Source organism: Pseudorasbora parva, chromosome 2 (assembly GCF_024679245.1).
Source record: "Pseudorasbora parva isolate DD20220531a chromosome 2, ASM2467924v1, whole genome shotgun sequence".
NCBI lineage: Eukaryota > Metazoa > Chordata > Actinopteri > Cypriniformes > Gobionidae > Pseudorasbora > Pseudorasbora parva.
Genome location: NC_090173.1, coordinates 20,049,685 through 20,121,773, shown reverse-complemented (window position 1 = coordinate 20,121,773; position 72,089 = coordinate 20,049,685). Strand labels below are relative to the sequence as shown.

The 72,089-nt window shown below is 39.6% G+C and overlaps 4 protein-coding genes across 11 annotated transcripts in view; 3 read left to right on the top strand and 1 right to left on the bottom strand.

Moving 5' to 3' along the window:
* Positions 1 to 8,187, bottom strand: part of ntn1b (netrin 1b) — an 80,642-nt gene extending 72,455 nt beyond the window's left edge. Inside the window, exons 1-2 of one of the 3 annotated variants that reach the window (XM_067459061.1) lie at positions 7,834 to 8,187; positions 6,620 to 7,664 (exon numbers count right to left, since the gene is read on the bottom strand). In XM_067459061.1, the coding sequence (XP_067315162.1) occupies positions 6,620 to 7,634 (1,015 nt within the window). In that variant the 5' untranslated portion in view covers positions 7,635 to 7,664; positions 7,834 to 8,187. Of the gene's footprint in view, positions 1 to 6,619 lie in introns of all 3 variants that reach the window. The other 2 variants (XM_067459053.1, XM_067459045.1) reach the window with 2 other exon arrangements.
* Positions 8,188 to 16,323: 8,136 nt separating this feature from the next.
* pik3r6b (phosphoinositide-3-kinase, regulatory subunit 6b) lies at positions 16,324 to 49,910 on the top strand. Of its 6 annotated transcripts, XM_067428827.1 has the most exons (23): positions 16,324 to 18,194; positions 18,469 to 18,699; positions 22,542 to 22,695; positions 26,798 to 26,880; positions 32,721 to 32,798; positions 33,085 to 33,189; positions 36,231 to 36,322; positions 37,674 to 37,742; positions 37,965 to 38,097; positions 39,238 to 39,307; positions 40,075 to 40,258; positions 41,432 to 41,573; positions 43,942 to 44,028; positions 44,110 to 44,497; positions 44,595 to 44,688; positions 44,789 to 44,902; positions 45,435 to 45,548; positions 45,698 to 45,812; positions 45,909 to 45,979; positions 46,569 to 46,659; positions 48,768 to 48,823; positions 48,915 to 49,018; positions 49,127 to 49,910. In XM_067428827.1, the coding sequence occupies exons 5-23, from the start codon at positions 32,786 to 32,788 to the stop codon at positions 49,278 to 49,280; spliced, it is 2,196 nt and encodes a 731-aa protein (XP_067284928.1). In that variant the 5' UTR covers positions 16,324 to 18,194; positions 18,469 to 18,699; positions 22,542 to 22,695; positions 26,798 to 26,880; positions 32,721 to 32,785; the 3' UTR covers positions 49,281 to 49,910. The 6 variants fall into 6 exon arrangements, with proteins under 6 accessions (XP_067284928.1, XP_067284930.1, XP_067284926.1 ...); XM_067428829.1 differs by lacking the exon at positions 26,798 to 26,880 and having other exon boundaries at positions 45,438 to 45,548; XM_067428825.1 differs by lacking the exon at positions 26,798 to 26,880.
* A 1,146-nt stretch (positions 49,911 to 51,056) lies between these two features.
* Positions 51,057 to 53,943, top strand: mfsd6l (major facilitator superfamily domain containing 6-like). The gene is made up of 2 exons (XM_067428824.1): positions 51,057 to 51,227; positions 52,162 to 53,943. Exon 2 carries the CDS (start codon positions 52,185 to 52,187, stop codon positions 53,817 to 53,819), a length of 1,635 nt encoding a protein of 544 aa, XP_067284925.1. The 5' UTR covers positions 51,057 to 51,227; positions 52,162 to 52,184; the 3' UTR covers positions 53,820 to 53,943.
* A 4,438-nt stretch (positions 53,944 to 58,381) lies between these two features.
* The window catches only part of zgc:171844 (uncharacterized protein LOC100151763 homolog), an 18,720-nt gene continuing 5,012 nt past the window's right edge, over positions 58,382 to 72,089 (top strand). Inside the window, exons 1-4 of the mRNA XM_067428823.1 lie at positions 58,382 to 58,640; positions 65,973 to 66,096; positions 68,607 to 68,680; positions 70,273 to 70,387. Of these exons, the coding sequence (XP_067284924.1) occupies positions 58,562 to 58,640; positions 65,973 to 66,096; positions 68,607 to 68,680; positions 70,273 to 70,387 (392 nt within the window). The 5' untranslated portion in view covers positions 58,382 to 58,561. The remainder of the gene's footprint in view (positions 58,641 to 65,972; positions 66,097 to 68,606; positions 68,681 to 70,272; positions 70,388 to 72,089) is intronic.

Here is a 72,089-nt window from a genome sequence, read left to right as displayed (position 1 = left end):
GGGAAAACAGACCTTCTTTTATAATTGTAATATAATTATAATAATATATTTTAATCCTATTTTCTTGTTGTATTGTTAATAATGAATTGATTGAGGAATACTATAGAAGGTTGATGTCTAACTTTAACAAATAAATGAGACGGAGGGTAGTGAATGTCTTCCGGGGTCAGTAAAGACCCGAGGTATGCGTTTAAGGGTTAAACGCACAAGGAACTGAAAGTGTAGCAGTCATTGTTTTCTGCAGAGGGACCCGAGAGGTTTTATGACATCACTCTTTTGCACAATTCTTTCATCAGACTTACGGTCCGGCAGCACCGCTGAGAAACCCACAGATGGTCCGCAGACCTCGAGCAGCTCTTCATGGTAGCCCAGAAATCTGCTCGCGGTTCCTTTTAGTCTGCTCACATCACAGCAGGCCAAAAACACTATGATCCGGAGGACCACAGCGGAACAACGCAGAGGGATCCAATGGCAAGACGATTCCAGCCGTCTGCTCTGTGTCAGGGGCTGCGATGCACGTCTGGCTTAATCAGCTTCCACCCACGGGTCAACGCGCTTATGTGGACCATGGGCGTAGGTTTAGGGGGGGACGCTAGGTACTAGTCCCAATCAACATTTTAAGATGGCAAAATTGTCCCCACCAATATTTTAGCAAACTCCTTCGTGCTGCTATATATGGTCCCGTATTTACAAGCAAAACGATGCGTCCCGCCGTATCAAACTGGGACGCAATGTACAAGATTGGGTTTTAGCGGCTTTGCTGCTGCCATAGCGACGGAGTCTCGAGAACATGCGCTGTAAACTTGCGCGTTTTTTAAAAAACATGTCGAGCTCGCGTCCACCGTTTAAACGCAAGAGGATTCCCCGATATAGGACTGAATAGAAAAAAAAGGTATCAGTGGGTCTGTCCAGTAACTTACGATGAACCTAAGACAAACTGCAACCTTTGCAGAGAAGCATTTCAGTGTCTCAGACTGTCTGACTGAAAGCAGCAGCGATGACGGACACATCCGTGCTTCTAGGTAGGCCATTTAATGGATAATATATTAATATATTATTCCATACATTATCAAAGCTTGGCAGACTTATTTTTCTAGACATTAGACCGGTTAATTAATAGATTATAGCCTAATTGATGTTATTAAGTTTTATCATTTAGCTAACGTTAGGCTATATTAATAATAAATAATCCTGTCATATAAAGTTTGACATTTAAAAAATATTTAGATAAAAATGGGACAAATAATTGCATAATAATATAGTCATAATAGTAAATTAATAAAGAAAATGTAATTTCATTTTTGAATTTCAGAACATTTTTGTCAGTAAAGTGGTTACTGGTTCAAAATGACTGCTTAAAGAGACAGTGCACCAACAAATTAAAAATCTGTCAATTTCCTCACCCTCAAGTTGTTCCAAACCTGTATACATTTCGGTTATGTTGAATTTCTACCATGGAAGTAAATGGTGCCCCCAAATCAGCCTGGTTAAAAACTTTCTTCAAAATATCTTTTGTGTTCAGCAGAACAAAGAAACAGGTTTGGAACATCATGAGGGCGAGTAAATGATGGCATAATTTTTATTTTTGGGTGAGCCATCCCTTTAAAGTGCACCAATATAGACTACTAAAGAGTTCTTTAGAAATAAATAAAATAATCAAATGTAAAATAATATAAAATGTGTTCTGTTGCAAGCTTGCATAGGCCTACTTGATTCCATGTGTATTGTTGAGCTGCTGTCATTGTTTAATTGTCACTCTTATCACTACTATCACTCTTTAAATGCCAAGTTCATACATGATTTTCAAAAACTGATTCAAAACTGATTTGGAAAAAAAAAAAACTTACACACAAAATAACTTCTTTTCAATATAAAAAGTGATTGTGCATGATTATGTAGCATTATGGCTTTACAATAAAAAAATGTGGTTATAATGGAAGTCAATGGGGCAAAAACAGCCACGAACAGTAAATGAGGGAGAAACAAAAACTGATCCTGTACAAAAACTAACAATGCATCAAATCTAAAGTTGTTACTAATCTTTGACATGCTCAATAATGTGATAAGAGGTAAAAAAAAAAAATCCAGTCCACAATAATTTTTTATATTGAAAATAAGTAATTTTGTGTGCATGTTGTGTTTTTTTCCAAATCAGTTTTGAAAATCATTTATGAACTTGACAAGTAAAGAGTATTTTGTTTTATTATTATTATGGTACTGGATTGGGCCGAAAAGCCTCATAAATTAATAATCGTATTCATTCCTAAACTATGCTGCATTTCCATACTCAGTAATAAATAATAGACTATATAATCTGGGCAAACCTGGTGGGATGTCCCCACCAAACCTGAGACCAAACCTACGCCCTTGATGTGGACGTTTAGTCAAAGACAACGTTTGTAAACTACATTTACTCACATACATTTAATAGAGCAATTCCTGTTTTACTTATAAATCTAAATGCCTCACATCTATTTTTAAGTCTTTGACTGAACTTTGTGTTGGATGAGGGTTTGCTATTATAATTTGCTATTGATTTAATCACAGCCCATTGAAAACCTCCTGCCTGCTGAAGAGATATTTATCCACAGTAAAAATTTACTTGGACTACTCAACTAGTGTCCAAGTCTACAAATGTTTTTAGTGAAATCTTGTGTGGAAGGTTTAGTCTTTCAGTCAGCAAGAAAGTTGTTATTACTATTGAATACTGTAGCTCTAAAATAGATTTTTTTATACTGTTGTCTGAGGTCAACTAATGACGTCCGTGTGGATTTCACATTCAAAAACATCATAACTAATAAGTAATAGGCTATTTTCTACACTGGTTTTGAGGCTCTCTCCTGAACGCTGGGTTTTGGTGGGCGTGACGCACTGGAGACTTGGAAGTAAACGCCCACGACTAGGATCGGAGAAGATTTACATATTTAATGAGCTTCAGCTCCCCTGTTCAGTTCAGTTTATGAGGGAGGGATTGTTTTGAAAGCGGCCCCGGAATGATTCTCTCAATCACAGGGCTTGCAAACGTCTTTATCAAACAAACAGTGATTTATTTTTCATCCACCCATTTCTCATATTTAATATTTTATTTTAAATAGCCCGCACGATCGGTCTATATAAGTGTGAACCGCGCACAGACACACACACACGTGCATGTGCCTTCTAATGTCAAATAATGTCATATTACATATAAAAACACGTTTTACTCACATAAGTGTGTTGCACCATTCCTGTCAGATTCAATATAGAAGAAACAACATTGTGTTTTCATCTCAAATATTTACAAATCCAGCATCGACCTGAGACAATTCCGCAGTGAAATTAAGCGAACATACGATTAACTTCCCCACATGAGCAGGAACTGAAGGAAGCTTATGCAGCGCAATATCTTGCTATCTTCTTCGCAGCTCCATGAGTCTGTGGGCGGGGCGACTGAATTAGACATACTGTAGATTCTCTAGAGGCGTGTTTCGTCACACGATGACGAAAGGATGAAGCACACGATCATTTTTTGGGCTTGGTGTATGTAAAAGCTCTTCTTTGACTAACAAGGACGTTTTCAGCTCTGAAACTTACAGGATTTTTATATTACCATGACCTTTTATATCAAAAGCTCAAATCATCACCCCCTTAAATGTAATGGCACATTTAGTCCTTTTAACATAAGTTATGATCTTTATGAGGGATCTTAATTCTACTGCACAGATCAATATTTCAAAAGATTTTCTTGATGATAAGATTTTGTTTTATCACTCACTACTCATATCTCACAAAGATGCAAAGTTCACATACCAAAGACTCCTGTGTATGTAAGATCTAAATGTTTGCAAGTTCATTGCAAGTGCAATACTTACAGAATTTTCCATCTGAAACAAATGATCTTGATTAGTCTGACCAAACATGTAAACAAATGATTTCTGTCACAGCATTTGTATGCATAATTATGCATTTTTGAAAAAATGCATGCAATTTTTTGGAAGTTCCTTACCTTAAAAATCTAAACATACGCATTTGAATGATGATTCTGAGATCCAAAAAAACTATTTTAAACTCTTTTTGTGTGATGATCATTTTGCATCGCTGTTGACAACTTTGACAATTAATAAAACATATATATATAATTTATTGACAATAACAGTGACATTGTAATTTTAACCACAGCGTTTGATGATAGACTTCCTGTTCTCTCATTAAGAAAAAAAATTACCATCATGTGTGGCCATGAAACTAAATGGACAAAAATTCTATTACATATTCTATTCTTTATTCTTAAAGTAATGTGGAGATATTTCATGCTTTTTCAAACAGCAAGAGTAGTGTTTGTAAATATCAAATGTGAGATTTTTAAAAGTTGTATCTAAAAGTTATATGCAAAAGTTGACATTTAATTATCAAATAAATACATTTAACTTTACAACATGACCTTTTTTTAATCATGTTTTTTTCTCTGTCTGATATGTGATAATTTATTTTTGCTTAGCAGGTTTTGGCAATAATTGTACAGAACATACATCAATGGCGGAAGTATCAATCTAGATAACATTCCTATCATCCTGTGAATGCTACACCTAATTTCCCACAAATACCTGCCTTGCCCACCTCATTCCTCGAAGAGAATGGAAAGAATCCAGACAGAAATACTTACTCTTAATTAGGTAGCATTTAATCAAAGCAAGTAAATTCATACCAGATGTGACAATCTCTTTGAAACAGTTTGAGACAACTTTTGTCCAGTCTTTTATTTTTTGGATTCTGTCACAGATCTCATTTACAGCTTCATCACCAAGCCTTCCTGTTCAGCTCTACATTGTCGCGTGCAAAAGCACACAGTGAGAAAACAGCTTCTGTCAGTCATCTCTCATATCATGATGGTGCCCTCATTCACCATTCATGGGAAACGAACTTTTATATATAACCACAGGCCTACTGACACACATTAATCTGCTGCGCAACAATGCTGGCATATGCGTGACGGCCATCTGTCAGGAGTGTTTAATATCTATTCACACATTTTTAATTTACTTTTTGACTTTGCCAAGTGACAACAACCTCATCAAATAGAGCCTTTTGCTGACAGCTTGATGATTTTGTTATGGAGGCGTGCTTAACATGGCGTGGACGGAATAGAGAGAGTCTTTTTACGGCAGTAAATGTGACAGACCTAAAGAACTGCAACTTATCTTGAAATGTAAAATCACAGATGTTGATAAAACATCTGCAGGGAGCCCTCATTATTTTAAAATTGAGAAAATGAGAAGAATCCTTGGGTCTGCCCAAGTTCTTTCACAATAACATCCTAATGCTCATAGATATCATTTTCTTCCTTAACTGGGGAAACTAACTTTTCATCTGGAAACAAGCAGTTTACTTTCAACTTGCCAAAGCAAACAACAAAACTGATGTAATCTTTCCTTCAATCTGATAATGACACCTGCCTCGCAATAACACGACAAGCCTTTTCTCTCTCTCCAGAATGTTTCCTTCCACAGAATGGATGTTGAAAGGCACTTCCAAACCCAGTTACACCCACCCACCCATTGAATTCAATGCAACTATGGACTCTATCTGTAGGACATGAAAGATTTCAAGCTAAATTTGTTGCAACAATCAGATGATTTTCATTTAAATAAACGTAAGGAAATCTAATCAAAGTTCTCAAATCTAATTAAATTACTGTTGTTAGAAAAAAAGATTAAATGTAGAAACATGGACATTACATTTATTTACCAGTATTCATAACATGAAATATATGAGGAAAGGTCCATCCTTCTCACATCAAAAGTTGCAATCTAAACTGATGTAGATACTTTTAATTCAAATGAATGCAGTGTATTTAGTGCATTGAAAACAAGCTATTTCATAAGGCAGTGTGCATTGTTTCAGGTCGGATATTAAAGTTCATACAATTCATAATCATTCTTTATTAAATTAGTAAAATTCCGTTAGCTGATAGAAAAATTAAATATTAGTTGATTACAGGAAAAATCGAGTTCCTGAAATGAATGAAGATGAATCTGATATGAAGCTTATTTGGATTATTTGATATTACCTTTTGGAAAGTTGATCATTTCATCAAGAAAAAAGCATTAATGAAACGGAAGGCTGACAATTCATTCAAACAAACCGTCTGTCTAACGTAATGTAAAAAAGCATTATGTAAATTTTAAACTCTAATTAGTTTACATTAGATTGCATTTGTGTGCGTGTGCTTGTGCTTGTGCGTGTGCTTGTGCGTGTGTGTGTGTGTGAGAGAGAGAGTGTGTTTGTGGACTCTTCTTCCAATCTTTAAAACATTTGGAGATTTCTATCTCTGCTGAGGTCCACAAATCTGAGGTCACTAATGAAATTGCGTTTTTTAATTTGATACATTAATATATATATATATAGCATAATTGTCACAAACTACACCAGCGTGACAACTTGAGTGATAGGTTTGGGTTAATTTTGTGGTCTCAGCCCTTTGGACTATAGGGAAACGCTTAACAAAGTTGATCACAATTAAAAAAACACATTAAAATAAAACAATTGATTCATATATTTTCACATTTGCAAATACCATCATGGATGAAACCCATTTTGAAGAAAGAACCATCAGCACTCAAGTAGATCAGGAAGGACTCACCGACACATTCGTTCGCCTCTCTGGCCGTCGCGCGTTGCCACGGCCGGTCGTAGTGGAACGGCTTGCACCTGTCACACTCTGGCCCCGCCGTGTTGTGCTTGCACTCACACACTAGGTTCCCTTCCCGGTCCTTTACGCACTTTGACGCGTGCCCGTTACACTTGCAGCGACCGCCGACCTGCAGGTCAGACACCGCGTAAAAATACGAGTCCCTGGCGAGCTCCGAGTCATCCTCGTTCTCGTCCCCAAACGTGTGCAGCCGGTTGAAGGTCACTTTGATATCGGTGGCCGTGACCCAGTCCTGCAGCACGGGAGAGTTGTCGAAGTCGTGCGCGGAAGGTCTGCCATCCAGCGTGCTGAAGGCGATGAGCCCACCTGTTAGCGGCTGCATGTCCGTGTGAGAGTCCGTGCAGATCGCCTCCTGCTCGTTCTGCTTGGTGATCGCAGCTTTACTCGGCTTGTTGTACATTTTCTTGCACTGGGTTGAGTAGAACTGGAAGGGCACCCAGCTTTTCCCATAGTCCATGGACTTGAAGATGGCCATGGATTCAGGACGAGGAGAGCAGAACTGGAGGCTCACATAGGTCACCTCGAACTTCTTCCCCAGGGACAGCGTGAGAGTCACATTTTGGGGGTATTGCACGTAGTTCTCCGATTGCCAGCAGGTGAGGTTGTGAGGGTTGTTGAGGTCTGTCAGATACGCGGGTGGATGGGTCTTCTTGGGGTCCGTGGCGTCACAGATGTTGCAGTCCCTCGATCTTTCCTCGCCCTTCTCGGTCGCCACGCAGTACCGCGACGCCGGAGTGCCGCAGGTGCTGGAGACGCGCACGTCCTTCCCGAACGCGGAGTTCACAAAGTCGGGGATGCAGCGTCTGGGGTTGCCGTTCTCGTCGTAACACGGGTCCGGTGGGGATGACTGAGCCGCGAACATACTCATCCCGTATCCACCGCGAGCACCAGCCACCATCGCGGTGATGGACACCATGGAGACGCACGCTACCAAAATCCTTAGCATTGCAACCCCTGGTCCTCAGTGTCCCTGAAACTGCACTAAACAGAAAAGAATCGTTTTGCACTTAAAAAAGGACTAGTTTTGCAATGCAATATGCAATCTATCATGGAGTTTCCTACATGCTATGTTGAAAGTGTGTGAAAGACTCGTGCGTAATTAGGCGACTTTTCTTAAAAAGACAAATCCACAAAGTGCACTATACCTCAGAGAGACTGCTTTAATCGGGTGGAGAAGTATGGCAACCCCGTCTAAAAAAGAAATTATAGGGTATACTCTCCCTTTCTTTTCTCTCTCCCGGATATGTTGTAATCTCTTTCCCACTTTCAACCAATATGAAACAGAAAACCTGCTATTACTTTCCAAGTCTCCCTTTCTTCTTCTGCCCAACTCATTCACACCTCTGCCTCTCTGTGACTGAATGTCGCAGCTCAGCCCTTCTGTCTTTCTGCTGCTCTGCCTGTATTCAATGGGAAGGGGGTTCAGTCCTTCGCCATTCTCTCTGTGCGCCTGCATGAGTAAAGCGCTTTATTGCCCTGTGTGCAAGCACAATTGAATTCCTATGTACGTTTATCTATGAGTTATTCATAATTATAGGGTTACGTTCGACTACTTTAAAAACGTTTTGAAAAATTAAACTTGAAAACGTTTTATTTATACGCGATGACAGCTGTTCTGGGAGAGAGCGTTTTTAGAAATACAAATAGAAAACACGGGTGCCAAATTGTTGAATTAAAAAAAAGTGTATTTGTAAAGTTCTTATTAAAAGTGCAGAGTAGAATTTCCCCTGACTAACACCCTTTTGTCAGTTTGTAGATGGAGAATAAGAGGACAGTTTTGGGGAAATTCTGGCAAATATCAACCCCTAAAATTATTGGGACGCAAGTAATACGTATTGATATGTATTTTTTTCATTACCACTAAATTAATCATTTGAATTCAATTTAAATATCGTATAGAACAGAACATTTCCGCTAAATACCGAACTGCACTAAAACAGCAGACCACAGTGCAATACATCTGAAGCACAAAAAAGAAAAATTAATAAATAAAAGCATGGATTATATGGTTGGACATGCAGACTGACAGATCTTTTCTGAAACACATTACATTAAATTAGAACTCTCCAGCTAAAGAAAGTGGAAAGTTGTACATTGCATATTGAGTTATGAACCCCTTACTCTTTTTACAGGATGATCAGTTTAATCTGTGGAAACGGAAATAGCATATGCACATCATAAATGTACATTAAATTCAATTCCAGACGCAGTTCTGATTACGCAACTCTTGGCCACCCACGGTGCCCAGTACACACTTGTTGATCCTCGGTTCCTCACAATGAAGAAACAGCGACACCGTGCGGTAGAAAGAAGAATAGTCCGATTAACAGCGACTCGCCAGAGGTAGTAGGTCTGTGACCTGCGCGCGTTCGTGTTCTGAAATGAGGAGCCGTGAGACATTTTTTGTAATTAATCAAATGTAAAGTCATGTCCCAGTTGCACTTAATGTTGTCATATTTTCCTGGTAAAATATTAATGTTTTGTTTATTATTAAAACAAAACATTAATATCACCAATTTAGTGATTTAAGCATTTTTACATTAATTCCAAAATAATAACTAAAAGCAGTAACTATCTAAACAGTATATTTTATATAATTCAGGTCCATTTAAAGGGTTAGTTCACCCAAAAAAATGAAATTTCTATCATTAATTCCTCACCCTCATGTCGTTTGACACCCGTAAGACCTCCGTTCATCTTCAGAACACAAATGAAGATATTTTTGCTGAAATCCGATGTCTCAGAAAGGCCTTCATTGACACCAATGTCATTTTCTCTCTCAAGACCCATAAAGGCACTAAAGACGTCGATACAAAGCCCAACTCACTACAGTGGCTCTATAATCATTTGATGAAGCCACGAGAATAGTTTTTGTGCGCAAAAAAAGAAACACAAAAAGAAATAACTTATATAGGGGCCGATTTCAAAACAAAGTTTCGTAATGAATCAGTGTATCATTCATGATTCGGATCGCCAGTGTCACGTGATTTCAGCAGGTTGGCAGTTTGACACGTGATCAGAATCATGAATTAATACGTTGATTCATAACAGTTCAAAGCTTTGTTTTGTAATTGGCCCATCACTATATAAGTCGTTAGGTTTTTTTTTGCACAAAAAATATTCTCGTCTAATTTAAATGTAATTTTTTGAGGAGACACTGCCCCGCTTGCCTCAGAGAAAAATGCCCCATGAATGAGAATCAGTATAGGCTATACTTTTACTTTGCTACCTCTAACAGATATTGCCAAAAGTTTTGGAACGCTTTTACATGCACATGAACTTTAATGACATCCCATTCTTAATCTGTAGAGTTTAAAGGGGGTGAAACACTAAGTTTCAGTAAATCTCATGTCAATCTTGAGTACCTATAGAGTAGTATTGCATCCTTCATATTTCCGAAAAGTCTTACGTTTTATTATATTTATAAAAGAAATATAGGCTGTACCGAGTCTTTCTGGAAAAAACCGAGCGCCTGGAGGCGTATCGAGTGGGCGGAGCTAAAGAATGACGAGCGCGCAAAGCGGTGACGTCCTCAAGCGTGGAGAAACCCATCTATCTCAGCTAATACAGATAATGATCCACAATCAAATCTGAGGCTGAAATAAATTGAACAGGAGAAATGGCAACAGCAGGATGTCCGTCTCTGTGGTATGTACTGTATTTAGGGGCCTTTGTGTGTCTTTACTCGCATTTTATGAGGACATGATTCGGTTTATGGACTATTGTATGCGACTAGACCTTAGAGGTAGCAAACAAAACGGTTATGCACGTCAGACTAGTGTAACGTTATACAACAGAGAACAGCAATGGAGTAGCGGATTTGAATGACGAAGCACGCAATCGTGTCGTTTACTGATGTTTACTCATGCGAAGGTAGCCAATAGCAGAGACATTTGAAGTTGATTTACTCACCGCCTGCTTCCAAAGCAGGACCGAACCTTTATCGCTGGGACCGCTCTGTCAAAAACACACTTCTTTGGTATGATTTGGTGAAGTCCTGTGACAGCAGTGGCATGTAAATCCACTTTGAGACGCGACTGAAACGATGTTGTGAAGCTTCCCGTCATTTCTGCGTTCAAATCGGTTCAAATGCAGCGCTGCCTTCCCGGAATGCTGTGCTGAAGTGTTGAAGTCGCTCGACGTCACCCATAGGAATAAAGTGAAGCGCGGCGTGCCACATAAGTCTTCACGGAGGACTGGATCTGCACCTGAGAGACTGTTTACTCCATCAAACGTCCAACATTAGTTTTTGAAACTTTGCCTATGTTTAGGATGGGAATCCAAGTCTTTATGAGTGTAAAAAGCTCAGTATGCATGAAACAGCATTCCCCCCCCCCCCCCCCCCCCCTCTCTCAGACGAGAAGGCCTGGCTCTCAGTCTCCGCTCTAATTCATCCCAAAGGTGATCTATCGGGTTGAGGTCAGGACTCTGTGCAGGCCAGTCAAGTTCCTCCACACAAAACTCACTTATCCATGTCTTTATGGACCGACGCTTTGTGCACTGGAGCGCAGTCATGGTGGAACAAGTAGGGGCCATCCCTAAACTGTTCCCACAAAGTTGGGAGCATGAAATTCCCCAAAATGTCTTGGTATGGTGAAGCATTAACAGTTTCTTAACAACCCCATACCATAATCCCCCTCCACCAAACTTCACACGTGGCACAATGCAGTCAGGCAATAACCATTCTCCTTGCAACCGTCAAACCCAGACTCGTCCGAAGCGTGATTGGTCACTCCAGGGAACACGTCTCTACTGCTCTAGAGTCCAGTGGTGTGCTTTACTCCACTGCATCCCACACTTTGCATTGCACTTGGATGCTTGGTAAGGCTTCAATGAGCTGCTCATCTATGGAAACCCATTCCATGAAGCTCTCTACACACTGATTTTAAGCTAATCTGAAAACAACACAAAGTTTGAAGGTCTGCAGCTATTGAAAGAAAGTTGCAGACTTCTGCGCACTCAGACAATATCATAACCATTTGAGCTGTTTTTAAAATGATAAACAAAACTGTGCCATAATTTTTGCTTTATAGGTCCAAAGTGTTTCGAGCTATAACATTTTGCCACCTTCAATGCAGTTTAAATTATTATGTTAGGCCACATAGCCTATACTTACACATAGCCTACTGTAGTAGAGGCTCAAAATGTTGACATCCACCATGAATACATGAGTGTATTATACCTCTTTAAAAAGCTGAAAAGAGATGAAGTAAAGATTTAAACAGGGAACTATCATTAGCATTCGTATACTTGGCGTCACTATGTATTGTGTTCTGTTAGCGGAAGTACAATCCAACAGGCAGGACCTTCATGCAACTTTAAAGTCACCATGATAATCAAAAGTTTTTCAAAATAAAAACATTTTGATAATTAAAATGGCTTTTAACATACTGTTAATCTATAAGCCAAAACTATTTACATAATTCGCATTTAGAAGATACAAGCATTCGAAACTTACAGTCTCTCACTTCTGCCAATGAGAATCTGTCACATGCCTGTCCTGTCTTGTGTGCACATGTGGGTTTTGTTATGTTGAGCATGTGCTCATGTTTCTGTTAGATCCCTCCCCCCTTATTATCTCGTTATTGGTTTCATTTGTCCCACCTGTTCCCTCTTGATTTCTTCACTTCTTAAGCTCCTTGTGTTTGTCAGTCCTGGTTGGATCGTTGTATGTCTTGTCTATGTCTCCTGGTTCCCTGTGATCTCTGTTGGTTTGTTTAAGTTTGTATTTTTATTATTCTATTATGTGTTTTTCCCCCTCGTGGGTTTTGTTTTGAGTTTGTTATATTTTATAATAAATTATAATTTTTCTGCACTTGAGTCCTCGCACCATTTTCCTTTGTGTTAGACGTGACAGAATCAACAATTTTGATGACATCACTCTGCACTTCAATGTCTCATCAGATTTTCTGTCCAATCAAATGCTCTCTAGAATCTGAAGAGTCCCGTCACCTTCATTACAAACAGATGCTGGAACTGTGGCGAAAGTCCGTTGCAGTGATGCCAGTAACGCGTTACATAGTAACGCGTTACTCTAATCTGACTACTTTTTTCCAGTAACGAGTAATCTAACGCGTTACTATTTCCAAACCAGTAATCAGATTAAAGTTACTTATCCAAGTCACTGTGAGTTACTATTTTAGTCATTTTCCTTTGTAAAAACCAACAGCTTATCAAAATTCTCAGCCCGAGTCCGGCTGGAGCCCGTGTTTTTTATTTATTTATTTTACTTTTTACATTGTTGCAGCCATTAAAATAGTTCAGTTTTGTTTTTAATGTCAAAGTAGTTATTTTTCGTTTCGTTTCTTTTTTATCCTTATTTAGAACAATGTTCAGAGCAATTTTTTGTTTGTTAAATTAAAGTTTATATAGGCAAGACAATTCAAGAGTTGGTTTGAGAGACTCATGCGGTTAACTCACTGGGTCGTCACATAAAAAAATTAAAACTTTAATTTAACAAACAAAAATTGCTCTAAACATTTTTCTAAATGAACTCAATAAAGAAATGAAACGAAATATAACCACTTTGACATTAAAAACAAAGTAGGCTAGTTATTATACCACCACAAAGGCATTTCTGACGAGCTGAGGCAGGCTGGTAGATTAGCCTATTGCTCGCAACGGCGCTCAAAACAACGAAACGGGCTACACAATCTAAAAAAAAAAAAAGGACATGCAGGTTGTCTTATAGCCTACCTTAGACTTCAGCTAAATTAATATAAATCCGATCTTCAATTCCCGCGGTATAGCCTATGCTCATTTAACGGAGTTTACATCAAAGCAAAAGATTCTAGCATTTTATTCAGCAGCCCATTTCAAATTCAAAGATCGCAATATGAGAGAGAGAGACCTAAGCACTGGTAAGATCATTAGTCTCATTAATTTATATTGAAGATGATTGTGTTTTGTGTGACTTATTTTAAAGTTTCATTAACGGCCATTTGCGTTGGCTTGCTTTACTCATTTGCAGCGATGTAGCAGTAGCACCGTCATATCTATCTGACTACACCATAACACGCTCTCACACATTTATTTCTTAATTATTTGCCAGGAGTAAAATTTACACATGTGGTTTAAACAACCAGATATATTTACATTTGTCCGGTTTAGTTTGAAATGCTTTCATGCACCTTCTGAATCGGTTTGTTTGAGTGATCAGAATTAAATACGTCTCGAAAGACTCTCGGAAGGCATTTAGGCCTAACGTTACTCCTGGTCATTTAGCAATCCGATAGATACCTGCTCAGAGAAAACGAATGAAGGAACCGGTTGTAAAAAGGCCATAACTCTAGCAGCTGCACTGAAGAAACGGACTCTTTAACCCTGCGCGAGCCATTTCTCGACAGTGGCGCAAGCTATCATGGTCTCATGTTGTTTCCACCAGCACATCTCATTGTTCATTTTAATTATTAAAATAAATATAAAACGAAGGAGAAGCCTAAAAAAGGGGCGTAAAAAAGTCGGGGCCGTCAGGCTCTGGCATAAATGCAATAAAGTGTGTTGCCAAAAACGGTTGTCATTTCTATTTTGAGGCGGCAGGGGTGTTGTCGGCAACTCCTGAATGTAACTAATAAAGTAACTTGTAATCTAACTTAGTTACTTTTAAAATCAAGTAATCTGTAAAGTAACTAAGTTACTTTTTAAAGGAGTAATCAGTAATCAGTAATCAGATTACTTTTTCAAAGTAACTGTGGCAACACTGGTCCGTTGTTCACACATTGACTATTTTCTACTTGGTGAATGACACATAGTGCACTATATTAGGGATAGGGGAAGATTTAGACGTGTGATTTCATGTTAGTGTCACACAAACCACCACAGCGCACACACACACACTCTGCCCCAGTCCACATAAACTGGGACGGAGTGCATGCAAGACAGTGTCAGGTGTCTCACACTGTTTTTTTATCAGCAAAGGTTAATGTCACAGATTAGCTTCTTATTTAACCTCTTTGGTGGTAATGTCATAACTTTAAACGCTACTGGCTATTTAAAAAAAGGGAGAGGAGCTGTTTTTTATGTCCTGTTTCAGAGGAAATGATGTCAACACTGAATAATAACTTCCCCTCCCTCTTACAGAAACATCTCTTAGTCTTCTCCGATTTCAGACACGAGGGAAGGATAACCTGTCAACTCACATATCACAGCAATAGCAAACCACGACCATACAATCAATTTAAAAAAGTGACAAATAAATTCACGCCCTCCATTTTGTCTCTTAGGAAGCCGTTTCACCTGAATATACGTCACAATAGGGAAGTAAAAACTATCGCAAGTTCTGTTTCAAGCCAACTTTAAAAAAGCAGCAACTTAATAAGCATGTTCATCTTCTAAAATCACCAAATTGGATCACATGTCGTCTTTTTTGCTTCCTGGCAGCGTGTATTCAAATGTAATATTTTAAGACTGGGTGTCAGCTTTTCTTGCCACTGTCCTTGGTGCTGAAGTTATGGACAAACTGGAATAATATCATCATCACAGGTCGCAGAAATAGCAGGTTTCCCATCATTGCTAAAGACTTGTCTTAATATATTTAAAAACAGGCTACTAAGACAGAGGTTCTCTGGAACCCTGGCTGTCTAGCACATCATTACATAGAACGTGGGGTTTTATCGTGGGTTGCTTTCCACTTGCACTTGATAAGACTGCTTCAGATTTTTCCATCAGTGCTGGGTTTCATCCGACTGACTTTGGCACAATGGATTTTTATGACAACCGGCCTTTGATAACTTTTCACAGGTGAAGAACATGAATACAGAACATAGGTCAGCTTTAAAACCACTGAAAACAGGAAATGCATGTGCATGCAAGTCGGTGTCAGGTGTCTCACGTCCTCTTTTTTATCAGCAAACGTTAATGTCACAGATTAACTTCTTATTTTACCTCTTTCGTGGTTATGTCATAACTCTGCCTATACCAGGTGGAAGTTATTTGTTAGTTAGCGCAAGCATGCTTTTTTAGTTCCCATGTTCGATGGATGGGTTTCAAGAGCAGTGGCTGGCAATGTGACTGCAGCAACATTTGTGCATGTAAGGCACAGCACGGCAGATGGTCATCCGTCAAGCAACTTATCATCTCATTTTGGGGTGATATGAGACATAAAAGCCACATGTGAGGTGCTCTGAGTGCAAAGCAGGGTTGTGGTATATGAATAGGAAGTAGACTGTTTCCTTACATACAAAAAGAGCTGTCTCCATATATAACTGTGTACAAAATGCTTTCCCTTTTAAGTTCATCTGACTCATGCATAGGTTTGCGGAGACTAATCTTAGAAAGCAGATATGGTTGTAATGGTTTGCAATTGTAAAAAAAAAAAAAAAAGGCCTATATGTTATATGCGATTTATTTATTTATTTATTTATTTATTTATTTATTTATTTATTTATTTATTTATTTATTTATTTATTTATTTATTCAATGTAGTTTATTTGTTTATTTAGTTATTTGAGAAGTAATAAATGTATTATTTATTTATTTATTTATTATTATCTGTTTATTTATTTATTTAATTGAGAAGTGGTCATTGTTTAGTCTATTTATATATTTATTTTGAGAATAGTTCCTTATTGTCAGACACAGACGACACAGAAGGATTAGTGCAAAGTTCATTATCGGAGGTTACGGACACTGGTGACACTCTGACAAAGGACGATGATGTTGAAGACGACTATGAAGGTGAGGACGAAGATGATGATGACGATGAAGATGGTTACAGATGAGGGCTTCTTGGAACTTCTTGCTGGTGATGGTGCACAGGTGATCAGAATGATGGTGATGGGGAACGAGTGGGCGTGGCAGTGTCTGATGGCTTTGAGGGCGTGACAGTACCCCCTCCTCCACGGGCGGCTCCTGACGGCTGGGACGGGCGGTGAGGGGGTCTATCACGGCCCAGACCCTCTCGCTGTGGCGGAACCAGTAATCTACGGTTGGGACCTCCAAGGGCTCACCCGTCCAGGGGAAGAGCGCTGGTTGGTAGCCAAGGACACATTGGAACGGGGTGAGCCCAGGGCAGATACTGGCTCCAGCTCTCCTGGTTCTGGTGGCAGGATACCCTCAGGAATCTCCCGATCTCCTGGATCTCCCGTTCAGTCTGGCCATTGGTCTGAGGATGGTAACCTGATGAGAGGCTGACAGATACCCCTAGGAGACAGAAGAAGGCGGGCAACACTCTAGAGATGAATTGGGGTCCTCGGTCGGAAACGATGTCTTCCGGAAGCCCAAAATGTCGGAAGACTTGGGTGAAGAGTGCCTCCGCGGTTTCCAACACGGCAGGTAAACCTTTGAAGGGGATGAGTTTGCAGGATTTCGAAAATTGGTCGACAATGACTAGGATACAGGTGAAACCTTGGGATGATGGCAGGTCGGTCATGAAGTCGATCCCCAGATGGCTCCAGGGACGTTCGGGGAATCGGAAAAGGGACCAGCTTGCCCTCGGGGAGTCTCCAAGGGGTGTTGGCAATGGCGCAGACTGAACATCCCTTGACGATTCGGGAGATGTCCTGAGGCATGGCGGGCCACCAGTAGGGTCCTTCTCCTGCCTGGGTGTCCAGAGCCCAGTGAAGAAGGAGTCAAGTCCAGAAGGGTCAGGCAATGGCGAGGCGGGACATAGAGGCACCCTTCTGGACCTCCCGGCGGAGCAGGCTGTTCAGCGTTCTACCGTTGTATCTGCTCGTGGAGCGCCCACTGGATCCGGCTGAAAACTATGACTGGATGGAGGATGGTTTCAAGGTGCTCAGGCTCAGGGTTGGCTTGGTGGAGACGAGAAAGGGCATCTGCCCGGTTGTTCTGGTTCCCTGGATGGTACGTCACCTTGAAATTGAATCTGGTGAAGAAGAGGGCCCAGCGGGCCTGACGATGATTCAGCCGTTTGGCGTCTCGAAGGTATTTGAGGTTACGATGGTCGATGATGACTTCAAATGGATGTTCTGCTCCCTCCAGCCAGTGTCTCCATTCCTCCAGGGCGAGCTTGATCCTGATGTCATAGTTCTGCTCCACCAGGGATAGCTTCTTGGAGAAGGCACATGGATGGAGTCGTGAGGGTGTCCCCTGCCGCTGAGATCCGACCCCGGTCGATGAGGCGTCCACTGTAAATGTCTGATAAATCGTATTTATTTTTTCCTACAAAGTATTATATTATGTTAATATAAGACATTGTAGTTCTTCAGTGTCTTCTTGTTCGCTACGCTTTTATTTTGAAAAACGGACCGTTTTTCTTCTTCTGATGTTTTCTGTGACACTAACACTTCTGGCTGCTCTCTCTTCGCAATGCAGTGCTCGCGTGTCGTCGGAAGAACGGTAAACTTGTTAACACATTGGGTATTTATCATTTTCATCTGTTTTTTTAGATTTGTGACTGATTTGTGAGATTTACATTGTGATTTACTTTATATTTTTTGTATTGTCCGTGCATGTTATTTCTAAGAGTTCTGAACTGTGAGAGTGTGTCGAGCTATTACTAGAGGATGGTGGAAACAATTTGATTAGCGCCCTTGGAGAGCAGAATGAGGTATGAAGAAAAATGTGTATTATTATCAGAAGGAATGTGTTTAGGCAAAGAAAATGTCATTAATTCATTTGTTTATGGGTTAATTGTACATGTCATCAATATAAAAACAATATACTCTTTATACTCTTATTTATTTATCATAAATGCTTAAACGTGAAATGTCATATTGGTCATTAGTTAATAGGATTTGTATTGGATGTAAACATGATTAATATGTGAATTATTTGTGAAACTACATAGAAGCATTTTGTATTTATTCTGTTTTCTTGTGTAGTTTTCGCAGTGTTCATGGTGATTGTGCTGCTGGGTGCTCGTTGAGAGGAAGAAATAAATTGACATCCGTTTGAAACTCTCTGCATCTTGATCATTAAATCCAAGGGGCCGCTACATCCACTTCTACGATAAATGGAAGATGAGGGTTGGGGTGGACCAGGATCGGAGTGTTCTTCAATTGGTGACAGGCCTCCAATGCCGATGGAGTCCAGGACAGAGACTTGGTGACTAGGTGAGTGAGGAGCTGAGCAGGTTATAATTCTTTATAAAGCGGCGGTAGAAGTTGACAAATCCCAGGAAGCGCTGCAGCTCTTTGATGGTGGTGGGCTGAGGCCAATGGGTGATGGTGTCCACCTTCCTCTGGTCCATCTTGAGTCCATGGTTGTATATGATGTACCCAAGAAACTGGACAATGGAGACGTGGAACTCGCACTTCTCGAGCTTGAGATAAAGGTGATGATCTCAGAGCTTTTGCAGGACTTGACAGACATGCTCTTCTTCATGCTCCCTCAGGTCACTATAATAGATGAGGATGTCGTTGATATAGATGATGACACATTTGTTTAAGAATTTACTTAATACCTTATTCATGTAATTTTGGAAGACAGAGGGTGAGTTGGATAGCCCATACTTCATCACCCGATATTCATAGTGACCTGAGGGAGTGATGAAGGCTGTCTTCCACTCATCTCCCTTGCGAATGCGAATGAGGTTGTAGGCACTTCTGAGATCGAGTTTGGAGAAGATGGTGGCCCCACGGAGCTGTTTTAGGGTGGATGGGACCAGAGGAAGAGGATAACTAAACTTGACAGTCTGAGAATTAAGGTGACGGTAGTCGATAGACGGCCGTAAGCCTCTGTCCTTCTTGGCCACAAAGAAAAAGCTTGAAGCGGCAGGGGAGGTCGATGGACGGATGAACCCTTGTGGTAGCGCTTCGTGGACGTACTCCTCCATGGCCTTCTGTTCCGGGATGGACAGAGGGTAGACGCGGCCCTAAGGTAGAGTTGCCTAGACAGGAGGTCGATAGCCGAGGGGGTGGTAGTTTGGTCACCAACCGCTTACTGAAGACATCCTGGAACGCCCGGTAAGCTGGGGAAATGGCCACGTTGACTTGAGTTTCGGGACTCTCTACTGAGGTGGACTGGACAGGTAATGATGAAGGAACTGACGATGATGATGGACCTTTTCAGCGAGGACGATGAATACAACGATCAAAGCAGTTCTCACCCAATGGCAGGATCTCTCCAGTGGACCAGGATGATGTTCGCAGTTGACTCCTCCAGCACCATGAACGTGATGGTTTCCTCATGCAGATGACCAACTCGTAGTGTAAGTGTGGGGGAGAAATGGCAGACACGACCTCGGCCCAGTGGTTTTCCCTGGATGGTGGTGATTCTGAGGTTGACGGGACAACGTTGACGTTGGGCGGTTAGCTTTTCAAGGGTTTGCTGACTGATGAAGTTTCCCGCCGACCCGGAGTCGATGAGGGCTTGTGCTGCAACAGATGAGTGAGAATTACAAACGAATACTGGCAGCATCTTGGTAAGGTTTGCCGTTAAAGGTGGTAATTGGATGGTACTCACCGCTGGCCGAGTGGGTCGGATGGGGTAGTTCGTAATGCCATTTCCATCTCCCCCACAATACAGGCACAGATGTTCTGATATCCTGTGTTGGCGTTCAGTGGTGGTAAGATGGTATGAGTCGATCTGCATGGGTTCAGGTGCTGGAGGTGCGACAGATGGTTGATCGGGCGGAGGATCGGCAGCGGGTGAGAAGTGGCCACAGGCAGATAACCGTTGAGACACACGAATGGTTTTCTGGATGAGGGCCTCCAAGCCCATGGCATCCTTGTAGACCACAATAAGTTGCTTGACTTCAGCGAGGAGGCCGTAGAGAAAGGCAGTGACGAGGGCTGATTCATTCCATCCGCTCATAAAGGCCAATGTTTATTATCAGAGGTTACGGACACTGGTGATACTTAGGTGGATGGTGACACTTCGACGAAGGACGATGATGGTGAAGACGGCGATGAAGGTGAGGACGAAGATGACGATGACGATGATGATGACGATGAAAACGATGATGGTTACAGATGAGGGCTTCTTGGAACGACAGGTAGTCAATGGTGGGATCAGTGCAAGACAAGACAGTGAGTGTGAAGGTGAGGAGTGTTTTAGTAGTGTTGCACAGGTGATCAGAATGCCGGTGATGGGGAACGAGTGCGTGTGGCAGTGTCTGATGGCTGTAAGGGCGTGACACTTATGTGGTTTATTTATTTATTTATTTATTTATTTATGAAGCGGTTCTTGTTTATTTATTTATTTATTTATTTATGAAAAGGTTCTTGTTTATTTATTTATTTATTTATTTATTTATTTATTTATTTATTTATGAAGCGGTCCTTGTTTATTTATTTGTTTATTTATTAAGCGGTTCTTGTTATTTATTTTTTTGAGAAGAGTTCCTTGTTTTTGCTAGCCTATTATTTGTTTGTTTTTCTATAAGGGGTACCTATAAAGATTATTAATTAATGTATTTATTTATTACAGAAGAGTTCCTTATTGATTTGGTTGTTTTTGTTTATTTATTTGTATTTCTTATCTGAGCATTATATGTAATGGCGTATTTCTCAAGTTGTTAGCAGCCGTTCAGTTGATTTCAATGACGTCATTAGCTGTATTGACTGGAATGGGAGTTCCCCATTGGGATGTGGGCGGGGCAACACAAACGCTGCTCGCATGTAATCATGTAAAGTGTGAATGGCCTGAAGCGGATCTGCATAAGAGAGGCAGGTCGATTTCAAATTCTCTGAATTTTTCATAAGCAGCTTTTTGTGAAAATCTCATGGCTCAAAAATCTGCTTCCTATGAACTTCTGTTAAGTTGTCATGGTTATTATAACTTTTATAGGACTTTAGGATCCAAAGTATGAGAAATATATATTTATTGGTGTTGTTGTTGTTGTTGTTGTTTGCCTCGATCAAGCGGATTTTTGTTGCCGTTATAATAGGCCTATATTTATTCACAATGTATGCTACTAAACCTATATTCATAGGCCTAATATTAAATATAAAACATAATATATAATAAATATATTATTATATATATTAAATAATATATATAATATTTAATATGATATATTTTACATTATCATTGTTACATATGTTGCATGCAGTTTAGTAATAACTATAAATTATGCAACTAACCCTAAACCAAACCAAACCAAACCCTAATCCTAACCCTATAGTAAGTACATATTTAGTTAATTAATATTACTCAATACTTAAATGTATAAATAGTGTAATTTTAAGACACCTTAAATTAAAGTGTAACCCAAAATGTTAACAGCTCTTAATCGGGACTGGACCAAGTCTATGTATACCTTAAACACAGGTTAGCCAAGGCATAAGAGGGACACTTTTTTACCATTGTTAATAAGTAAAGATGGCACTGAGGCACTCTAAATATTATGTGCCTTTCTGACTGAAACCTGTTACAGTAAATTAAGAAGTTTGAAAACCCCATGTGGGTAATTCTTTAACCCACCACCGTCCTCAATTCTGTGTCTGTAAAGCTTTAATTTGTTGATGTAAAACCAGAATGACCACATCCTTTTTTCTTTTCTTTTTTTTAATGAATGTCAGATGAATGTCTGAATGAGATGAAAGTTATTTTTTGTTTGTTTTGTTTATTCATTTGCTTTTGTTTTTTGTTTTTCCAGAAACTCTTTATCAGGGCTCATCTGCATTGTTGGCCCTGTAAAATATGCATGCTATATTGTCAGATCACAATCTTTATCAGTATATCCTGTGCTTTATATCCGTCAGTTCCCTTTTCTTCATAGCAAATGCAATATCAACGGGGGTGGAGCTCAGGTTGAGCGGCGGGGCTTTCTGCTCTGCACGCTGGTGAAAACTGCTCTAAATATATATGCTTAACTTCATTTAGCCACACATTTTTTATGGCAGGAAACCAACTCTGTCTAGTCTTCAGTCTGTCTGTCTGTCTGTGAGGGAGAAAGAAAGCATGTGAATATCTTAGGCAGCAAAGAGTCTGTTTCTTTCTTTTATGACAGGCAGGCGTTTACACAGATGATCAGACCGAAGAAAAGAGACTTCCTTATGAGCAAGTTTCTTGTCAAGATAATTAAAAGACCCTCTGCTCTCGCTCGAGGACTGGGATTATCACAATTTCCCCACTGTTCCTTATAGGAATTTTATGCATGGAAGGTAGGCTTGTCTGATGTAAATTTACTGTGTATTTCTGCTTTTATTCACAGTAATAAGCAAAGATTATTTATAAAAATGTAATATTTTTGGGTAGGAAGAAAGCAGCAGCATTTGTTTTAGTCTTAGGGTGCGTCTCAATCCGCTCCCTAGTTCAGTAGTCAGGGCACTGATCAGGGAGTCAGCCCATTGACTTATGTCCTGATCAGTGCCCTGACTACTGAACTAGGGAGCGGATTGAGACGCAGGCATAGATAAGTATGTTTCTTTAATGCAGTTGTTAACATTATGGCAGTGTTCTCTCAAAGTTATGAACAAATGTTCTTCCAGTAACATTAACAGAACGTTCGTTCAAAGTTATCTGGCCATAAAACGTGTTCTCAAATTTTAGCACAAAAATGATATCTGTACATCAATGAATGTTATACTTGTCTTGGAACGTTCTGAAACCTTCAAAAGTAACATTCCCATAATGTTTGAAGAATGATCAGAATGCTCCCTTAACATTTCTTTGTGAAACATCTTTTGACACGAAGATAGCTTTTCTCTCTTTTAAAAGTTGGCTATTTATTTTGATATTCGATGCAAGATTATATGATTCATTGGATGTTATTATTTGTATTGATCTGTTGTATTAACCACCTGTTTTGGGGTGGCGAGTGGTGAGAACATGTTAAGCTCCATATGTAATTATGTCTAACACATGATTTATAAGAAATAACAACATTTCTCTGACAACATGAAAAACTTTGAGGTTTTCACCCCTTTGAATTCTGCTTCCTGTGCCGAGAACTGTGGGGTCTTTTCTGCATCCGTGTTGTGCTTTCTAATTTGACAAACTGAAACCTAAATACAAGAAAATGGCAGAAATCATACATAGGTCATTGACAATTTTTTATCTTTTCAAAACTGATGTAATGCACATTTTTGAGTCATGAACAATGTGTTTAAACAGATTTCAGTTTTTAAATAACATTTCAAAGTGTTTAAATTCATTTTTGACTTTTTTTTTTTAGGTCAGGCGGTACAACCAAATAGTTGTGTGTATATGTGTATATACTGTAGTAGTACCACCTGACATGGAAAGTGAACCAACTTGAAATTAGCAGTTTTTACCAGTATTTAAGAGAGATCTACAAACCTTTTCTCACAAGGATCAGTTGAGCTCCTCTGGATTTACATTTACATTTATGCATTTAGCAGACGCTTTTACCCAAATGACTTACAACTGAGGAACAGGAAGCAATCTGTCATGAAGAGGCGAAGAAACGCAAAAAGAGCCTTAAATACAAAGTTCTGGATATTACTCAGAATAGCAAAAGCTAGAATAGGGAGGAAATGAGAAAAATAGAGAAAGAGGAGTTTAATTTTTTTAATTTTTTATGATGATAAGATTAAGTGCTCACGGAAGAGATGAGTTTTTGCCTGTCTTTTGAATGGAGTGAGTGATTCTGCCATGCGTATGGAGGTCAGTTAGCCTGGAGGCCAGCCGAACTTAGCCCCGCCACAAAATGTTTAGGTCAGGCGGTTCGGTCTGCCTCGATCCATAGAGGAGTAATTATCCCCGAACAGAAACTGTTCGGACCAATGAAATCATCAGGGTGGGCTTTAGACGATGATGGACAGATAATCAACAGTAACGTAATCATGCACGTCATCAAAGGGGCTTGGGTTATATTTGTTTGAATCCTAAATGGAGAGCTTGTTTGTATGCATTCACCTTCACTATTTCTCTCTGAAATGATGATCATGTTGGATAAGTACTCTGTGTATCATTAAATTATTTTATTCTTTTACAATACCGGCAAAGATCGTGTATTCCAGCCTGATACCAGCGCACGTGCAGACAGGGATGCCATGTTTTTACAACAAAACCCGCCAACTACTAGCCCTAAACAATAGCTTATCGGGGACATTTGGGGGGTAAAATGTGTTATTTTGGCAAGGTTGTCTGCTAAAATTGGCACTCATGGGTCTATATATCACATAATAGTTGCTTCAACCCGTCGACATAGAAAACAACCCGCGGAAAAAAATGCGGACTTGGCAACACAGTGCAGTTAAGCTCTGTTGGCATTTGATAACTAATGTTATGCGTCGCTCCGTAACTCTGATTGGTTGTAGGTCTATCCAATTGATGTCTTTCCTGGTTCGATTGAAACATGCCCCATAATTACAGCCCAATGGAGCAGTTTCAGACTCATATTCTGACTAGAACTGAGTATGACCACGTCAGACTAGAGGTCGGAAGATTGTTCCACCAACCGGGAACGGTGAATGAAAAAGTTCTGGCGAGGGATTTCATGCCTTTCTGTGATGGTACTATAAGCCTTCGCTCATTAGCTGAGTGAAGGCTTCTAGTGGGGGTGTAGACTCGTAGGAGTGAGTCGAAGTATGCGGGTGCTGAGCTTGTGGAAGATCCATAAGCAAGAGTCAGAGCTTTGAATTTGATCCGGCCAGCGAGAGGTAGCCAATGCAGAGAGATGAAGAGGGGTGTGGCATGAGCCCTTTTTGGCTCTTTGAAAACAAGACATGCCGCAGTTTTCTGGATCATTTGAAGTGTTTTGATTGCACAGGATGAAATTCCAGCCAGTAGTCCAGTCTATAAATGACCAGGGCTTGGACAAGAAGCTGTGTTGCATGACCGAGCTGTCTTTGAGATGTGGTCTTTGAAAGACAGCTGGTCATCAAAGATTACTCCAAGATTTCTGACCGACCGAGAAAGATGAACCTTGCTGGATGATAAAATTGTGTTTTGTATGGTCGGATTAGCAGGGAAGACGAGCAGCTCCTTCTTTGCCAAGTTAATCTGCAGATGATGCAACTTCTTTCATCCATGCAGAGATATCTGACAGACAGCTTGAGATTCATGCATGTACTGTGGGGTCATCTGGTTGAAATGAGAGGTAGAGCTGTGTGTCATCTGCATAACAATGATATGAGAGGCCATGTGCCTGAATGATGGGTCCAGTGATGTAGTGTAAATGGAGAAGAGGAGGTAACCTTTGTTCATGGTAATATAATATAGTTAATTTCGGAGCTGAAAACTTCATTGTTATTTAAAGAATAGCTTTTATTGACCTCAGGCCCAGAAAACGCTCAATTTCAGAATATGCCAATCCTTGACTGGGTAAACCCATAGACAGTAACAAAAAATGGACACAACGACCCCATAGACGTCAACAGCGAAAAGTGAAGTCACACTTTTGTAACAATTCTGTTACACTTTTGCGGGAACCAATCACAGAATGGCTTATCCACTTGGCGCGCTATTGGCTGGTTTAACATGATGACAGATAGAGAAGAGATGGGTCGTTGCCTGTTGATCACGCCTCTTGTGGTCTGATTGGTTGAAGGACTATCCAATTGTGTGCAAATCTATTTGAATAAAGCTCGTTGATCACGCCTCTTGTGCAGTAGAAAATACAGAGCAGACTCCCCAGACCAATGTTCAGTCTTAAATTGAGCTGGTCTGGTGATAGCCAGACAAACCCTTGCAGTCATCATGCGGTGAAACGCCGCCTCAAGCCCGCCCACCAACTCGTGGAGCTAAACGGATCGCGCTACCAAGCAGTAAACATGCCGGTTCCATATTAAGGTATTTTTGGTGCAAAACACCTGAACATGTGTGAGAGTGGAATTTGTTAGCTGCAGAGCATATCCACACGTGTAGCAATACATTTAAAGTCACAGAGAAAAATCTTTTAGGAGTTGTAAACTTGTAGATTTATTCTCTTTCATATAAACTCAACACAACATTTACACTTTCACACATTCTTCACTACAGGTGCACAAATCCTATTCTACAAATCACTCATGAAGAAACTCATTTGCTCACATTTTTGCTAGAAATATTACATTAAAAATAAGTGGTTCTAGTAAGTAACTATTACTTAGAAATAGCCAGAGTAAAAATTACAAGCACTTTCTGTGTGGAAAAAGTTGCCTAGCTTTTTTTAAGTAAATGTCACTCCAATTTTTTTTCAGTGTACAGTTACTGCAGTGAATATGGCGCAAAACACAGTCACACACCCGCATAAAAATGTGAAGTCACGGACAAATTTTCACTTCTGCAAATTAATATGTGAATCCATTCATGTTACAGTTGAGGCTCAGGCAGGAAGGCAAGGACAGGCAACTGTATAACTCAAAGGAAGTTACCTGAACAAAGGTTTCAAAAACATACAGGTATATCCACACTATGTACAACGCTGACCAGACAACGAGTGAGTGAACAAGGTAGCACTGAATACAAACACTGATGACAGACTAAACGAGGGGCACAAGTGATACAGGCGAACAAACACCGCTGCACAGAACTAGACTAATGAGGATAACCAAAGAAACAGACAAGTGGCGGGAAACCAGACAAAGGAACACGCAACAAATTAAAATAGGAAGTACAGGGAGCAAAACACAACAAAAAAGACCATACATGCGACAATACAATGAGAGTTGAACAAATGTAAAGTATTTGGTCACAAATGCATTACTTTTCTTTTTTCTAACACAATTACAAGTCCAATTACTACAACTGTCACGTTACACACAAAGGAAAAGGTGCGAGGACTCAAGTGCAGGAAGAAGTGATAATTTATTTACAAAAATAAACATAAACAGAAAACAAAACCCACAAGGGGGCAAAATACATAATCAAAAACCATGAACTGAAGACATACCACACAGGGAACCGGGAGACGATGACGAGACATATACACAAGGATCCAACCCAGACTGACAAACACAAGGAGCTTATAAAGGGAAGAAATCAAGAGGGAACAGGTGGGAGAAATCAACACTAATCAGATAACAAGGGGGAGGGATCAGACAATGACAGGAGCACATGCAAGACATGACAAAACCCACATGTGCACACAAGACAGGACAGGCATGTGACATTACCCCCTCCTTAAGGAGCGGCTACCAGACGCTCCACTAGGGACGGGCGGGACAGACCAGGGGGGACGGGAGGGACACACCAGGGCGGGACGAGAGGGACAGACCAGGGCGGGACGGGAGGGACAGACCAGGGGGGGCGCGGGAGGGACAGACCAGGGGGGGGCGCGGGAGGGACAGACCAGGGGGGGCGCGGGAGGGACAGACCAGGGGGGGCGCGGGAGGGACAGACCAGGGGGGCACGGGAGGGACAGACCAGGGGGGCACGGGAGGGACAGACCAGGGGGGCACGGGAGGGACAGACCAGGGGGGCACGGGAGGGACAGACCAGGAAGGAACAGACAAGGGAGGGGTAAACAAGGGAGGGACAAGGAAAACAAAAAGTTCAGGAGGCCATGGTGGCCCACAAAGTTCGAATGGCCAGGGCGGCCCGCCGAGTTCGGGAGGCCCACCGAGTTCAAGCGGCCGGGGCGGCCCGGAGAGTTCAGGCAGCCAGGGCGGCGCGGGTAGAGCAGGGCGGGGAGGCGCGGGCAGAGCAGGGCGGGGAGGCGCGGGCAGAGCAGAACTCCTGGGTGGTGCGGCCAGTGCAGGGAGCGCCAGGGAGGTGCGGCGAGAGCAGGACGCCTCAGCGGCGCACGGAGAGCAGGACGCCTCAGCGGCGCACGGAGAGCAGGACGCCTCAGCGGCGCACGGAGAGCAGGACGCCTCAGCGGCGCACGGAGAGCAGGACGCCTCAGCGGCGCACGGAGAGCAGGACGCCTCAGCGGCGCACGGAGAGCAGGACGCCTCAGCGGCGCACGGAGAGCAGGACGCCTCAGCGGCGCACGGAGAGCAGGACGCCTCAGCGGCGCACGGAGAGCAGGACGCCTCAGCGGCGCACGGAGAGCAGGACGCCTCAGCGGCGCACGGAGAGCAGGACGCCTCAGCGGCGCACGGAGAGCAGGACGCCTCAGCGGCGCACGGAGAGCAGGACGCCTCAGCGGCGCACGGAGAGCAGGACGCCTCAGCGGCGCACGGAGAGCAGGACGCCTCAGCGGCGCACGGAGAGCAGGACGCCTCAGCGGCGCACGGAGAGCAGGACGCCTCAGCGGCGCACGGAGAGCAGGACGCCTCAGCGGCGCACGGAGAGCAGGACGCCTCAGCGGCGCACGGAGAGCAGGACGCCTCAGCGGCGCACGGAGAGCAGGACGCCTCAGCGGCGCACGGAGAGCAGGACGCCTCAGCGGCGCACGGAGAGCAGGACGCCTCAGCGGCGCACGGAGAGCAGGACGCCTCAGCGGCGCAGGGAGAGCAGGACGCCTCAGCGGCGCACGGAGAGCAGGACGCCTCAGCGGCGCACGGAGAGCTGGACGCCTCAGCGGCGCACGGAGAGCAGGACGCCTCAGCGGCGCACGGAGAGCAGGACGCCTCAGCGGCGCACGGAGAGCAGGACGCCTCAGCGGCGCACGGAGAGCAGGACGCCTCAGCGGCGCACGGAGAGCAGGACGCCTCAGCGGCGCACGGAGAGCAGGACGCCTCAGCGGCGCACGGAGAGCAGGACGCCTCAGCGGCGCACGGAGAGCAGGACGCCTCAGGGGCGCAAGGAGAGCAGGACGCCTCAGCGGCGAACGGAGAGCAGGACGCCTCAGCGGCGCACGGAGAGCAGGACGCCTCAGGGGCGCACGGAGAGCAGGACGCCTCAGCGGCGCACGGAGAGCAGGACGCCTCAGCGGCGCACGGAGAGCAGGACGCCTCAGCGGCGCACGGAGAGCAGGACTGCTCAGGGGCGCAGGGAGAGCTGGGCGCCTCAGGGGCGCAGGGAGAGCAGGGCGCCTCAGGGGCACAGGGAGAGCAGGGCGCCTCAGCGGCGCAGGCAGGGCGTTGGGGAAACTTCTCCAGTCCAGCAGTATCCACCGGCACTGGGACCACCGGAATACGATCTGCTGGCATTGGGACCACCGGAACATGATCTGCCGGAACTGGGACCACCGGAACACGATCCACCGGCACAGGGACCACCGGAACACGATCCACCGGAACTGAGACCACCGGCACACGATCCACCGGAACTGGGACCACCGGAACTGCCTCCGGGGCTTCGGATAAAGCCCTGTGCTCCTTCCACGCATGCAGGACTGCCACCACAAAGCATCCCATCACAGCCCTCCAGGCCGTTTCCGGACTCGGGACCACCGGAACGGAGTCCACCGGCACAGGGACCACCGGAACACGATCCACCGGCACAGGGACCACCGGAACACGATCCACCGGCACAGGGACCACCGGAACACGATCCACCGGCACAGGGACCACCGGAACACGATCCACCGGCACAGGGACCACCGGAACACGATCCACCGGCACAGGGACCACCGGAACACGATCCACCGGCACAGGGACCACCGGAACACGATCCACCGGCACAGGGACCACCGGAGCACGATCCACCGGCACAGGGACCACCGGAGCACGATCCACCGGCACAGGGACCACCGGAACATGATCCACCGGCACAGGGACCACCGGCGCACGATCCACCGGAACTGGGACCACCGGAGTGGTGGATGACACCCTGTGCTTTTCCCAAGCATGCAGGACTGCCACCACAAACCCTCCCATTACGGCCCTCCAGGCCATGTCTGGACTCGGGATTCCCGGACTCGGGACCCCCGGAACTGGCACCGAGGGAGAACTTCTCTGCTGAGTCCTCATAGTATGGTTGGATCCTTCTGTCACGTTACACACAAAGGAAAAGGTGCGAGGACTCAAGTGCAGGAAGAAGTGATAATTTATTTACAAAAATAAACATAAACAGAAAACAAAACCCACAAGGGGGCAAAATACATAATCAAAAACCATGAACTGAAGACATACCACACAGGGAACCGGGAGACGATGACGAGACATATACACAAGGATCCAACCCAGACTGACAAACACAAGGAGCTTATAAAGGGAAGAAATCAAGAGGGAACAGGTGGGAGAAATCAACACTAATCAGATAACAAGGGGGAGGGATCAGACAATGACAGGAGCACATGCAAGACATGACAAAACCCACATGTGCACACAAGACAGGACAGGCATGTGACAACAACTGCTTGAATCTGCTGATACGAGTCTTAAACGCAGTTTTTTCGCCTTTAAATAAAAAATTCTGTGCGCCAAATTCTCACTTTTGCGCCATATGTAAAATGTGGAGCAAAAGTGGTTTGTGCATCTGTGAGGCAGGGGCAGGCCCTCATCAGAGAGCAGAGAATTTCCACCAATCAGAAGAGCTTGTTTGTACGAAGCCCTTAACGGGACGTGGTGGTGGAAAAATATTCAAGACGGGTTTTTTTTTACAAATCTTTTGCGTTCCCTCACAAAGATAATGTCCCACTGGCCATTTCAAACAGCTTAGTATGTTAACAATGGCGTGGTTATTCTATATGTGTTAGGATTGCATTATTACAGATATGTGTAGGCTATATGTCTAACACCAGTGTTTCTCAAACTTTTTCAGCCCAAGGACCACTTTATCTTCCAATTTTTTTCTGAGGACCACCTATAGAATCCCACTCTAACACTCTAATCAACAAAATAGGATTAGGATTACTAAATAGGATTACTAAATTTAAGTTTAATATGCAACTGTTTCAAGTCAAAAACTAATTATTCAAACACAAATGCAATGATATGATCAGAAATTATTATATACATTTTTATTTAATTTGAAAAAGTAAATGTGAAATGAGTTGCAGCTTAATATGAACAACAAACTGCACATGTGGGAAAAAAATGCAATTAAACATACTGTAACAGCCTAGGTCCCACTTAATGCCATTCCAAAGAGCCATTAGTTTTAAATTAATGAGGTGGGTGTAGGAAGTCTGTGGTTGTAACTATGGTAACAATAAAATGCTGAAAAGAATGTTCCCCTTAATGTCCAATATCACTGAAATTACTGGAATTTTACATATGAAACAAAAACTAGTACATTACAAAACTAATAGATCTGTGGATTTTAGATTTTGAGATTTCCGTCTAAAACGTAACGTGAATATCAATGAGACGTGTTGTGCTGCTTTATAAACACATCTGTTTATCTGCGCATTTACTGAATGAGCTCTGAGCACTGTATGTCCGACTGATTGCACCCTATCTTATCTCTTATTTTTTTATTCTTATTATTGTCTTTACAACTGTTTTTAACTATGCTTGTTTTAAATTTGTATTCGTCCATATGGTACTCTTTTTTTCTCATGCATTTGTTACCGCTGTTTTAAATAATTTCTATGTAAAGCACTTTGAATTGCCATTGGGTATGAAATGTGCTATACAAATAAACTTTGCCTTGCCTTGCCTTGCCTTGCCTTGCCTTGCCTATAAGAGTGGGCTTTATAAACACTTGCCTAGTTTAGGTCATCTTTTTCCGGACCACTAGGGTTCGATGGCAGACCACCAGTGGTCCGCGGACCACACTTTAAGAATTACTGGTCTAACAGAACATACCTTAGCACGCTGTCACAGGCTGGAGAATCCTTTATTTGTGGTGTTGTACCACGTTTCGTGATCCCTGATCAGACTCGTAAATGTATGGGCCAGGGCTGCCGACGGACTTATATAGTGAAATAGCATTCCTTCCTCCGGTAATATGCATCGATCGGCAGGCCAAGTAATAAAAAATAACATTCCAATCAATCACGGTTGGATGAAAGATAAATCATTGTTTGTTTGATAAAGCCATTTTGCGAGCCCTGTAAGAGAATCATTCTGGCTGCCGTTTTCCCACACTCTCCCACACGTATAAATGTAAAAACCAAGCACATGTCATTAGTTGACCTCAGATAACAGTATAAAAAAATTAAAAAGCCAATTCATGACACCTTTAAATAGTTTTCTTAGTCTGTTCATTTGTTTGTACAGTTGCTCCACCTAACATTTGGGGGTTTAAGAAAACAAAACATAAAATAAATAAAAATATGTATTATTTAAATGAACTAAAAATTAATTGAAACTAAATAGGTTTTATAGAATAAAGTGATATCATGAATTTATCAAATCATTTTAAAAGAAGGATAATGCACAAAAATATGCATGTCTTATTATTGACCCATATTTAGTGTGTATATTGTGTGTGCTTTATTTTTTTCTATATTTTGTGCTTGCAGACATGAAGAACCTTTCCAACTAAATCCTCAATGTCATGGATATTATCTGAGCTGTGAACCCCACCATGGAAGAAACATGTACTAAAAACACTTTCACAACACTTGCTTGCAATTTCCTGCATAATGATTTTTTTTAAATTAGTTTACCATAGTATAATATGTATTTAGTAGTATGTATGCAATGGGAGTATACTATAGTACCATATATTACTGTAGTACATTACTATACAGTATTGTTTGAATGTGTATATTTACACTTCTTACAAGTCAAAATCTGCTAACTGAAGACTGAAGTTTTTAAGCATAATATTATTATTATAATATATATTATATATTTCATGCGGACATGTGACCTGTTTTGCAGTCGGTGGCGTGTCCTCAGTCGTGGAGTCCAGTCTCTACCACAATGTCCATTCGATCCTCAGAGAACTGGACTGTGAACCTCAAGCTGGATCAGCCTGCAATAAAGGTATACCTACTTTGTTCTAACAGTCTAAACTAAAAGGTAATACAAATTTCTACATGTTAATTCTCTTAAATGTGTCATATAGCCTTGAGATATCACGTGTTTAACCCTGAATAACCCAAAATATACAGTTCCTTGTCCTTGTCCTTGTCCTTACTTCAAAACAATATAATAATTCCAAAAATAACCAAAACTGTTTTAACATTCCAAATATTGCTGAGAATGTTGTGATATATACAATTCACAATAAAATATAACCAGGACAGACACATAGAATTATGGGAAAGGGTCAAAGGTAATTGCCTATGATGGCTTTTTTCAGTGGACATTTTCGAAGTCTACATTTTATGTGATGAAAATCAGTCGACGTAGACTAGCAAATAAGCCTGGACCAAAATCGAGCTGATACTCACACGCGGGTTTTCTTGCACACAGCTATGGCGTATGCTCCTACATAAACAGCTTATGTTTATCAGTTCTTTTGGTTTTGGGTCGTTACATTTCTCACAGATTTCTGCTTGTTCTAAATCAGATACAGATAAAGTAGCACAATAAAGATTACATTTATATGAGTGCATTAGAGAGAGAGAGAGAGAGAGGAGAGAGAGAGAGAGAGAGAGAGAGAGAGAGAGAGAGAGAGAGAGAGAGAGAGAGAGAGAGAGAGCGAGAGAGAGAGAGAGAGAGAGAGAGAGAGAGAGAGAGAGAGAGAGAGAGAGAGAGAGAGAGAGAGAGAGCTATGCGTGGGAAGTGATTCTACCTGACAGTGTCTACTAATAGTGAAGCTGTGGGTTTTACTACTAGCAGCAGAGGTGGACACAGTTCACAACTTCATTACTTGAGTAAAAGTAACAGTACTACAGGTCAAATATTGTTCTATTACAAGTGAAAGTTATAAAAACTGATTTTTACTTAAGTAAAAGTACAGAAGTATTTGTTTTGAAAAGTACTTGAGTATCAAAAGTACATTTCCTTCTTTGCGTCAACAAAAATAAAAAAGGAATAAAAGGATTAAAACATTTTTATTATTGTTGTATAAATACATATTATGCCATCATGGTTTAAGCCAGTCAGTGATACTCCATCTGACATGATAGCATACGACTAACTTAAACTACTTTAAATACTTGTATATAAAAGTTGCAAAGCGCAGTCACCTTAAGGCCAAATGCACGGATGCTATACACTGATACACATCTGATATTCTCCCAACTGTTTATTTGCACTTAAGACATAATCAACTTTTTTTATGTGAATACTCGCCAAAATTAGTATTTTGACATCCGTCTTCTTCCATTTTGTTATAAACTATAAATCATTGTTCAAAAATTGCTGGGAAATCTTTGAACTTCCCATGACTCTACAAGAGTGATTCCTGAAAGGCTTTCTGCAAAAACACAAACAGAAGAAAAAATCCTCCACTGACTTCCAAAGCTTCTACAGAAATGACTTTTGACTTTGAGGACCTTGATAGAAATGTATATTTCAGAACTTTTCGGTTTCTAAGCAATTTTATTTATAAATCACAGTTTTCTGCACTGTGATGTGCGTATGATGTGCGTGTAATGTGTGTATGATGTGCGTGTAATGTGCGTGTGATGTGCGCAACCTTTGACACCTCTCGTGGCTTGAGTTTGTTGCCCAGCCCTATCCACGGGAGGCGTCAAAGCTTGCGCGTGATGCATCAGGGGTTACTCTTTCACCGTAAGTCGACTTGCTACCGATGACCACCAGAAGCTGGTTATTTTAGTCTATAAAGTTTTAAATATGGATATTTTTCTTACACAAACGCGCGACTTGAGAAGCACCACTTCGCTTCAGAAGGCCTTTTTTAACCCACTGAGCCGTGTGGAGCAGTAATATGATGGATAGATCCAACAATTCACTGCCGTTATAAAACTCGGAAGAGCCAGGACATTTTTAATATAACTTAGATTTTATTCGTCTGAAAGAAGAATGTGGCTTGTGGGTGAGTAAATCTCGGGCTAATTTTCATTTCTGGGTGAACTATCCCTTTAAAGCATCATGGCAGAGCATTAAAGGGTTAGTTCACCCAAAAATGAAATTGATGTCATTAACTCCTCACCATAATGTCGTTCCACACCCGTAAGACCTCCGTTCATCTTCAGAACACAGGTTAAGATATTTTATATTTTAGTCCGAGAGCGTATCCAAGTGTATGCACACTATACTGTCCATGTCCAGAAAGGGAATAAAAACATCATCAAAGTAGTCCATATGGGACATCAGTTAGTTCATTAGAATCTCTTGAAGAATCGAAAATACATTTTGGTCCAAAAATCACAAAAACTACGACTTTATTCAGCATTGTCTTCTCTTCTGGGTTTGTTTTTAATACTCAAATAAAGATTCAAACGGTTATGAATCAGTGTATTGATTCATGATTCTGATCGCGTGTCAAACTGCTGAAATCACGTGACACTGGCGATCCGAATCATGAATCAATACGCTGATTCATAACCGTGTGAATCTTTATTTGAGGATTAAAAACCAAACTGGAAGAGAAGACAATGCTGAATAAAGTCGTAGTTTTTGTTATTTTTGGACCAAAATGTATTTTCGATGCTTCAAGAGATTCTAATGAACTAACTGATGTCCCATATGGACTACTTTGATGATGTTTTTATTCCCTTTCTGGACATGGACAGTATAGTGTGCATACACTTAGATACGCTCTCGGACTAAAATATAAAATATCTTAAATTGTGTTCTGAAGATGAACGGAGGTCTTACGGGTGTGGAACGACATTAGGGTGAGGAGTTAATGACATCAATTTCTTTTTTTTAGGTGAACTAACCCTTTAAAGTTGACTAATCTGTACAACCCCTAGTGGACATCATCATTCTTCAGAGGGTTACTTGAACAGTTCACCCAAAAATGCTCAATTTTTGAAGATTTTTCTTGCAGCTCAATATTTTAATTTGTGCTAATCATGTCTGAAAAGGTAAAAAAGGATCAGATAATGTATGATTTAAGTTTACATTTTGTGTTGTTACGCAATGTGACCTTATTTGTTTTTGTTTAGGCATGTTGAGATGGACTCTGCATAACAGGGTGGACAGAAATCCCTCCATCAGCGTCCCTCTGGTGAGGGTCCTGATAAAAGAGCTTGAAAAGGTTTGTGCCTCAGTCTCTCTGTAAAGTTTCAGATGGCAAAGGTCAACTGTTGTAGTTACAAAGCTGGATCATTCTGTGTCAACTCAACCAGAGGTCCCTGCATGGCTAAAAAAAATTTTTTTATTGTTTTTGTAGAAAGACGGACATAAATAGTGATGAAAGGCAAAATATTAAATTTTAAATTATTATATATCATTTTTATAATTATTACTGAGTAATTAACTATTTTGTAGACGCCTGAGATTTGGAGCCAAATTAGAGGGGTGTAAAAATGACTGTAAAAAGATGGCAGCATCATTATTTTATTTGTACACAGAGATTGGTAGGTCTGTATATTTGTATATTTGTATTTATATAATGAGTCAAATTCATTCAACAATCTGAACATTGAGGTGCTTTGGGATCCCCAAATCTATGGGACTGAACTATAGGACCTTGAAAATGAAGCTTTCAAATGGAAAGTTTATTAAGAATACTATATTATTACTATATTATATATATTACTATATTATTAAGAATACTATATTAAATATTTTAATAGTATATTAAGATATCTTGAATAGAGTAACAGGCATGACACCTTTGGAAAAAATAATGGTCTATGCAATTGAGGTGATAGAAAAACATAAAATATATTTCTAGTTTCAACTTTATTTATTCTTCGGATATTCCTTTTCAAAGGAAAAAAGCATCAGCTGTATGAAAAGTGAACAACATTTGATTTTTGAATACTTAAAATGAGCACTATTTACGCACAGAGCCACATAAGATCTCAATATCTCTGGGATTGAACCAACGGAAAATAAAATGAGGATACCTAGAGGAAAGTTTGTTAAGGACCAGAATATAAATGGATATTATTAAGATATCTTTAATAGTTCCCAAGTTGATGGCATGCAAGTGCTTTTTTCCCATTTTTGAGCAGTCACCGTTTGCATATAATGAAACTACAAATGCTAAATTCAACAGATTTAACTAAAGATCTACCAATCTCTGTGAAACAAATAAAATAATGATTCTGACATCTTTCTCAAGTCATTTTTACACCCCTGTAAGTTGGCTTCAAATCTCAGGTGAAAATTGGCATTTCGACCCGCTACAAAAAGTGGATTACTCAGTCAATATACATCTGTGACATTTGATATTTTGGCTTTCATTGCTATTTATGTTTGTCTTTGTAGCCTACAGAAAGAAAAAAATATGAGCCTGGGAAGTTTCCGAAATTTGGTTGATTTGACACGCAGGTCCGGAACCGAGGTCCGGAACATGCAAAGATTTCACAATCAAAGCGAGAGTTGCAGTCGTGAATGACGAGCTGATTATTTCTCCCCTTTTTTATGATTTATTGCAGGCGGGGAGAATTGATTCCAAGATTCGCATCATCCCTTTACTTCACACGCTTTCCTACGCAGTCCTACAGGTCAGATTTCTAGCTTCATTTTCACGGCAGCGTCTGTGAACGATTTGTTTGTTATGTTATTGTTTCCAGTCAGCGGTGTGGAATACATCTGCGGGCAGGTTCCTGGCAGATTTGTTATTGTAGGAACAGTTCCTTGTTTCTTAACTGGAAATCAACACGATTGGTTTGTTTTTCAGCCATGTGTGATGCACGTTGCTCATCAGGTTCTCTGCTTTATTTCAGTCTGTATTTATTCCAGAAGACCTCTATCGAAGGATGTACATTTGCCTGAAAAATTTAGTTACATTACCTGTGCCTTACTGTGCAATTGCACTCAACTATGCAAGACAGATGAAAATGGAACAAACTGCACCAGGTAATAAATACAGTTACAATAAAGCAATAATGTTAATCTTAAGGGTGCGCAATATATATTCCATATCAGTATCGGCTGATATAATGTCATGTTATCGTTATTGGGCCGGTAAGCAAATTTGGCTGATAAATTAAATAATGGATTATTTTCTTCACCTGAGACACATAAAGCTACACTGTGTAACTTTTTTAGTTTATTCTTAGCCAAAAACACTTAGTTCTTTCAAAAATAAGTATTTTCATAAGTTTATAATATGCCATTGAAAATACATACGGGTGAGGGGTTCGAATGCCGGTCGCCATGTTGGCCCTCCATCTTGAAAGTGCATTAGCCAAAGAGGGACATACCTGTAAATTCAAGCTTCGCTTTTCGCATTTTAACACTCGATGGCAGTCATGAACGAGGTCGAACTGGAAGCCATGTTCATCTTGGACTAAATCGGCCACCGTAGGAGTTAAAACGAAATCAGAATTGAGAGGAACTGAAACTAATATTCACTGGATGCACCTTTACACCGCTAGATGGGGGAAAATATCACACAGTGTAGCTTTAAGATGCATGCTGTTCGCCATGATGGTTTTAAATCGCTTGAAATGTGATTGAAATCACTTTGAAAAAGGAAAAAAATGCAGTTAAGTGACAGCACAAGTCTGTCATAGAACACATAAAATTATAATGTGAAAAATATAATTGTTTGCTTGGGACATGGCTTTTAATGGTGAGACTTTTTTTGTAATGAGGCTCTCAAAAATTATTTGGATATCGATTTATCGGCCAATATATCGGTTATTGGCTTTGAAATATAAAGAATTGATATTGGACAAGATGTTGTCCATGTTTCGGACTAATTGTTAGTTTTGGAGCATTTTTCAGTTTCATTTCTGGTACCGTTTTAGTAACCTACACTCATTAAACCCCATTTGGTTTGCATGAGTATTGTGGTACACTTGTAACTTGTGCAAGAAGATGGCAGGTTCGGATACAATTCATCTCTAAATCATATTTACAGCGTTCAAATGATGTACCAAAGATAACATGGACTCTTTCTGTTATTAGCTACTTCATATTTTTCGTATTTCTTTCTGTGTTAGTCCCATTCTGTAGTAGTTTTCAAGCTATACTGTATTCAATCTGTTCCAGGAATACTGTATCAGAGGAGAGTCATTGCTGAACACAGCCTACGCAATGATCTTCATTCGCTTCATGAGAAGTAAGTATAACGTCCGGGGTCAGTAAGATTTTCTCTTTAAATTATATAATACCTTTATTCAGCAAGGATGCATTAAATTGATCAAAAGTGAGAGGGAAGATATTGTTTTCCACCTTTTATTTCAAATAAATGCTGTTCATTTAACTTTGAATGTAACCCTGATGAATAGCTGCAGATTTAAATCTGCCTACATTGGTCAGTAAGTCTAACCATAGTGACTCATTTGCGATTTTATCAGAATGTTTTCAGTAACATTCTCAGAAATGTCACCTCATTTTTAGTATGATTTCCTTTTTTTAGAACCGCCATAGGGTACACTCTTAGAAGAAAAGGTTCTATATAGAACCTTAAAAGTTTCTATCAACGCTACGTATTTGGAACCCCTAAAAGTTTCTATATAGAACCATTTTTAAAGTGCCAAAAGGGTTCTTTCTTGTCATTATATAACCTTTTTAGCATAAAAGGTTCTTTTGGAGTTCAACTCCAAATAACTTTTTATGCTGAAAGGTTAAAAAAAATAGCATTTAGAGTCAACTCTAAAGAAGCTTTTATGCTAAAAAGGTTCTATAATGACAAGAAAGAACCCTTTTGGCACTTAAAAGGGGTTATATATAGAACCTTTTAGGGGTTCCAAATACGTAGCGCCGATAGAATCTTTTCTTCTAAGAGAGTACAGTGCCTTTTATATAGAGAGAATAAATAAATAGAGAATTTGAAGTGCATGTTCATGATTGTTTTTATTTGAACTTGTGTGTTTCTTTCATCAGGGTGTTTGTGTTCGTAGATCCCGCTGTGTTTCCTCTGTCTCTGCTGAATGCACTCAAGGCTGACGTGGAGTCTGCGGACCCTGGTGGAGACCCATCGATCTACAAACGCAGGGTTTTACTGCACACCATGATGGCTGGACTAGGAGAGCAGTGCCACACTGACCCGCTCGCGCATGCTCTAGAGGTTTGTGCACGATTAAAAACATCACTATGTTCACAACACATGCCATGGGATTTCAAATTATTACATTTATATATACTGTACTGTTGCAGTCTGTAAGCATGGTTGCATTTATTTCATCAGAAATATACCCGTAAAACAATTTTCTGCACAATTACTTCAGTTTCACACGATCTCTCAGAAATCATTCTGATATGAGGATCGGTTCTCAAGTACAATTTATAATTATCAAAGTTGAAAACAGGTGTAAAAAACCATGATACTTTTTTTTCAGGATTCTTTGATGAATATAATGTTCAAAATAACAACATATATTTTAAATAGGTTTGTTTGTAACAATATTAAACTGTCACTTTTGATCAATGAAATGCTTGAATATGATAAGTTTCGTTAAAAACACTTTCGTCTAGTCTAAACTTTTGAACTGCGGCATATAAAAATATTAAATTATATGTTTGGAGAAACTATAGAAAAAATACCTTAAGCACCATCTCAAACGGGATGGGTGTTTTTTGGTAAATATAATCAGATTTAATCCTTTTAATCGTCTAAGTTGAACATAAAGTCTTTGCTGGGGGGGAGGGGGGTCAACACTCTAAAGCAGGGGTTATTAATCTATTAAATTATTATTATATTTAATTGAATTAGATTAAAATGAATTAATAAAGTGTTTGAAAATATAAATAAATACAAATTTGTTTGAAGTTTGGCATTTAACAGTATATATTGTTGATAATATTAAATATATAATAATGTAACTTTTTAAAACTTAAAACAAAAAAAAGATTTATATTAAAACATTTTATAAAAAATAGATACATTTTACGATGGGGGTCCCTCACAGGAGAATGCTCATATTTGGGGGCCCATGGCATCTAAAGCAATGGCACACTCCTGCTCTAAAGAAAATCTTAGGGTCAGATTTACTAACAGTTGTTAAAAAACTATTCAGGATTTACTAAAGACACAGTGAAAATAAGTATTTTTTTCCTTACTGCATTTGTATTTGTAGGATAAAATGCTAAATTTATGGAAGGAGAGTATTTAAATACTTCACTCAAGATGATTTACTAAGGTTTGCACTTGTCAATTTACTGGTGTGTGTGCCTTTATTTACCCCCCACGCTAATTTGCCATGTTCAGTAAATCTGGCCCTAAGTATTTAGTTCATTTCAGCATTTAGGTGAAGATCTGGAGCTGCACTTCCAGCATGTTGTCACCATCCTAGAGCAGCGAACAGAAGATGGAGCTTCTGACGATAACCAGTACAAAACAAGATTACAAAAGATCTACCAAGACATCCTGACTGCTGCAAAAGGTAATAATTTCCTCACTAGAATCCAATAAGATATTATTTATAGACACAATAGAGACTATTACCAAACATGCTCAAACATATAGGTCTGGTTTCACAGACATAGCTTAGATTAAGACAGGATTAGGCCTTAGTTCAATTACTGATGTACATATTAAGACAAAACAATGACACTGACATACACTATATTGCCAAAAGTATTGGGACACCCATCCAAATCATTGAATTCATGTGTTCCAATTAGGGGTGCACCAATTGATCGGCTATTGAACGCTATTGGCCGATAATCACATTGGGAAGATTAATCGCCGTCTCTATAAAAGCCAAATTCATAAACCGATCTCATGCTGACGACGATGCATGCTTGCGGTAAAAGATATGGCATGACATGAGTCTCAGGTTGCTTTCACACCTACCTTGTTTGGTCCAGATTTTCGGACTTTTCAGTTTGGAATGAACCAAAATTACAGGTGTGAAGAGTGAGAGGGAGTCTCGGCCCGGACCAAACAGAACAAAGGTTCGGTTCGTTTCTTGTGTGAAAGCAATTTCTGTATAGTTCGGACTTTCAGGCCATTTACAGGAGGTTCTGGTGTAGGATTAGTGAAAAAACACAGATTAAACTCACAGCACATGCAGTGATGGAGCACGCAGCATTTTATCCAGAACCGCTTGTGTAGTCAGCTCGCGTGAACAGCTTGCTCTGCTTGACTATATATATATATATATATATAGAGAGAGAGAGAGAGAGAGAGAGAGAGAGAGAGAGAGAGAGAGAGAGAGAGAGAGAGAGAGAGAGAGAGAGAGAGAGAGAGAGAGTAGTCTGTATGCTGAGTTTCGGTTTATTTATGAGACCGCTCCAGTTCATGTGCAACGCAAATGATCGCTCCGTCACGGGATGTCTGCTATATTATTTATTAAAGCTTATTTATTAAATTCAGGCAAATGATGAAACATTTATTAAAATTAAGATACAATTTATACAAAGCTTTCTACAAAACAAAACTTAATGAAGTGGTCAAAATAATTTCTGACTCGATGTCTTTGACATATATTGCACATCTGTGCACGTGTCATAATCAATATAGCCTAGATGAAATTTAAAAATAACATTATAATATTTAAACATAACTATAAAACAAAATACATTGTTTGGCTAAAAAGCCTATCTTCTAGGAGCTCCTCCTTTCCTGTCGGTGCTGATCAAATGTTTGCACAACGAGGACGTTCATTTGGTTCATTTTGCCTCGAGTATAGTTGATGCTGCAGAGAGTAATCCCATAATATTAACAGTATTGGCAACTATATGCGTCTGTTCATTCATTCTTGTCAAAGTTACCCGCTGAATTGACAACACACTGACGCTAACACACCAATCAATGTTAAGATGCAGCCCACATAGATGATGACGACAGGACCCCAGTGCGTCATGTAAAGTTCTTTGGTGCGCTGACATAACTGCAATGTGAAAGCAAACCAAAACGAACCAAATGTCCAAACACGAACTTAGGTCCGGACTTTGGTGCGGACTTTCAGGTGTGAAAACGCCCTTAGTCTCTTTCTGGCACGGGTAAAAAAAATTGTAATGCTGAAAGTAATGTGCAATTCATTTTGAGTAACTTACAATGTAATTTGAAAACGTTCTGTGAGACGTATTTCATGCTCCCAACTTTGTGGGAACAGTTTGGGGATGGCCCCTTCCTGTTACTGACTGCGCTCCAGTGCACAAAGTGTCGGTCCATAAAGACATGGATGAGTGAGTTTAGTGTGAAGGAACTTGACTGGCCTGCACAGAGTCCTGACCTCAACCCGATAGATCACCTTTGGGATGAATTAGAGCGGAGACTGAGAGCCAGGCCTTCTCGTCCAACATCAGTGTCTGACCTCACTAATGCGCTTCTAGAAGAATTTACATTTACATTTACATTTAATCATTTAGCAGACGCTTTTATCCAAAGCGACTTACAAAAAAGGGGAGAGTAATAGAAGCAACGGAACAGACAAGGCCAAAAACCTGTAAGAGCTGTAAGAAATCTCAATTAATTAGCACAATACACAACGAATGGTCAAAAGAATGGTCAAAAATTCCCATAAACACACTCCTAAACCTTGTGGAAAGCCTTCCCAGAAGAGCTGAAGCTGTTATAGCTGCAAAGGGTGGGCCAACTTCATATTAAACTCTACAGATTAAGAATGGGATGTCATTAAAGTTCATGTGCATGTACAGACAGGCGTCACAAAACTTTTGTCAATATAGTGTCAGTACGAGTCGCTTTCAGTTAAAACAGCTCAAACATGCATTTTAGTCTGGTCTGTGACACCGGGGGTAGTCTTTTAATTCCTTCTAGTCTTTTCACACCTTTGGTCTTTTCAGATCCATCTTGTCCAGCCTCACAAGTGGAAACTCAGCTGCCCTGTCCTGAGGTCAGCTTCCATGTCTGGACCAAAGAGGATGAGATATGTGAGCTCAACTGCTGTTATTTCAACAAATGCCTGTTCTCCTAAAACAAATTTCTCATATTAAGTGTCTTCTTTTCAACAGGGAATGAGCTTGTTAACTTTGTACTGATGGTTCCTGCAGACCGAAACTCTGCTTATCTGGACGAGGATGACCTTAAACGTAACTCGGTCATGTCCACCATGTCCACGGACAGTGGCATTGAGGGAGACCTGCCCATCAGTGAGTTCTCCTCTATAATGTTGGAGTCTCAGGGCGGTCCAGAGGAACAGAGCAGCTCTCAGTCCTTCTACAGGAGGCCGTGTGTGCGATGTCCCAGAGCTGGGAACAGAATGACGCTCATGATGGAGGCCATTAAGGGAAACGGAGGAGGCGTCTTCACTAAAGACGAAAGGAATCTCACGGCTCGTATTGTTGTCATGGGTGACGACAGGACGCTAGGACGGCTAGCCAAGACTCTTCACACAATACGGTAAGATGACCGCATGGCTTCTTTATCACGCTTCGTTTGCGGGTAAAAAAGTAAACGTCTAGTTTAATGGTTCCGTCTTTGCTGTGTTTGGGCTCAGGAAAAGGGAGGCACGACATCTGCTGCTGACAAAGAGAGTCAATCTGGAGATGTATTACATTCCAGTGACTGACCAGTCTCCGCCTTCCAATCAGGTAAAAGATTTTGTGTTTTGGAGATGCTTCGGTTTTCCGTTAAAAATACACTTGCAATGACATCTCAACAATGTTTCACTGCAATGCATGTCTTTTCCAGGAGGGTCTTTCTGAAGACATGCTAACACTGGCAGGGTACTTGGGAAGCATGGATCTGTGGTATGACTGTAACATCTCCGGTTTGGGGGCCATGATTCTAAAACTGGCCCAAATGGTAATTATTACATTCTGAAAAGGCAGGAATTGAATCGTTTCAAATTCAGAATTGCGTTTCCAATTCAGGGATAAATATATGGAGAAATAAATGTAATTCCACTGGTAAATTTTTATATAACTTCACTAATAAATACATTTGAAACAGTCATTTCGAAAGATATGTTTACATATTGACTGTTTGAAGAAAAATGAAAGCAAAGGTGTATCTAATTAACACACAAGGTAAAACAGGAAAAACTTTGAACACGAAACATAAGGGAGCAAATCGTAAGCACACTGACTAGCTAAACATGTCTTGGTGTTATCGAAAAGTATGGACACTGTCAAAACTTCAACAAATATTTTACTGTGATCATTACAGATGTACACTAAATGATGAATCAGATAAGACTTTGCTGACCCTGAGAGTTGATTACTATATTAATCTACTGATTATGTAACACACTTTTTTTATCTATAAATATGACATATTCAAGAGCAGTTTGATTCAGGGAGTTTTTTAACCTTCCTCTTAATTGGTGTCACTGTAGCAGAATGTCAGCCAGAGCGACTCTTCAGACCCCAACACCTTCCTGCTAGATATCATCTCATACTACACGCGTGTCAGCCAGCATCCGGTGCACCTTCCCATCTACTCTGTCAAGGTTAGATTCAATCATGCGTTGATGTAAACGAATGAATGAATACTTGTGGGAAAATGACATTGCCCTTGTTCTTACCAGACGTTTGTCACAATTGTAGAAATTGTGGGTTGTTTTCTCTACAAAAGCTGAATATCTGTTCACACATGTAGATCTGCTTCTCTGGCCTCAGCACCCACACGGTGGAGGAAGTGTTTGTGGCTCAGCTCGCGATGGACTTCCCTGAGGTCAAACCCTACAGAGCCACGTTAAAAGACACAATTAAAGGTGCTCATACGTTTGCTTTTACTACATATTAAATCTAATGTAGGTGCTGTTTCATCTGCTTGTACTAAATGTTTGTCATTCAATTTTACCTTGAAGGTTCAGTGCGTTACAAAAAATACAACCAACACGAATTTCATGGTGCAATTGTGTCAATAAATTATAGAAAGGTGAGTTTCCTCTCAAACTATTCACTATTAATAAGGTGAGGCTAACTAGCTAATATTATTTTGGGCAAATAAATAAAACGATGTAACGATTGAATGCTATGTTTTAGCATTATAAACACTACCTATCAAAAGTTTGAGGTCAATACTTTTAGTAAGGATGGATTAAATTAATCAAAAGTGAGAGTTTTTAATTTTCTATTCCTCGGAGAATCCTGAAAAAAAATTATAACAATTTCCACAAAAATATTAAGCAGCACATTGATAATCAGAAATGTTTCTTGAGCATTAAATTATAAATTGTATAAATTAAATCAACATATAAATTATGTTGAAATTATTTCTTGTGACAATGAAGAATGGAGTAATAATGCTGAAAATTCAGCTTTACCATCACAGAAATAAATTACATTAAAAATAGAACAGGATTATTTGAAATTGTAATTTTCTCATGATATTACGGAATTTACTGTATTTTTTTAATTAATAAATATAGCACCGGTTAGCATAAGAGACTCCTTCAGAAACATTAAATCATCCTACTGACTCCAAATTTTTGTCATAAAAGTTTTGTTGTTAACCTTTCTCTTAGGCCTCAATAAGTGACCGAGAAGTTGAGAGGGTAATGTCTATGACGACAAGTGGCATGTTGATCCGGGTCTCACCTTCCTGCAGAATCAGAAGTACGTCACATGTTTTGGTAGCATTGCTTCTTTGCCAGGATCAATTGATTTATGGTCAAATGAGTAATAAAAACACTGACACGTCATTTTTTATGACATCTCAAATCCCTCAGTTCTCGCCATCTCTTAAAAGCAACCTCAATGTTGATTCTTGTTTTATTCCAAGCTCTGAGGTGTTCTCATTTTGCCAGCAGCCTCTCCTCTGTTCAGGGGTTATTTTAAAGCGGGTGATTCCCGGAGGTTTGAGTTGTAGCTGCTCAATATCAACCTTTCCCACTCGTTGTGACAACTAACCTTTCAACTGGCACACTCGTCCAAAGTAGACGGAGCAACTTTCTCTATTTACGGATATGACGAGGCACGCACGAGCGAGTGACGTATGCACATTTCTCGCAAAAACAACCCAGCTAGATCTGAAACATGTAAACTTATTATAGGCTAGTGACGGGAGAAACTGGGTGATTCATAACTTTGAATAAATTGAACCAATTGCTTCACAAAATTATTTTATAATGTTGCAAACGCTCCACACTCTGTCTACTCATTCTTTTTATTATACATATGTGGCATTAAATGTCGACAAAATGATAAAACTGATCCGAGATAAGGTAACAATCATATAGTCACTGGTTATATGGGTTCACAGAGATCATCGCTACATAGCGGCAAACCTTTGAATTTACAAACTTACTAATATACTGCTTACTGAAACCACGTGACTTTGGCATACACACTCTGGAATCCCTGGTTCAAAACAAACGATTGCAAAGGTTTTGAAGCTTCACAAAGCGCTTTTCATAAGTGCCCATCATTAATGTATAATCATCTTGAAAACCCAATATGTATGTTTTTATTTTTAAAAAAACCTTGAACAGTGTTATATATGTTGCCTTGTATACTTACAAATGTTCCCAAATATTTTCAATAATGTTTAAATCCAGATAAATAAGCAGTTTTAACCAGGAAGGTGTCCTTGCGTTGCCTATCAAATACATCATAACCGCTTTAAATGCTCTGCGTCCGAAAACCTAGGCAGCTGACTCGCTGCCTCATCAGACAATGACTTTGCAGGCAGCGTTTGTGCACGAAGGCACCTCACAGAACTAATTTCGGACAGACTTTTAAGGCAGTGTAACCGTTTAATGATCTACAGCTAAATAGAGAGAGCTTTGGTGAGAACTAAACACATATTTAATTACTACAGTAGTGATTTCTTGCTAGAAATGATATCAGAAATGTAATATGTTGGTAAAAAACGTACGTTTACACACAAACTGACCCCCAAACGCAACTTCGGGACGCCATCTTTTTCCCCAGCCCAACTGTCACTGAATGGAAAGCACAGGATTGTTGGATATCATAGGCAGCGAAGGATACATGAATGATGCCTTCAAAAATCGATCAGATGAAGGTCTCTCAGGCGACAGGAAGTAGAGCAAACATTAGATTCGGACGTGGCTCGATGCCTTCCTGCCCTCAAATGTGTCCTCTGAAGTCTGAAGGCAGCATTTTCCAGGTTTCAGACGCAGCCATGGTTTCTGCTTGCGTTTGTGGAAACCATGGAAACACCAAGACACTTTAATAAATTATGTTTTTAATTAGACCGGTAAGCAACTGTTTAGAGACATTTATAGACAGAAAACTAATCATTGTACTGTAATACAGCCTTTTCTCCGTCATACAGTACGTTTTAAAATTGATAGCGTGCCATTTAGCATTTAGCATCACAAGTCATCAAGCATTTATTAATATGATATTCTAATATCAATCTACTGTAGTGTGCTACAAGTGTCGCTTGGCAGCCGTGGAGCGAACACACAGAGTGATTTTATAACACACTCAAATGTGTCTAATATGGTAAAACAACGCTGTTTCCACACTTGCGCATGAGCAAAAGAAGCGGAAGCGGCGGCTTAGTTTTAGTTTATGATAACAACACTTGGTCTTGGCTGACAGTACCAAAGTAATTTTTTTTATTTTATTAAATTAACGACTTATCAAAGGTAATTTCACAAACAATGAGGTACAGATACATTTTTTTTAGATGAGGAAAATAAATAATTGTTAGTTTCCTTCCTTGTTTGTAATGTGGCGCTTTGATTCTACAGGTCTACATAGTGTCAGCATAAGTTTCCAAGATATGAATCCCACAAGGCCCAGCACGGTAAGTGAAGGCTTGGACAGCGCTTAATAGTGATTTCTCTGTTAAATTCTAGATGTTATATTTAATAATCTTGAACTAATTATCTCTCTAGCCGTCACTCAGAGCCGTTAGTGCCAGTATCAGGGTTCTGGAGGAGCGGACATTCACAGTGTGTTTGGATAAAGACCCACGTAAAACATTCAAGAATGTCCAGAGGTGAACAGTCAGATTATGCCTTTCTATACATTGTTGACTTTAATGTCCAACATTACAATTATTAGGTCAAATATGTTCTAGAGTACATGTGTGATCTCTTGCCCACAGCATTGAAGTTTCTCCATGCTTGGACCCGGGATACTCCCATCAGCCGAGTACCAAGGCCAAGTACAGTTTTGGAGAAGGAGGCGAATCACTGAGCAAATATCTGAATAAGACCCTCACGCTACCAATCAACACCTTCTGTGGCAATGAGCAGTGACATGACGACTCAAATTCATGATAGGAGCTCTTGAGCCACGAGACAAACAGAAACCTTATACCTCCCTGAGGCTTTTTAGTGTTTGTATGTGTCCATTTCCTCTTTTTGCCTCGTCTCTTCTCTGTTGTCTAAAATACATATAACCTCAAGAGCCATGACTTCCTGCTGAACTTTTAACAGACATGCTGTTTGTGAACTGTGTGAAATCCTGCACATTTTAATGTCACGTTTACACTACTTTTATTGGCCTACTTTCATGCATGACAATAGTGTGTTCGTATGTTACTTGGATGTGTAATTTAACACTTCGGAAGACTTTTATTTGACACTTGCCAATAATTAATGTAATATGGGAAGGAAAAAAACGCTTGAATGCTGTTGTTGTAGGCATTTTGGATCAGAATAGCGTGCTACCCTAGTTCTTCTGCAGTATGGAAACCTTTTAGATTTGCCAAAATGTGCTGTATAATATGTGGGATATTGTATTTCACAATGTAATGTTCTCAATGTTATTTACCGTAAGACAAATGAACCTGAGCTAATATCAACTGTTATTTTTATTTCATGTTTTTTAAAGAACTATAAAACATGAACCATACAGATTTCCACAGCCTTCACAGTTGATTCCATTAACAGAGCAAGTTTGTAACAGAAATCATTATACAAATGTTGTTGTTTTTTTGTTTGTTTTTTACATTTGGAATTATAAAGATTGGGGTACAAAGATTGTCACTATAATACAGATAATTTCTTTCACATGCAATGTTATCTTTAAATGACGGTGCAACCACACAAAAAAACAAGGTACCAGGTAACTTGGTTACATAACTAATTGGTTAGAATGAACTGCACTTCTTCAGTATTTATTAAACTTTGTTAATGTTTTTTTAATTTACTAATGCATTATTAAATTATTTTTTTTACATGTTAACATTAGTTAATGCACTGTGCAATAACATGAAAAAACAATGAACAGTTGTATTCATTTTTACTAACCAATATTAACAAAGATTAACAAATAGGCTGCCTTCTCAGAATGTTATTTATTTATTTATTTATTTTTACAGTGGAGGTATACAGTTTTTTCATTGGTGAACAAAACTGTACCTTTAAAGGTACACACATTTGTCCTTAGGGTACATTAATACCATTGTTATTTTACTTGGAAGTAGTACAAAAGTACAGCCACTTGTACCTTAAAGGGATAATTCACCCAAAAATAAAAATTCGATCATCATTTACTCACCCTCAAGTTGTTCCAAACATGTATGAGTTTCTTTGTTCTGCTGAACACAAAAGAAGATATTTTGAAGAATGTTTGTAACCAAGTAAACAGAGCAACCATTCACTACCATAGTAGGGGTAAAAAATACTTTGGTACTCAATGGTTTCTCTATCTGCTTTATACACACATTCTTTAAAATATCTTCTGTGTTCAGCAGAACAAAGCAACTCATACAGGTTTGGAACAACTTGAGGGTGAGTAAATTATGACAGAATTTTCATTTTTAGGTGAACGATCCCTTTAAAGGGTAGCCTACCATTCTGTACTTTTTTACAGTAATACTGCACTGTAACAAATGTATTGCTCATGGTTAGTTCCTGTTAGTAGATTCATTCGCTTATGATAACAAATGAAACCTTATAGTAAAGTGTTAGTTTAAAGCGGGTAAAAAGTGTAAAATCCGACCGTGCTAGGATTCCATTTCTTCATTTCAAACAGTAGGTTCATCCACTCATCCACCAACAGATGGCGCTGCAAACTCAAAATAGAGAATTTGCTCAGCACGCTGAAGATCAGACGTCGGCCATTGGTTGTTTGTCAAAGAGAAGGAACAGTTGTTACACCTCAGCTGGATACGGTATGAACGTGAAAAGTCACAGAAAACTTTAATCGACAATATTTTGTCAAGCAAACCATGATTTTACGGATACGACAGATCTCAGGTAAATAGTAGCTAAACGCACAGTCAACATCGTGACGTGTTAGAACAGGTGCACGATACCTAACAACCTGTTACTGAGTGTGTCGTGTACTTTTGGGAAGCCTATTGAAAAGTCTGAAAAGTTTTTCTTTTTAATCAAAACAAGCGATTTAAACTGAAGTTTTACAGACTTTAAGAAAACATCTGCTTAAACTCTAAATAGGACTATTGTACGTCTTTAGGTTTCATTTTCTTAAATTGCGATAACTTCACATACTCTTCCGTATTTGAAATATATAGCATTAACTTTATTTTATTTTGCTCTAATTTGATGTTTTAAATGTCCTGTCTACAGAAATAATGGTGACGGGATGGATGTGTAACATATGGCTAAAATGCACTTTATTGGACCAAAGAAAGCAGTCTTGTTCCATATGGAGGTTTTTTTTATTATCCCAATATTGTTATTTTAAGTGTTGCAATGCACAATGACGATATCATATGGAATTCTATAACACGCCTTGAAGTTCCGTTTAAACATAAAGCCTACATAGTTGTCTTTTGTGGCAATTCATGTTACCCATTATTGAGAAAATATAAAATTAAGTATAATAATTTAACTAACAAAAAAATAGCTTGACATTACTATAAAACTTTTATAGCACCATGTTTCTGGACATTTTTTTAATATTTTAATGTTTATATTTAATATTATATAAATTCAAATGTATAAATGTTAAATGTATTAATGGTAAATATCATTAAATTAAAAAAAATTCAGTTATATAATATCTGTGTAGTTCTGTAGCAAAAATGTACCAATGTTTTACCATAATAACATCCTGTGTTATTTTCTGAAATACCTACAAAATTCAGTGATGCATGAATGTGGCATTTATTCAGATAGCCTGTAAAGTTGCCAATATATTTGTTTTGTTTGCCTTCTAACCACACAGAACACTAACTGAAGTCGTCAAACATGAAGAAGGGAGCAATGCAGAAGAGCAGGCAGTGGAATGTGAAGGGAGCCTTGCGGCTGGCGTCCGTTTTTCACTTCCTACATTCCTGTGGCTCCAGTTGCCTCCTCCCCTTTCTGACCCTCTACTTCCGGCACCTGGGTCTCAACGCTTCCATGATAGGAATCATCATGGCGTCCAAGCACCTGCTCGCCCTGTTGTGGAGGCCGTTCTCCAGTGTCCTGGCCAGGAAGTACGACAAGCGGCGGACGGTCATAGTGGGCTCATTAGTCAGCTCGGCAATGGTGGTTTTGCCTCTTCTGCTCTTCCCGTCCATAGGAATCAAAGTTGAAAGTGGACGGTGTAACGCCAGTCAACCCGATGCTGATCCTACCGCGCTCCTAGCCACACTAGAGCAGATGACGATTCCATCGCCACCAAATGCTACTGTTTACTCAGTAAACCAAACTTCTGTAAGTACAGAACAACCTGTGGAAAATAGCACATTTGGACGTTCAAACCGGTCAGCAAGAGGATTGAGATCTTTGAAAAAGCAAGAGGATCTTCATGCTGAGTTTCTGGGGAGCCTGAAGGTTATGGATGCCCAACATCAGATGTTCTTTCTGGTTCTCTTAGTGATGGTTTTGTGGGAGTTCATGGCCGCCCCGTTGGAATGGACAGCAGATGATGGACTGTATGAATACTTGGATTTCGTAGACGCCACCGACCGCTATAGTGGCGTGAAGGTCTGGAAGCAGCTTGGGGCCGCTTTTGGCAACTGTGCAGTTAGTGTTCTTGTAACCAGCCTGTTTTGTCTTACAGGAACTTCGGTGGAGTTTTATTCCTACACTATACTCATGATCCTAACCGTACCTACTGCCGCCCTTCTACCAATCTACCTCCGAAAGCGTGAGCGCCTCACTAGTGGCGGCTTTAAGTCACTCCAGTTGGTGTATGGGAACTCACAGGCGATACTTTGCGCCATCACAGTCGTTTTGATGGGCATGGTGAGCTCAGCCGTGTCGGATTTCCTCTTCTGGCAAATGCAGGACTGCGGTGCAACGGAAATCCACATGGGAATCTCTTTAGCCCTGGTGCACCTAAGCCAGACTGGCTTTGTGCCACTTTCTGGGCATCTCTCCCGGTTTCTTAAGTACCACGGTTGGTTACTAGTATTCGCCGTTGTCATTCTAGCCCTGCAATGCCTGTATTATTCCTTCTTGTGGAGCCCGTGGGCCGTAATACCCGCTCAACTGCTGGCGGGCTTCAGCACTGGTGCCCTCTGGTGGTCCGTAACATTGCAAAGCGAAGACATCGCCACGCCTGGCACCGAAAAGACCATCTTAAGGCTGTTTGAGGGACTTTCTCTGGAGCTGGGAGCTGTATTTGGCAGTCTGACGGCTGGGTTCGTGGTGCAAAAGTTTGGGGTCATGACACTTTTCCAAGGTGCGGCGGTCATTTTGGCTGTGTGGAGTAGTGCTCTTGCCATACTCAAGTGGAAGATTCCTCGACAGCGGCGAATAAACTACTCACGGCTGCTGGCCGCCGACACCGAGGTGAGTGAGACCGAGTCGGACCAGGAGAAAGATTGGCTGGAAACGGCAATGGAAGATGACACAGGAAAAATAAGTGGACAATGGAAAAGTCTGAATCAATAGATGTAAAGAGTGACTTGTTAACATCAACTGAGAGCAAAATGACACTCAAAATGTTCAATAAAGTGTCAACAAAAAAAAAATCTTACTCAGTATTTTTTGTTTTGTTTTCACATTACAAATATTAAAATGTTCAGAAATTAAGATACATTACTTCATACTGTATGTGAAAGAAGAGTTTTAGTACTTTATTAGATATTAAAGGAATGGTTTACCCAAAAATATAAATTGTCATCACTTACATGCCCTCAAGTTGTTCCAAACTTGTATGAATTTCTTTCTTCTGTTGAACACTTCTTCTGAGTTTAGCTAAGGAAAGAAATTCATTAAAGTTTGGAACAACTTAGGAATTTATATTTTGAAGAATATTGGGAATTAAGCAATTGATGGATCCCATTGACTTCCATTGAAGGGGAAAATACTAAGCTAATGGGGTCCATCAACTGTCTGATAACACACATTCTTCAAAATATCTTTCGTGTTCAACAGAACAAAAAAAAAAAAAAACTCGTACAGGTTTGGAACAACTTGAGGTCGAGTAAAGGATGACCGAATTTTCATTTTTGGGTGAACAATCCCTTTAACACTTGTTTTCTATAAAACTTTTCTAAAAAACAAATTTGAGTTTGTTTTTGCATAAAAAAAGGTAAAAGATTTTTTTTCTCACCACACATTGACATCCCATTACATTTTCAGAAAACAGTAATATCGTAAGTCATTCTCAAGGAAGTGTATCTTGATTTAAGAATGTCTTGATATTTGTAATGCACTAATACAAAAAATACCCAGTAAGAGATTATTTTTGCATTGCAACACTTTGAGAGTGCATGAGGGCATGTTTTCATTCATCTTCATCATAAAGTCCATCAGGGGTGAAGTTTATTACTCTTTCGAGTCAGCTAGATCTCTATGTTGGATCGTTTAAGGCTTTGAGAGAGGCATTCGAGCTCCAGTACCAGTATAATACTTGAATATCTTAAAATGTGCATCATCTTTCTTTTGTGTAGGTTTCTTATTTTATAGACCAGCTCTTTTGTAACCTCATCTGTGACAGCAGATGAGCTGATCTGGCTTGTTTGCTTACAGTAAGCATGTCATCTCTGTCAAATGGCAATAATTACATGAGCAAATAATGCCTATTGTTTCTAAGATCTTCACACCCTTTCTTTCCCACCCATTCTTATGTTTTGAAAAGATTTGTGATCTGAAGGTAAGCCTTGTGTACCTGTTAAGCAGAGACGTTTTTGTATTTATTGTGCATGAGGCACTTATGTTTTGCACTATTAGGTGTCACTAGAAGAGGGCATATTTACAGTTTAAGGGATTGAGAATAAGATGCTTGGCTTTGTGAAGTTTGCCAAACCTGTATTGAGGGGAGGGGCGGGGGAAGCTTCCTAAACTTGTTCTTGTGTAAATTTTCCTGTACAGCTAGACTGACTGTATAGCGGTCTATTTGTGACTAACTCTTTTTTTTAAATGTGAGGAAGGATTGGAATAAATATTTGTTACATTTCATGTATTTGAAATCAAGAACATCAATTAAATGATTATTTCCATTTTCGGCAAATGCATGAAGTCAAGTGTTGTTTTTATTCTTTCTAAAATGTCTCGATAAGCCCTGCATCGTAAAAAGTGTTGTACTTTGATCCTGTTTGTCCAGGATTAACCATTTAATGACATTTATTATGTAAAGGAATTAATGAACGTGAATTCGCCATGTTGACATTTCACAGCATAGCATTGTGTCAGTGCTGATGTCATTTCCTGGGAATTAACAGTAAGCATTGACACTAGGGTCAGACCACATAGGTAAAAGTGATTATTTTTCGTCAATTGCTGCTTTAAAAGCGTAATCTGTCAATGCAAGCAGGCTGTAAATGGTTCAGCAATAGATGCCTTTACAACATTAACACATTATTTAGCCAAATTTTCTCTAGGCCTCATTCACAGTGCGACAGTTTTGTATGTTTAACTTGTGTGTCCTAACTGTTAAGCCACTTGTTTTGCAATTCAAAAATTGATTTATGCACATGCTCATGTTATCATATGTAGAGGACAGCGTGGATGACATATTTACATTAGTTTGCTATAATACCTTTTTTTTGACATGATCATTCTTTATCAGATGTAAATTGTATAGCCAGTCTTAAAGCTTTTGTAATGAAACTGTTGCTGCGTTAATGTCACAGTACTGGTCCCAGTCTACAGTTACAGTCTGGGTTTTGCTTTTATATGAACATGAGAGAGGCATGAATCAAAGGCTGAGAGCGATTCACATTTTAAAGGTATGTAGTACGTATTACAGTCATGTTACTTTTAGATGTGTGAATTTTGACTTTACATAACATTTGTAAACAGTAAAACATGGTTTTATGTGAATTTATACCTCTAGCAAGTAAAGTAGCTAATGTGCTTTTTCTTCAAGAAGTATATTGCATTTTGCTTCTAAAGTGATATTGTTGAGTTTTGCTAATTATTGCTAATTTGTAATTATAGGGATTAAAAAATAAATTTTAACTAGCATTTTAAGCAATGCACATATACACATACATATGGAAAGAATTTCATTATGTAATAATTTTGCGTATTTGTTGTGTTTTATTAACTATTTTTGCAAAAATTATCAAAATGTCATACAATTACCAATCACTTAGCTGTTAGAGCTCGGGAAAGGTTTTTTTATGGTTTATAGGTTTTTTTAATGAACACTTTGTTATACTGGTTATAACTCTCTTCATATCCTGATAGCAATCAATAATAGAAGTGGTCTAAATATTAAAGCGTATATGTATCTTCTGTGGAAAAAATGTTTGTCCAATCAATGTATTCGGTCTGAATGCAATGATAGGATGTCCAACCTGCACACATCATCACATTTCATGCAGCTCTGCAGAGCTGTAGACATGAGGGTTGCGTCTGAAATCACATTCTCTCTTGAGTAGTTACTTTTTTTAAAGTAATTACTTCACGACTGCTTAAAAAAAAAGGTATGAACAGGAAATGAATGAACTACAAAGAGAACAGAACACAGGATGCAAAGAATTTACAATTAGCAACATATTAAATACAAAACAACGATCTGGTAAAAATGATTTACAATTCATTAAATATAGTTGACTCAAGCATTCATGCTCGCTGTAATCACTTCACACTCCAGCACAGGAGGTGGCGGTAAGCACCTAAAAGCTGCTATGCGACCTGCCAATAAATCCACAGGAAAAGTCATCCCCGCACGCCACAAACAAACAGCAGCCGCCTTAGTTCCTCCTGATCCAAAACAACAAGCTTATGGTACGTTCACGCCTTAACTATCAAAATTACGAGATTGAGACCTCAGACTTTGATTGAATTTTCTGTCAACACTATCAATGCCGAAATGAATCTGCAGCAGTTAGGCGGTAAAAGTCTGACATTATTATTGTAAGTTTATATGCTTTGAGTGCGACATGTTGGGGTAATTTAACGGCCTGCTATGCGAGCTCATGTGTTTTGAAGGAGGCGTGGCTTTGGAGACCCTCTGAAGGGAGGGTGGGGCCTCTCTGAAATTGCCCTACTTTTTAAAGGTGCACTATGCACATTTTAGCGGCGAGGTTTTGAATTGCAATTTCACCGCTCACCCCTCCCATTCGAAGCACATAAAGCTACAGCGGCCGACAAAGGACAAAGATGTCATGGTCTGAGACAGCAGAAAGTAGCTAGTGCGCTCTGAAGAGCAGTTTGTCCGTTAAAGTCCCAGTGAACCGAAAGTAGCAAGTGAGTTTTCTTCAGTGATGTGACGTATTTCCAAGTGAAACGGAATAATAAACAGAGGGCAGAGTTTTACCTCAGCGCTCCACCTCTCCATCTTTTTTGCTCATAGCAGACTAATGGCTGGAGGGGATGGTTATGAATTTTCAAACCTAAGCCATCAAACTGCCGTCATCTGAGAAGGAACGTCGTTTCCAGACCGGAAGTTACTTTTTAGATTGTGATTAAAGATTGCTACGACAAACATTTTTTTTTCTGTGTATTAAGTGTTCACCCTTAGACCTTTTAATATGTGCCATGAGGACTTTAAGGGCTACTAGAAACATGGCAGCGCAAAATGGCGACTTCATTTTAGGGGGACCCGCAGTGTATGGAGATAAAAATGGCTCATTCTAAGGTAATAAAAACATAAGGGCTCATTAAGGTCTTTATCCACCACTGAAAACATGTTTTTGTATATTATATTGCATTAATATTAATAGATCCATATAAATGCTACCTTCCTTTAAGTAGGTCTGTAAAAATCAAAACTGAAAAGATTTCACTTTTCAGTGGAGCCGCATATTAGTTTTTAATGGTCAATGCGATGCTGTAAAATTTGCATATTTTTAAAACTTAAACGGGTGATGTAACAATCCAAAAATGTTCTATGACATTGAAAGGTTTAATTTTAAATGCAAGGTATATTTGATCTCAATTAAAAATGCAATTTCAAAAGGAAAAGGAACATTTATCTTAAACATTTCACTTTCACAGGGTGGCGCTTTCAGGTAATGGGAGAATAATTGTGTTGAGCATGACAGTATGTGTCACACACTCACAGCATCGATCGGCAGCAGGTGCGAGCGCGTCCGCGAGCGCGCGCGTCACTCTGCATCACCGAGGACATGGAGTTAAAACCCCCCATCAGTCAAACTGCTCTAATTCACCGGCCGGAAAGCAAAGCAGCGACATTCTGCACCAGCTGAAACTTCAAGTGTGTTGTGGAGCTTCACAGCATGGAGAAAGGGCGAAGCACCTCTAAACAGTACGGATCTCTGGATCAAACAGAGCTCTGCGGAGAAACGGGAAAACAAGGTGAGAAGAATATTCCTTCGTCTCTGCGTTTATGAAGGTCTTTAAGTGCTTTCTCGTTGCCTGGTTTACTTGACTTCATTTTGACGTACTGTATGCAAGACAAATATTACTTTTATATTGATGCAGTTCTTTTTAGTGTTGTCAACTTGCTTAGAAATTAAATAATTTAGTCCCACTATAGGCTAAAGTTCAGCAGCGTATAAGGCATTTTTATTTAATTGTTTGAGAGTGCAATTGACGCATTTCTTTTTAATACAAAATATACAACAGGACGCAATATTTATAAGTATGAGCTAACTGTTTTTATTGTGAATTCTGAAACCATAATGTAGTTGCTTTTCAGAATTGTCCTTACTTACAATATATTTAGTGAATATTAATTGGGTTAGTAATATAGCCTATTTAATAGACTGCTCACCTTTTTGTTTAAGCTGAAGTGTTCTAACATTTCTTTGGACCAGATGAGCATGTTTTTCCCTCATAGGAAAGGCAAGACTACATTTTAAAGTAATTTTTTCTGTTAGGTCTCTGTATACCTTCACCCCAGGGAATGCAATTTGCTCAATCCTGTTTTTTTTTTAATGATCCAACAAAGGAAATGCAATCATGTTTTTATTATTATACAGATAGTGACAGCAGGGTGGAAATAGTGAGATTGCTGAGGTTTCTTTGGGCTGCTGTGACTGATCGTGACTAAAGAAATCCCAACAAACAGAACTTGTGGAAACTAAGTGTTTACCAATGTATCAGTAAATACTTGTTTGTGATGCCTGTTCAACAGTTACTTCTTAAAATATGTTCCGTCTCACTTTAGGGGAGACAACAGACTAATTAGACCCGATATAGTCAGGCTATATATATATGATTAGCCCACTTATAGCAAGAATAAAGCCACGGTTACATGTTTTGTGCAAATTAACTTACGAGATGTATGATATTCCATCTTGAAAGCAAAGTCAACAGTGATTACAAGGTGTTTGTTATCATTTCTTTGATTAGAAGTCAATTACATTTTCACTGACAGCCCAAATTTTGCCTGGACGTCAGGGCTGTCTGGACGGCTATTAGATGTCTTTTACACACAAAATTGCTGGCTGGGTACACAGGGTGTGCTCAGTTTATTTAACTAAAGGCCATTCGATTTGAAGTGATAATTAGTGATGGAAAATTTAATGAATTGTAAATTCTAAAAACATTAGGTACTAATATTTTGAAGAATTGTAGCTAGTACACTGTAAAAAAAAATCCCTGTAAAATTTAAGGCACAGAAATGGCAGGTGTGGTTGCCAGAACTTTACTGTAAAAAATATGGTAGCAACATTTTAGATTTTACAAATTTAAGTAAAATTTACAGTAAATAACTGAAATAATGTTGAATTACCAACTTATTAAATTACTAATATCTGTTATATGTATATATGTATATTTGATATACAGTGGGTACAGAAAGAATTCAGACCCCCTTACATTTTTCACTCTTTGTTATATTGCACCCATTTGCTAAAATCATTTAAGTTCTTTTTTATCTCATTTATGTACCATATTGACAGAAAAACACAGAAATTTTGACATTTTTGCAGATTTATTAAAAAAGACAAACTGAAATATCACGGTCCAAGTATCCAGACCCTTTGCTGTGACACTCATATATTTAACTCAGGTGCTGTCCATTTCTTGAGGTCTCTGGAGAGACCTGTAAATGGCTGCCCACCAACATTTACCATCCAACCTGACAGAACTGGAGAGCATCTTTCCCTGTTGCATCTTTCCTAAAAATACTCATGGCTATATTAGATCAAAATGGTGCTTCTACTAAATACTGAGCAAAGGGTCTTAATATTATTTAAATGAAAATACATAAAATGTGAAGTGTCATGCAGGGAATTCTGGGAATGTCACGGTTTTTCACTGTAAATTACAGTGAAAAATTACTTGTTTTTTTTTTCACTTCCAAAAACTATGAAAAGTATTTCATGGTTTAATGTAAGGTTAAATCTATTACAGTTATTCACTGTATATAGTAAGGGAAATTTCTGTTAACCAGTTAACTGTTTTTAACCGTAGCATTTATACAGTCTTTTACCATTAAAATCACAATAATTCTTTACTGAGAAAACTTCACAAAAGACACAATCTCACTATAAAAGTAGTACATGCAACTCTGTAGCTCTGTGTGAAGAACATACCAAAACTGAAGCCATTATTTACTGATAATCTTCTCCAGTGGGATGTTAACCTCGTAACCAGATCAAGTCAGTGAGTTGAACACAGACGTCTGGTTTGTGAACTAGATCAACTGCATGATTTGTTGGAAAGATTTGAAATGCTATCACATAAGACTGAGAGCAAATCTTTAACAGATGGGCTCCTATAGTATAATGTGATGATGCCAAGATTAACCCTTCTGTTAAAATCCCATCATTGTTTAATCATGAGGCACACAATATGGCAAGGCTTTAATTTTGGATCATGCAATTAAAACTGTTACAGAAACATTTAACTTCATTAACTGAATAAATTCAGTTCTCCTCATGACAATATGCCACAGCAAACAGCCATGTGAACGGTTAAATCAGAGTGCGCCGCTCAAGAGATTTTTATGCGAAACGACCGAGCAAATTGAAAACTGTCTTTGTGATTCAGCTTTCACAACTGAATATCTGAGTAAATTGAATAAGAGAAGTCAGAGGAGGTTCATCGCAGATGTACGAGTCTGTTAAAGGCTTTCAGTTTAATCTAATGTGGTCTGGGGAGTCTCAACTGTTAGCCAAACCGTGGTGCGCAGCTTGTAAGGCGCTTCATTGGGATTCTGATAAAAACATACATAAATTGCGTGGATTAACACTTATCTGTACGAGTTTAAGTTATGCGTCCACCTTATTGTTTTTGTCATGTCTTTTTTTTTCATTTAAAGGAGTCATGAACTGCACTTTAAAAAAATATGTCCTCTGAGGTCCACTTTTACATAAAAGAAAATTAAAATTAAACTTAATTTAAAAGGAATATAGGCTATTTTCAAGTCGACTGTTTTTGTAGTGATGCCATAGAAGACTCATTTTTGTTATCCTAAAGAACCTTTCACTCAATTTTAAAAGAACCATTTTTTCTTAGTGTGGAGAACATTTTGATCTTGTTCCACTTTAAAGGACCTTTAGTGGTGTCATGGCATTTAAAGAATCATAAGTGAGTATTCCAAGAGAAGCATTGAACCATTAGCGTGAGATGAAACACCAGCGCTGACTTTGCTCCAAACAAACGTTCTTTGCTCCAGGCACAATCATGCAAATCCACTTCCTCTACAATACTTTGGTATGTAATTTAAATTGATGTAATTTAAATGTGGTTTCTAGACAAGCCTTTGAGGGTTTCTTTAACTTTAACCTATATCAGAAATCTGTGGTAAGACCCGAAGACCGCCGTTCACAGGCACTTCTTGTTAAATCTGACAGATCTTGACAGAACCTGCATAGAAAAGTGTAAGAAGCTCCTTAGGCACATAATACTTTAAATCTGACTAACTATTTAGATGACATTAATGGCTAGGGTTCACCTTTGAGGAAAAATACAAATAAGGAGATAAAAAGTGCAATTTTCCTCACATATATTGGGCTGGAGTGCATGTTCCGTAGTTCTTTGAGTTTAACTTTAATTTAAAGTTGAATAGTTGATATCAAGAATTCATATGAATAAAAGTCAAAACTAGCCATACACCATTAAAAATAAAGGTTTTTAAATGGTTCTTTGGCAGGGTGGTTCCACGAAGAACATTTAATATCCAAAGAATCTTTCCATTGCACAAAAGGTTCTTTGTAGTGCAAAAAGGTTCTTTAGACTATAAAATGGTTAGAAAAAATGGTTCCTTAAAGAAGTTTTCACAAAATGGTTCTTTGGGGAACCAAAAATGGTTCTTCTATATGGCATCACTATGAAAACCAGTTTTTCGTTCTTCCTGGCATCTTTATTTTTAAGGGTGTACCTGGTGACCAGCTTTGCATGTAAGGAGGATTAAACAAAAGGGACATTTATAATAATCCGATTGTGTTCGTCTGAAAGAAGAATGTTATGCAGTATACACCTAGGATAGCTTGAGGATGAGTAAATCATGAGCTAATTTTAATTTTGGGTGAACAAACACTTTAAGCACAATTGTTCCTGAAAAAAAAAAAATTATGTATATATATATATATATATATATATATATATATATATATATATATATATATATATATATATATATATATATATATATATATATATATATACTGAGAATTGAAAGGAGACGGATATTTAACAATATTGAATTGTCATTCAAATCTCACAGTGACAGTATATTTATATATAACTCAGAATTGAAAGGAGAAAGATATAAAAGTGCTAGTTGGCGTGAAAAGCTTTAAAGTGAAAAGAAAAGAAGAATAGTCAGTCCTTATCAAGTTCAAGCAGTCTTGTACGACAGCTTTATGCACAAGGTTTCTTCTGAATCCTCTCTGACATCGTACCTGTTCCCTGTCAGAGTATCACTGTTGTTTTGATACATGAAGCTGTGAATTCATGTCTGTCCCACAGAGTTTGCCATGAGTGAGACTGAGCAGATCTGACACATGGGAATAAAAGTGTCAGGGCTGATCTGAAACATTTGGGTGGGCGACAGTGACTCTCGGCACTCTGACCAGACCACACCAGAATATCCCATAATCCTTCTCTTGATTTATTACCCCTGTTTTTCATCACTCTTGTTTTCTGCTGGTGGATGAGGATGTTTTTTGTTTAAATGTCTTTTCTCACTGACTGTCAGGCAATTAAAAGCCAATATCTGCTCAGCGCTGAGGTGAGTCATAGCTCATAGTGTGGAGCGATGGAGGCATAAAAGACGTGCCTTGTATTGGAACAATCTCTTCGTTCTTTGCAGCCTTAGAAAAAGGTGTCAGTGTCAGCTGCGAGTAAAAACACCGATAAAACCTTCCAGAAGCCAGAGTATTTCTAAAAAGTTCCTATTTTTTCTAAAGTATTGTAATGTAATATTTAGAAATACATTATCAAATGAATAAGCACTTTGATAAGTCCTAATCTAAATCCCCTTGGTTGTTTATTTTGGCTCTCGTTTGAGTCTGTAGGGCAGAATAATATCGCTGTAACCTTTTGGTAAGTAAATCTGGCCAAGATCAAATATAAATCAGGTTTGTCTATTATATCAGAGAGATATTGTTCACGGGGGACTCTTAAATCATGATAACTTGATAAGAACCGAGTATTATAACAGCAGACTCCCGTAATAAAGATGCCCAAAGGAAATTAACCGGATGCTTATACATGCTTTTTTTTAGGGCGCACATGTGCAAAAAATAATTACATCACTATAATGTTCCTGTATAACTTGTATTATGCTTTTTGTATTTTAGAAAAGGACAGCAGTAAAAAAAAAATGTTGAACAATACCAAGAACCCATATAGGATTCTAGTAAATATGTCTAATAACTAGCTTATAGTTCATATTCATTTCAGTTTTATTTACTTGTCATGCATATGTGTAAAATAAGAGAAGTTGTGTTGTGTTGTTAGCACTGTGTGTGTGTGTGTGTGTGTGTGTGTGTGTGTGTGTGTGTGTGTGTGTGTGTGTGTGTGTGTGTGTGTGTGTGTGTGTGTGTGTGTGTGTGTGTGTGTGTGTGTGTGTGTGTGTGTGTGTGTGTGTGTGTGTGTGTGTGTGTGTGTGTTTGTGTGTTTGTGTGTTTGTGTGTTTGTGTGTTTGCGTTTGCTTTGTCGATCTGCACCAGGGATCACAGTGGCCTGCCAGGCTGGGTTTTGGGGGTCAATCGCATAGTTTTGAAATCCAATAACTGTGTAAAACTGAAGGCCTGGGTTGTTGCCATAGAGACAGAAGTTTATTTCATGAGGCATTGCAGTTGTTGAACGCATCATAGGATAAGCCCAATGAGTCATCGGAGGATACGGACCGCCTTGCTGTTTTAGGGTGCAAAACTTGGCCTTTTCTGCTGTTCTTCTCACGGCTAAAAGGCTTTGCAATGCAGACTTCAAATAGAGAAGATGAAATGTTAAAAATGAATGAGCAATGCATGTGCACATGCAATACAAATGTTTAATCATTCACAAATAAAATATTGAGGGAACTTTGTTTTTTTCTAAATGATGAATCTGATCAATCAGATAATTCCTTTGGGTCATACATACAAATCATACAGACATACTATATAGAGAAAGCACTGGTCCTCTAAAGAAATGTTACATGCGATGAAACGAAGATGTTGGTATGTCACAGACTGAGTGACCAGAACATTCTCACCCACCCTCGGATTCATGCAGAGTTCAGTGATAACACCAGCCCAATTAGCACAGTGACGAGCGTCACACACACACACACACACAAGGCATGCTGCATGACTGTCACCCAGCTCATTGGTCTCTGCCTGGGTTGAAACGTGGCTGGGCTGCTTGTTAGCTGATTCCAGATAAGAGAAGCTCTGCTTCTGAAGAAAAGTGTGATGAAAAATTGTTATTTTTATCTTCAAGGGCAACAGATTGGATAAACAGTATGACGATGAATATACAGTATCTAATGCGAAGTTTGACTAGTGCTTGCCATCAGTTTCTCTGGTTTTTCTGCAATTGTACTAAACTGCAAATATTATATTACACTATATTAAAGCGTTTTTATTTATTTCGTTTTTATTTTTATTTTTATTTTACAAAATGCCAAACTTCATCGTAAAATTTCTTGTAAACAAAATTCGCTTTTTTCTTACTTGACAAGAAATACTTGACAACGCGGGACTTAAATGTGGTGGTGGTGGTGGTGGGGGGGGGGGTAGTTTATATAAATGACCCAAAATTTCAATTAATTTCCTTAAAGGAAGTGTATGTAAGACTGTGGTCAAAACTGGTACTGCAATCACTTTCAAATGACTGTAGAGCGGTGTATCCCCTCTCCCCCTCCCCCCTCTTGGTATTTTCTCCTTAAAACCAAGTAAACCAAAGACGGTCTCAGAAATGCACTTTAACTGCCTATCTTTTTTCTCTCCTACTATCCCAAACCAATCCTGTCAAGGGACCGGGCGGGGCTTTTCCTTTTGGTGAACGGGAACATGGTTTGTGTAACAGTAGCAATACATTTGCATGTTCATGGGTCCGGGTATACTAAATGAAGCAAGGGTATAGAGCTACATTCAAGCTATTCTAAGGCATGAAGAAATGATTTTCACAGAGAGAGAAAAAACATTTCAAGAAAACGCTTTATAGTAAAACTGGATGGTAACAGCGAATGCTGGCATGTTTCTGTAATGTGCTTGATGTGAGTCATATGTGTGTTGTCCCTCACAGCTGAAGAGGATGTGGTGTCCATGGCTGATTCCACCATCACTGTGGAGGACATCGAGGGTGAGCTGTTCAAAATCGAGAGGATAAAGGATGCGCTGGTCCGGAAAGAGTCTGAGCTCAGATATATGTGAGTGAGGTTTTTTGAACGAGGTTAACTGTGCACTTTTACTATGGCAGGATCTGAGATGGCTCCTTGAGATTGGAGGTCAGAAGTACAATGGTGTTCAGGATCATACAGTATGTCAGCTTGCACTGCATCATGTGATATTATGTATCCTTCACTGTTTTGCACTTCTGTTCAATATTAGACGGCAATAGAAAATATAAGTCAATGTTCCATAATTCACTGCAACACAGTGAAGGTTACATATTACCACACAATGCACTGTAAGCTGACATAACCCAATAAAAGATACCATATTGCCATACACTGATCAGGCTGGCGTAATATTATGATCACCTTCCTAATATTGTGTTGGCCACCCCTTTGCTGACAAAACAGCCCTGACCTGCCGAGGGTGTGCTGTGGTATCTGGCACCAAGATGTTAGCAGCAGACCCTTTAAGTCCTGTAAGTTGTGAGGAGGGGCCTCCATCGATTGGACTTGTTTGTTCAGCACGTCCCACAGATGCTCGATTGGATTGAGATCTGGGGAATTTGGAGGCCAAGTCAACACCTCATACTCATTGTTGTGCTCCTCAAACCATTCCTGAAGCATTTTCGCTTTGTGGCGCATTATCAATACCCTCCATAAGGGTGAACATGGTCTGCAACAATGCTTAGGTAGGTGGTACATGTCAAAGTAACATCCACATTGATGACAGGACCCAAGGTTTCCCAGCAGAACATTGCCCAAAGCATCACACTGCCTCCGCCGGCTTGCCTTCTTCCCCAGGGTTCCCCAGGGAAGCGACATACACGGCCTTTCACGTGATGTAAAATAAGTTATTTTATGCTTATGTTCCCACTGTGGAGGACAGGGGTCAGCATGGGCACCCTGACTGGTCTGCGGCTGAGATGCACTGTGTATTCTGACACATTTCTGTCAGAACCAGCATTAACTTTTTGAGCAAATTGAGATAAAGTAGCTCGTCTGTTTGATCGTTCCCCACGTGCATCACTGAGCCATGGCCACCCATGAGCCGGTTCACCACTCTTCCTTCCTTGGAGCACTTGTGATAGCTACTGACCACTGCCGACCGGGAACACCCCACAAGAGCTGCAGTTTTAGAGATGCTCTGACCCAGTCGTCTAGCCATCACAATTTGGCCCTTGTCAAACTCGCTCAAATCCTTAAGCTTGCTCATTATTCCTGCTTCTGACACATGCCGTTATTAACAGGTGTCGTGATGAAGAGATAATCAGCCAGTTTTATTCACTTTACCTCTCAGTGGTCATAATGTTATGTCTGATCGGTGAATGCATGAGCTCAATTTTATTTTTTTACAACACTGATCTTTCTGAATGTCTGGCAATATTTAAATATGGGGCAACTGACATACATTTTCTGTTAACAATTACAAATCTCAATGAGGTATTTCTTAGATACAGAACTGAAAGGATATGCTTAAAACTGAGACATAAAAACATGAATAATATTCCTGCCATTGAAAAGTATTTCCACAGATTTATCATCGTTATTAGTACACTGGGACCATGGAGAGGGAAGTACTAGGGTTCATTTTACCAACAGAACACTTTAATTCTACAAAACTAGCAATGCAATGGAAGTGAAACATCTCTGGCCACTATTGACATTCATTATGGAAAAAGCATCTTGGACCTTCTGCAAAATGCATAGACTGTAAAAAAATATGGACGTAGTGTCCGTGACGTCACCCATAGGATTCCGATAAGCCGCTCTGAAGCTTAAAGTAGGGTCGAGCTGGGAGTCACCATCTTGCGAGCGAGTCATCGCGTGTCACTCCCGGATAACAGAAAATGGGCAAATAGGTGGGACGTGGGCGGAGCTTATTTTGCTCCCTTCTGGAGCCTGTGCCCTAGTGGCCAGTCAAGGAATTGCAGTTTACAGACAGCTCGCGAGAGGTTGCCGCTTGGCAAAGTGTTAGTTTTTTTTTGGGTGAGCTATGTCTTTAAACAGAATCATAGAAGGTGTTTTTTGTTCAATAACTATTTGAACAAAAATAAGTGTAGCAAAGATCCATACAAAGCAGGAGTGTGAGATACAGGCATAGACAAAATAAATGCAGGGAAAATTGTTGCAGGGAAAATTCACTGCACTTATTTACAACAATAGCTTCTGATGGGAGTCAGAAGATGGGAGAGATTTGTTTGTTATGGCAGTAATATGTGTCTGCTGGAGTTAAACATCCACTGCAAATGTGTTGTTATTTGTGTGTGTATTATAGCAATGTAAATACTACCTAGCAAAACATGTGATCTGATTTTTCATTCCCGAACAGAGACTAATTTGGCATCAACCAGTGAAATTTGTATCGATAAAACACGGTTTTAACACTTGACTGGAAAATGTTTTGCGACATGCAATACTGTATAATACCTTCTGATGAGGTTGTGAGGTTATTTTTGCATTCATTTCCTATAGAAAGAAATTTCGACAAGTGGTTTAAAGAAAAATCTCAAGCGTTTTTCTTCCTTTTGTTCCTCATTCCTCAGGATGGATGATATCCAGTTGTGTAAGGAGATCACAAGGCTCAAAACAGAACTCCAGAAATTGGTTTCCATCCCAGGTATGTTCTCAAAAAGATGCTGTACCAAAATATGAAGCGTTAATATATTGCTGGATGATCTCATTCTCAGTGGTGCAGCTTTTATTTCCCATCATGTAGAGCAGAGACGATGAGCAGCCCCCTGATGCTTCAAACCGCTCTGAACCGAATATCACGTGTTAGATACTTAATAAATATCGTTTTTTTTTTACTTCAGTACATTGAAAGCTAATCTTAAATAATTTGATTCAGCTAATATCTACCGGCTGCGAGAGAATCAGAGAAACCAAAAAAATATATATGAAGAACCAAAATGATTGGCTGTCCTAATACGTGTGACTACTTTTTAATCTCTGCATGCTCTTCTGGTTCTCTTCAATATCATCATTTATAGTTCCTTCTTTCATGTCAGTCTCTTTTCAGCACATGGTTGTGACATACTTCACTATAGGTCTCCTGTTTCCAAGGAGATGCACGAATGAAGCGCTCACCACGCTTTGTTTACTGCTGAAATCTCATTTCGCAAGTGCATACCAAGCTTGCGCTCACACAAGAGGTTATTTATCTAAGCCATCAGATAATAATGTCTCATACACTGTACTATCCCAGCAGGAAACAAATCACATTCTGGTACTAGTGGTGTCCATTTATTCAGAGACCTTCATGTCCTATCTGGCTCATCTGTGGAGTCAGGATTTTGATATGCTTTGGTGTTATTTGATCATATCTGTCATTATTTACGCATGTTGATCTAAACCAGAATAATTTCCTTTTTCTTCAGCGTGACAACAAACTGAAGAATATTCTTATTTTCAGCATCATAACTCCAGTCTTCAGTGTCACAAGTTCCTGCAGAAATCATTTTGATATGATGATTTGATGCGCAAGAAACATTTATGATTATCAGTGCTGAAAACAATTGTGCTGCTTAATCATTTTGGCAGAAACCTTGATTTTTTATTTATTTATTTATTTTATTCAGAACTCTTTTGTAACATTATAAATGTCTTTAATGTCACTTTTGATCACACTGTCAAAAAATATTTTTAAAATAAGGTACCTGATTGCCTTAATTTTGAGTTCAATTAAATTAAAAATTTGAGTTAATACAATTAACATTTTTAAGAATCGACAAATTTATTTAAATTGTATTCAAATATGTAAGCATATTGGGTAATCTTAGTTGTGATGATGCAGTGAGACATGCCAAATTGTGCTATTTTTATGATTTATTAAAAAAATTGTGGTTTAGATACAATAATATTTTGAGTTTCTATTTATTAAACAAATTTCCTTCATTGTATCAACTCAAATTTTTAACTTCAATAAACTCAAAATTTTAAGGCAACCAGGTTACTTACTTTTTTAAGTTAAACCAACAAAAAAATAAAATAAAAATCTTACTGACTCCGAACTTTTGAGCAGTGGCAAATATTGAAATATGTATATTCTAATATGTGTTTGAGATCAACATCAGTCAGGACATCCTGGGAAATATCTTATTTTGTGTTGCATGGAAGTAAGATCATCATACTGGTTTGGAATGACATAAGTGTTAGTGGATATCGTTTTGATTTTGGGTTAACCGTTCCACCCGTGTCTCCTTTCGGCAGACAAAGACAAGTCAAATGAGGACAGACAGCGTGAGGAGGAACTACTTCAACAGATCCAGAAGCTGGTGGAGACGCGGGACTTTCTAGTGGATGACATGGAGTTTGAGAGGCTCAGGTCAGTTTTAAAGAGCCGCCAGCCTTCGGGGACAGGAACATGAGCTGCGACCCTTCAGATTGCCAGCTAGCATGCGTGACTATCTGCCCCAAGAATGTATTTTGTGCCTCTTGTGGCAGGTTCCCTCATCTGTGAAGACACTGCAATCCAATTACCCTCCTCTTGAAGCCAATAAACCTCACCACGGCCGTCACACACACACACACACACACACACACCTCACATCGCGCTCACAGACGGTCCCAGTGGCTCTGATTCTGAGAAATGTGAGAGATTGATTTGCAGGCAAGAAAGAAATGGAAAGAAGAAATTTTTTTTTCTTCGGTGTGTTGGGCTGATTGCCATCTGCCAAGACCTCTCAACTACGTGTGTGTGAGTAATAGTGAGTGACGCACGCATCAGAACCCAGCACGAATCAAGTCCTCACAGTTTATTCATGGGATAAATGAGCCGCTGTCACCCACATGACAAGCAGCTATTACACGGATGGATGGTGGAGAGAGAAAGAGACAGCGAAAAACATTCGAGCACTCTCAGCTTGCACACTAAACCGATGTGTTAAGAGAATAATTTGATTGTTTGGAGTGTGAGTGTGAATGTTCAGTGTCTCACTTCAGTTGTTTGTGTTTGTGTGTGGGTCTAGTTTTAAATTGCAGAGACTTAAAAAATAGTAAATCTTGTTGCATTTTGGGGGAGCAAACAATGGAATAAAAAACAATGGCCTTATAAGCATGCTAAATAATATCTTAATTAAAATATAAAAATGCAGAAAACTTAGTGTTATGGTTAGGTTTAAAATTAGTGATATATATATATATCTCAAAATATTATAGGTTGGAAAAATGTTTTGCGGGGGGTGGGGATTCTCCCCCAGAAAAAAGATATATATATATTTCATAGATGTGATTTCCTGCATTATGGGGCCGGCCATCTAATAAAAAGGCTATATTCATTTAACTGCCATAGAAATCAACAGTTTCACAGATGATGATAACGAACAAGTTGCATGTTTTTTATGCTCCATGTCCAGATAGAAAAAGTGCCGTTTACTAAACGATTGATTGGGCCAGACAAAATTACAGAAATCACCCAATTACTTACCGTGTCTATAGTCTAGGGCATGCTGAATGACAATAAAAGTGAGTGGGTCCAATATCATTGGTCTTAAAAAGTGGGTGGGTCTTATCCCACCCACACACAATGGTTCCGACGGCCATTACATACATACATACATACATACATACATACATACATATATATATATATATATATATATATATATATAAAATCAAGCGTGAATACACACACAGTGTTTTCACGCTTGAGTCCTCTTTAAAAGAATGGACTCAGAATCCTTTAAGTGGACCAAGTGAAAAAGGACCCATCCCAACAAGTAAATTTGTTCATTTATATTCTATTTTCATAATAATATTACTAATTTTGCACATGTATTGCAAACTTTTGGATCTGCCCAGAGCCACTTTAGATCTGCCATAACCAATCGCTAACGTTTGGTTGTGACCTATGTCATCTCAAACTAACATCAGCGTCATCATTCTCAGCCACTCCTTCTGTTTGCTGACTGGACCGGTTAAAGTTTGATCAGAGAAAACCAGAGAATAAACTGAAAACCCAGACGGAGTACTGAAGGAAAATGAAAATTGAGCGGAAGTTTGCAGGAGGGCGGAGCCAGGCTAATGTT

Bases quoted from the DNA above. Each gene is read 5' to 3' on its own strand.
- pik3r6b (XM_067428828.1), top strand. The intron at 39,308-40,074 runs GTAAGTATAACG...TTCTTTCATCAG, and splicing joins CTTCATTCGCTTCATGAGAA to GGTGTTTGTGTTCGTAGATC. The intron at 44,903-45,434 runs GTAATTATTACA...GTGTCACTGTAG, and splicing joins TTCTAAAACTGGCCCAAATG to CAGAATGTCAGCCAGAGCGA.
- mfsd6l (XM_067428824.1), top strand. From the start codon at position 52,185: ATGAAGAAGGGAGCAATGCAGAAGAGCAGGCAGTGGAATGTGAAGGGA.